The sequence below is a fragment of the Lagopus leucura genome, unplaced genomic scaffold (genome assembly GCF_019238085.1).
Source record: "Lagopus leucura isolate 7727_CA_CO unplaced genomic scaffold, USGS_WTPT01 Super-Scaffold_100012, whole genome shotgun sequence".
Classification (NCBI taxonomy): Eukaryota; Metazoa; Chordata; class Aves; order Galliformes; family Phasianidae; genus Lagopus; species Lagopus leucura.
Window position 1 is genome coordinate 7830614 of NW_024962267.1, and position 58865 is coordinate 7889478.

The following is a 58865-nucleotide window of genomic DNA, read 5'->3' on the forward strand; positions in this document are numbered from 1 at the left end:
TTTTTAGCTGGCATTGTATAATGGTGGGATTTAGAACTACCTTGTAATGCTTTAAAGTGGGCAATACTTCTGAATTACAGGTTTCATTTTTTGCTTACATGAGAATACTTCACTGATCTAACTTCACAGCTTCAGCAATGTACTACTGAAGATCTACCAATAAACCAACCGAATCATGGAAAAAAGCTGATGGGGAAAACTGATCATGAATTTTTTCTTGGATAGCACTTGTTGATGGCAGTATTTTGGTTTGTGATAAAAGGAAAAAAGTTGTCAAGCTCTCAACATCTTCCTCTTTTCCTGGCACAATTTTTGGGATGTTAAGGAGCAATTGCTTTCTCCCTTTAGCTAGAAATATTCAAGGATATAGAAACACAGTTGTTTGGGGTTTTTTAGTTTTTTCTTCTTGTTACAGCCATGCTGTCTTTGTATAAACACAAACTTCTGAGGCTAGGAGACTGTGACTGGTCTGAAAAATGTGTGCTCCTCACTTAAATAGAGGAGACATGGAAAGCTTGGAGAGGATGGGAGCGTAAGAAAATCTTGCTGTTTTCTATTTTCTGGAAGCGTGTGAGGCTAGAATATTACTGATATTGAGATGGTTCCAATGATCCTTGATGGTACAGATATGTTCTGAAATATTTCAGTTGTCTTAACAGTTCCTGAAACCTCGTGGTTTTGCTAGGGATGAATCGGAGCTCAGCTGAAATTGCTGAATGAAACATAGTTGATTTTTGTAGCCAGCAGAAAGCTGAATTATGTGTTTCCACTGTAACTCATACATAGGTTCTCAATAACAGATCTATTAAGATACTCTGTAATGTACAATACTTGTAAGTGACTACAGTTGATTGCTGTGAAAAAGCCATCTGCATTTAGAGCAGTCTCTTTCCTTTTCTAATTGATTTCCACAGTAGGATTGCTTGATCAGCAGTTAGCTGCTGGCAGTGCAAGGACCTTGTGAGAAGCAGAAGGGCTCTTGTCCTGCAGCAGAAGGCAAGGAGGGGGCTCTGGGCTGCTGGGCCATGCCAGTCCTTGGCACTGGGCAGGCTCCATTGCCCTTCAGGACAAACAAAATAAGAGTGCATGGAGCCAGTTTAGTGTTTTTTCAGAAACACCACCCTTTGTCAGACAGCACTGATGCCCTAAGCACCGTCCATGTATTGGAAACAAACATGAACTCCTCTACTCTGCTTTTATTAATTGCTAATGTGCTCTGAGAAAACTAGCTGAAGGGTGTTACCAGCACCAGCTTTGCCAAGGCAGTAAGGTGGAGCTGTGTGTGGGAATGGAACCTTGTTTAATCGGGTTTTTTAATTACAATTTTTGCTAAAGCATGTTGAGTCAAGTAGTTCCAGGTTTAATACACTTACTGTTTAGTCTTAGGTTAAAAAAAGGTACTGAATGCCTGTTCACTTACCACTCCTTACTATTGTGCATTGATCTACAAATATACTTAGTACCTGCATGCTGTATTTTTGTTCATTTTTACTTTTATAATTATCTTTAGATTTCAACTCTCTCCTGCAGTTCACCTTTATTTTAGTTTTTAACGATGGCAACTTGAATTTGTATGAGAGGGAAAAGCTCTGCTGCTGCTGCTGTCTCCCATCATGGGTGCAGCTTGATTTTGGTGTTTACTTGATTGACTCGTTAGATGCAGGGCAGATGTACATCCTCTGTGGTAAGATGGGAAGAGGTGATGCTGGAGAGAAATGCTGCAGTGGTCTACAGGGGATTCATACACTAGCACTAGTTAAAGGTCTTTTGGCTAGCGTGCTTTGTGTTGCAAAGCAGAATTATCACTGCTCTGATTTTAGAGCAGGATTGGATCCATCTTGGTGCAGCTGTGCATGGGGCAAATGGGGCAGATCACCCTGGGACAGGCAGCAGCCCCAGGCTGGGAGCAGTAAGAAGTGGCTATTGATAGGTGGTGGGAAGTTTTCAGCTTTGTGTTTGTGACTACATGTGAGCAAACAAATGTAAAACTTCATGATCCTTTGTCCTCTTCAGCAAGTAAATCACTCATCTTCCCCCTGGTAGCATACCTGTGCTTTTGATTTCTGGCTTTAGCATCTTTAACCAAGGTACCAGCAGCAGTAGCCCAGAAAGATGGTGAGCTGTTCTTTGGTTTTGATACACTTTCCTGTAAGGTCCTAAAAATGTCATGTGAAGTGTTTTCTTAGGGAGAGGGAATCGCAAACTTTTCCAAAGTATTTTTTTTCCTCTAAGAAACGAATGCCTCACAATTAGGAAAACCAAGAAACTCATGTTTGTAACCAGAGAATTGTAGCCCACAATGTGACTTCACTGAAAGCTTCTTTAGAAGCCTAGTATGGGATTTGTATTTGAAGTATGCTTAGACTATCATGAAGTTAATTGATGAAGGGTGAGTTTATATCCTCTTAAAAAGCACAGACATGGAAAGCAGTGCATTCTCCATAAGAGACTTAATGATTTCCTTTCAGAGGCTTTGCACACTATCTTAATTATACAGAAGCCTACGTAAAGGTACCATTGGATTAGATCCAATGAAAGTTAAAGCAAACAATATGACAGCAAAAAGGGCACATGCGTCATTTCACTTCAGCATTTATAATACAAACAATAACTGGCAAATAAAGAGCTTCTAAAGTGTGGTATGCTCAGTAGTGCCAGCATAATTATTCCTTCACATTTAATCATTAAAACAAAGAATGCCATAACTGAAAATACGGGGACAGTTTTTCTTCCCTCATCATTAGCCGGGATGAAAGCAAGGCCTCTTTCTGCAAAGAAGTTTCCTGTAGTGCCATGCTGCCTTAGTGAGATTAATCACCTCTAAATCTCACACACAATCTTTCTGTGTGACCCTGTCTTGTGCGTGTGAGTGCACACATCCACCAACAGAAAGGCCTTGGAAAGGCAGGTCAATAAAGCTGGTGGTGAGGTAAAGCTGCCTCCAGCTTTGTACAAGCTCTGAACTATGAAGAGGGGCATGTACAAGTGGGGTGAACATGAGTGAGCGTGCAGGATTAACAGCTGTGAGTGTGACAGTCAGTGTGACAGCTGATATGTGGAGCATGTCGGACATTACAGACCAGATCTGTTGTATGCTATAGCCACCAGAGCATGAGACAGAAAGGGAATAACAGAATTGTAGAATTAAGGTTGGATAAGACCAGTAAGATAATCTATTTCAACTATAACCCATCACCACCACGCCCGCTAAACCGCATCCCTCAGTGCTGTGTCTACATGTCATCCATGGAGGTGGTCAAGAAACAACTCCACTTCCCTGGACAGCTTGTTCCAATGTCTTACCTTTGGAAACACAGCATGTTTCTGTATCCAGTGCAACTGCCTTCAACAGTGGATGGGCCAAAACAGTTTTAATCATAAGATTTTTTTAATATAATCGAGGTTTTCCAGTACTAGAAAAGCCTGGATGGGTTAAGAGCAATGTTCAAAAGCTGCTTCTTGCTAGTGTCAGGGAGCCCTGAATGAAAATACTGTGACCCATTCATCACTGGAGTGAGGGCAGAAGCTTGATGGAAAGAGGCACATGCACCAAAATAAGCCATCACTGTCTAGAGCATCACTCTTTATCAACAATAGGCCTTACTAAAAATGTCATATTCTTATCCCTTAGGTGTTATATTCTGTAGTATCTGCTCTAACCAAATTAAATTGACTTATTTACACAAATGGTGGAGTCCTTATCTTTAGTAGGGCATTTTTTTTCTCACCCTTCTGTATCTACTGCCCACAGCTTTCTGTGTGATAACTGCAACCTTTCCTGCAGTAAGCAACTGAGTACTTAAAAAGAGGCATAGATGTCAATGTGTGTGCAGGTGTGCTCACTGGTTGAAGGCAAATGGGAGGTAAGAGCTGCAGAAGGTAGGAGCACTCTGGGATTAGCCAGCCTCAGGGAGTATGCAGACATCAGTTGATCCCACTGCGCAGCAGGGAAAGAAACTCAGACAATTTTAAAAAAATTAGGCTTTTTTGTGTATGTACTGCTTTTGGACATTCAGTTGGTATTTTATTTGATTAAATGGATGGGAAAATCTGTCTGAGTTCAGAGACTGGAAGCATTTGAATTTGCATTAACTAGTGCTCCCAAAGGCAATATGAATTTAGTATCTAAATGGTCTGAGCAGATAAAGCCTTCTGTTTTAGCACCAGAAAGCTTGAACTTTGAAGTAATGGAGTAATTTCTCTGGGCAGCACAGGTTCCATCTCTATCTATTTTTGGCATCGCTTTAACCACTGCCAGTCCTTTCTGTGCTTTTTAAGGAGCTACGTTTAAAGTTAATGAGACTTCTGCACAAAGGGTTTGCCAGCCAGGACCACAGACAGCCATGAGGCACATGATTAGTACAAAATGTGACACTTTCGTGACTTGGACTTCTGCCCAGTGGGAGCCACTTCTGTTGACCACATAAATGAATTCACGTAAGTCACCAAAGAACTGCAGGACAGGAGTGGCTGTTGGCCACTACTGGATCAGACTGGGCTCTGGCCAGTCAGCTGGGGAAATACCTTGCACTCTGAACACTGCAGGATTCACTTATAAATGTCTAAAAATACATGCAACAAGATGGAGTTGTTAGACTGGAATATCGTCTTTAGAATGATAGCATCTGACCATTAAATTTTTACAGAGAAGGCTTTAAATAGAATGGTTGACTCATCAAGGAATTATTGAATCGGGTGAAACCATCTTTCTTTAGATTTTACTGATTGGTGTGGAAGAGTTGATGAAGTAAAATATGCCTCTTTAAGCAGGTTCACGGAAGTCTTCTGTCCTTTACAGCTCTTTTACTGGCTTCGAGTTCAGAAGTAGTTACTTCACGCATAAAGGGAAAAAGCATGAATTTGTTCTCCTTATTACAATTTTGTTTTAATTGAATTACAAATATTTTAAATGTAGATAATCTTTCTTTTGTTTCCTGCTTTCATGTTGTTTAATTGATAATCTTTTGTTGGCCAAGTCTTAGCTCAAAGGAGCTTTGAAGGCTGGATTTCTTCCTTACCAACCAAACCACCCATTCCACACAATGGTTTTAAAACAAAGGCACAAAGAGCTCTACTGTTTACACTGATGTCTCAGCACTGAGTGGATGCACCTTACACTACGTAATATGAGAACACCAAGACTGCCTAGCCCAGCCTAGCTGTAGTTTTCTTTGTCAACTGTTACTGTTTTCAATTGAGTTTGGTGTGTTTTGTTCTACTGCTAGTAGCAATTGTAGAATAACTTGGTCAACGCCTTAAAGTCAATACCATTATCACTCTGGAATTTGTCATATATCCCAAGGAAAGGAAATGCATTAATTTTAGAGCTGAGTCAAGCCCTTGAATGATATTGGTACATTGGGTAAATATATCTGACAACACACTTGTATAACTAACTAGTCTTGAAAACTGAGCAGCTCAGCTCTGGGTGGCAATCAAAAGGCACATCCTCCATGCTTGCTTATGGAGAGATGTTGTGTAGGCTTTCAGATGAGGAATGATTACCAACTTCATATTTAGTGCTTTTTTAAAATTTCTTAAGAAAAACAAATTATAGAGATCATTTTCCTATTTCTCCTGTCTAAATTTCTGAATTTGATTAAAAACTTCAACTCTAATCTAGAGAGAATTTAACTTCAAGTTTCAGTATGTTTCATAGAGCACTTAGGAAGATGAAATGGTGAAGGGCGTACTGTGAAGTCACTCACTAGACAACAGAAGTCTACAGAAGACATTACAAAAGTCCGAAACAAACAAAATTAATAAAAAGAAATTTGTCTAGTGAGTTTTCTAAATGAATCTGCAGGGGAATATATGGTGTGCAGATCTGGATATTCTGTATTCCTTTGCTTTGTTTTCCTCTGGATCATTCTTTGGCCACGGGTACTGTAACAGCAATTCATACCTCAATGTATGTGTAAGTTCAAGAATTAATTTAAATAGTTCTGCCAGGGATTCCAATGAGAGTCAAAATACTAGTAGGCTTCTTTTGAATGTAGATGATAATATAAAGATCTTGTAAGTGCAGGTAAATCTCTGGTTTCTGTTTTTTTTTTTTTTTTTTTTTTTTTTTATCCTATTCCACTAGGAACACAAATGAAATGATTAGAAAGAAGAGTAATTATAAATAAAACTGTCCAGTAGCTCTCCAACTGTAAAAAGCATAGAATGCTGTGGCATAGGATACATGCATTAATCCACCACAATCTGGTGTCATAAGGATGATTCTCAAAAGGGAATGGAAGTCTCTAAAATTAAAGGCAATAAGGAATGAGAAAATTCAAACCTAATTCTAAAATTAAAATGAAGCACACTCTCAATATCCTAAATCTGTGCTATTTCTTTCATTAGCCTGCTTTCTTAATATCTTCAAAAATTGCAGCTACTCACTGACATAGGTCAGAGACATGAATGCATTTACATCTTGGACAATTAAACACCACTTTTACTTTCTTCTGTATGGCGTCTGTTTTCATACATTTACGTATAGTTGGCCTTAACTGTCTCCATCTGATTTGGTGGCACAGCTGTAATCCACTTCAGGACAGATATCCGGCTCTTCCTCCAGAAACTTCCTCTTGCTATGCTACAGTTCTTGTAAACGCCCTCACGGAAGTGGGTTTTTTCCTCCTTCCTCATGCTGCAAGAATTCATAGAAATACAAGTCACCTTATAAACCAATAGCTTTTAAGAGGGCCTAAAGTGCTGGACAATTCCAAAATGTTCATTTTTTTTAATTAATACTGATGCATTTGTTTCTTTTATAGAAACATCATGCGTATCATTCACATAAACAAAATGATTGGCAAAGCCATAGAGTCTGTCTGAACATTTTAACTTATTAGAGTAAAACTGCCAGGTTACTTTCCATCCTTTCTATTCCATATATTCGAGAAAGAACATCTGTCTAGTAACAGTGGTTGTTCCAAACCAGCATAAGATTTTCTTCTTTATGAAGAAAGATACTTGAATGATGTTCTAGATGTGACTGCCTTTAACTTGCAACATTTTGCTTTAAATATGCAATTTAGAAAATGAACACTTAATTTAAAAATGAAAAGCAATGTTCTATAAACTCTTTTATTAGTATCTTGTGGCATGTATATATCTCACTGGATGCAAGGAGGTGCTCTGTTCTGCATTAGTAATTATGGTGTCCCAGTTAGCTGATTTAGGTTTCTGCAATCCCTGATGGCATGGTAAAACCATTGCTTCCTTTTCTAAGTTTGTTGAGAAAAATCCTCAAAGGTCTAAAACAGAAGATACTCTTGGTGTGCTTTGTCAGCATGGAGATGCAAGGTTCTTGGAATGACTAAAATAATGGAAAGTGTTCTACGAGACGAGTGGGGGGGGGGAAGAAAAGGTCTACTGTCAGGGAAAAGGCCTGTGGATGCTCTGTGGGAGAGAGAAGGGCTGCTCTGCCTCCTGCCATTGCTGGAAGAGGAACTGGGTAGTGAAAGGCACGTGGAAAAGCTGGGAGGAATATAGATATCTGCACCTTCCCAAAACCACCATCTCCAAGGAACTCTACAAATATCAATCTTCAGCCATTTGCTTTCATTTGCAGTGGTGGGGTAGGCAATGGAAAAGTCAGGAAACCAAGCTGCCCATAATGGCTGCAGTGGGCCATCAGTCTGAAAATATCCCAAGAGACAGTACACAACCCTTTTTTATATTCAATAGGTGTTTCTGATGTATTGTCAGGCTGTTATTTTCATTTATAGTGTTACGGAGGCCTCAGACTTTATTTTTTTGGCTCAGGAAGAAGTTGATTAATTTAATGAAGTGCATTCACTAAAATGTGGCTGTGGAAACTTTAAAAAATGTACGTGACACTGAGCTGTGTCTGTCTTCAGGCATTCTCTTGCTCTTTAAGTACCCCCTGCCAAAGCAAATAACTGCACAATATCACAGTTCTGTTACTATGTAGAAAATATTTTCTGTTAGGATGCTTGCTAGGGTGATCTGTTTGTTAGCTCCTCCTCTCTTCTTTGTGGAAAAAAACCAGCACCAAGGAAATCCAATTGCAGTCAGGATGTATCACTGATCAGGAGCTGCTTGTCCCAAGATCAGACCTACATTAGGCAGCTGTATCAAGTTTATCTTGTCATGAGCTTGTTTTCACTGCAGTTTAAATGTGTGCTTTTCTTACAGTACCTCTGCTCTAAGGCATTTAATGGGACAAAAGGCACAGTACTGGGATGCATTAAGCTTGCTCTTCAGGGGCATGTTGGACTGTGTCCTTGAGAACATGTTCTAGGATGGAAGCTCATAGAAACAGGGAATTCACAGCCAAAACAGGATTAACCATTCCTAGTTAGCTGGAGAGTTTAGTTTGTGGGTTTTGTTGTTGTTTTATGTTGGGATATAAACAGGTTCCTAATAACACAGTTTAGAATCTTCCATATGTGTGTGTGCTCACGTGGTCACAGGGTCCTTTCTGTGGCAGGATTTCTGCAATGGGACTTTGGGTGCTGGTTGACCTGTGCATCCTGCAGGATGGCTGTCCTGATGGGGTGGGCTTAGCCCTCTTCTGAGCTGGAAAATAGGAGAAATTGCTTCCATATCTGGCCAGTGCAAATTGCCTTGACCTCTCTGGCTCCTGCTTACCCCTCCTCTGGCACTGGGTGGCAGTGGTGATGGGGAGCCTTCTGTTGGAGGTAGCAGATAGTGAAATAGGCTGTGACCTTGCTACCGAGGGCCCACCTGGATAGCCTGTAAAGATGCACTTAATATCTGGAGGCTGAGGTATATTATATGCAGGGATACAGATAAACTGTGTAACCTTCCTGGAGCAGTGAAGGGTCTCTCAATGCTCAGACCCTGAAGGGAAGCAGTCTGCTCTTACTCAAAGCTCAGGAAACCCTTCAGATACAGCACAGCAGGAAAGTGCTGCTCACAGAGAACATGGGTTCTGGGATGAGTCCCCAGGGGAAGCTGTGGAAACACATCATTTATGTCTTTTCAGTTTGCAAGAGAATGTGTTTAAAAAAACAAAACAAAAGAAAACAATTCTGTATCTGAAAGAATACTCCTTAGGGGGGAAAAATTGATTTGCATCCTTCTCAAAACCCTTTTTCTTCAAAAATAAGTTATTTCACTTAGTGGGATTCTTTGGGCTAAGTTGTGTCTGTGCGTTCCTATATATTTATGTATTGATTTATACATTCAGAGCTGACACCCAGAAGATAAAAGCCCTATTATTATTTTAAAATATCTTGTGATTTGTTACTGTGATGCCTGGTAGATTTATAACCATAGCAGTACTGACTTAAGGAATCTATAACAGTTATTCCTTCTTACCTAACTATTGGTAATATATATATATAAATGTTAATATAAGAATACTAATAGTTTCAAAAGTAATTTGGAAAAACCAAGTTGGTCTGATTTTAGCGACAAGAAGAGTTAATGGGATACTTTTTCCAGTTGCTTATTTCTTTGAAGTACAACTAACAATTACCATCTGAAGCTAGAGCTTTTATTACAAAACAATTTTTTTTTTTTTTTTTACAAGCACTGGAAAGAAGCAGCTGCCAAATTTCTACCCTTGGATAAAGACCTACTTAGGACAGTGGGTGTGCAATCATTATTCGTATGGAGTTACAAGGGAACTTTGTCAGATGCGATGAAGGTGAAAGCGTGAGCCCAAATTGCATGTGGTGGGTGCTGCAGGACTGCTCTTGCAAACAGCTCTTGGCTGCTGTTTATATTTCAAACATTCTCTCACTGTTGTCACAACAGGCAAGCAATTATAGGCAATAATGTCAGCGATTTGTGGATTAAGAACTCCTTAAAGATGCACTGGCACTGCAGACAGTAGCCGCTTTTAGCTTGCAACTGTTCAGCCGCTGCTGTGCCAACGAAACTGTTACTTCCCAGAAGCTATTGTATTCCCTGGGAAGGAGAAAAACAATTGTGGTGTGAGAATGTCACAGCACTCCACTGCCTGTGGGATTCTGCTGCAGCCCTCAGCCGGGCAACTTAACCATACAGATTCATTTTCAACAGACCGCACATAAACACAAATGACGAATACTGGCTATTGTGCTGGAGCAATGCTGTGCTCGATTCTTAGAACCAAACTCAGGAAACCGTTTTTAAGGCTCCAGGACTTGAAATACACCTGTTTGTGACCTCTGCTGAGCACAAAAGCTTCAGCGCAGTGTCTGCTGGGGAGGGCTCCGTGTGCTTCCTGCAGCTCCCCTCACCGGGGACAGAGGTGGCCTTGGGGCATGGCCCAGATACAAGTGAGCGCACGTCTGCCATGCAGGGAAAATGCTGATCGCTTTGAGGATCAGCAAGAAGGATTTAAGTGTTGTTTGCTCTTTTTCTAAGAGAATGAATACCTGCACTTAAAAGTGCAGTCACAAAATGCGTATGGCAATAAAACTTTAAAGGACAATTCAAATATAAATATGCTGTCTTTGTGCTGCTGTTTGTCTGTTTTAATTTCAATAGGACCTTATGGTCTATTCAGAAAATTTAAGTTTATTTGGGAAAATAGCCTGTAGGCAGAGGGGAAGTTGTTTTCTTTTTCTTTTGTAGAGGTAAACAAATGACAAGAATTCCTTGATAAATTTGGGCTATGCGGGCTATAAAGCTGGAAAAAAAAGAAAAAAAAAAAGAGGATAACGCTGGAGTCCCTTAACTGCAGCAAGATGCATCCAGTTGCTGAGCGCTATTAAGCTGATACTCCCCTAGACTGACTTGCTTCTGAACAGGCGGTATCCCACGCGCCTGCTTGCCGCAGCCAGCTACAGAGTGCTCTGCAGGCGCAGGGCCAGACTGGGTACAGGGGTGCCTGGTGCGGGGCTCTCAAATCGCTGAAAGCACATCTCTAGTTTTAATTTGGTACTGCCGGTGTCCCCGTATACCTCTATTTATAAACCGGAGCAGAAGTTTCTTGCTTTCAAACTCCCCTAAAAAAGTCAGAAAGCTGTATGCTCCCTCTCGGGCTGTCTCCTTGCGCTTTTCCGCTCCAGCTCTACGATTCTCCGTGCAAAAAGCCTCCCGGCACGCCTGTGCCCGCCCCGCTGCTCCCCAGCCGGAGGAGCGGAGGCGTCCCCCCGGGCCGTGCTACTCCCGACGGCCCCGGGCGGCCCCGGCAGGAGGCGATGCCGCCAGCCCCGCTGCCATCACGTGGCCGCCGCGTTTTCTCCCCCAGCGGTATGAGGAAGTCGGAGCCGCCGTCCGCAGCCCGGCCGGGCGCAGCCTCCGCCGCTGCCTGCCCGTGGCGCGCTATGTGAGTACGGCGGGACGGGGCGCTGGGAGTCGAGCGGGCGGCTTCGGGGCCGCCGACCCGCGGGGCCGCCCCGGGGGGAGCTGGGGAGCGGCTCGGGCGGTGGTTGAGCGCGGGCGCGGCTCCGCTTCCCCGCAGGGTGGCTGAGCGCCGCGGCCGCTTCCCGGCGTGAAGCCCCTCCGGCGCGATGGAGGAGCCCGCGGCGGCGGAGGAGTGGCAGGGGGCGACCCAGAAGAGGAAGGCCTGGGCCAAGAGCCGGGACTCCTGGCAGGCGTCGGAAGCGGAGGATCTCTCGGCGGCGGCGGCGCAGCTGGCCCGCGGCGAGGAGGAGGAGGAGGAAGACGACGACGAGGAGGAAGAGGAGGAGGAGGAGGAGGAGGACCGGGAGCGGGACCACCTCGCGGGCGGCAAGCTGCCGCTGGCCGCAGAAGCAGGTCAGGGCGGGGGGCGGTGGGGCAGGGGACGCCGCGGGGCCGCCCCCGACGGCCGGGCGGTGACTGACGGTCGGCTGTCTGCTGCTCTGCCCCCAGGCCACAGCGTGCCCAACGAGAAGATCGCGATATGGCTGAAGGACTGCAGGTGGGTCCCGGAGCGGGACGGTGCGGGCTGCGGGGAGTGGTGCTGAACGCGTGCACGGTGGAGGAGCGGGTTTTGGCACCGTTGCTCCGTCGCGTAGCGAGGCTGAAGGCGTTCTGGCTGGGGGGAATGCGGCTCGGACTTAGGTAGGCAGTGTTATTTCAGAAGCTGCTCTGTTCCTCGAAGAGGGGCTTCTTTAACTTGAGACAGGGCGTGCGTAGTCTGTGACTGGTGCTGCCACAAAATGAGCTATGGGTGTTTGGAGCATGCTGTCTGCGTTACTTGTTCTTCGGTCTTAATCGCGTAGAGCATAAATGCTTTTAAACCCTGTTGTAGCCACTTTTGTCTTGTCTCTTTATTCTGTCCTGCTACCCTGCAAGGGTTCTCATCCCTCTGATGCACGAAAGTAAACACTTAGCTTTCCAGTAGTTAATGAAGTTCAAGTTTTCTTCTTTTATTTATTTATTTTTTTTCCCCCCCATTGGAACTGCTTTAGACAAAGATTTACCTCTAAGATTAGCTGTGCCTTTATGATCTTTTGATCCAGTAAGCAGCTGAGCTGTGCTTACTCCTGTGATTGTGGTCTGGACTGCTTTATAGCCATAGTGTCCACAGTATAGTTTTCTTCATAATGTCTGTAGGCTGTACCTTGAGAGGGGTGTTGGCAGCGAAAGGCATGGAATCATACTGCATCCCCAAAACTTGATGGCCAGCCCTGGCAGGCTGCTCTTCTGGAATGCCAAAATGGGAGATTTTCTTGAATTTCCCTGCAAATAGACCTGATTGAATATATCCTTAAAAGCTTAGCAGAATAAAGATGTTATATATCTGTGGTTCTTTTTTGAGTGGGGAGGGGAATAATGGAGTAGTGAAGGGGGAAAAGGTCCCCGAGGGAGAAGTGCTTCCTAATGCCACTGCAGTGCTTCTCTCTGTATGTGTAGGATTTTATCTAGAACATTCCCTGGCACTGTCAGCCCTCTGTTCTGGTGCAGAATTTAAGAAATAGCACAGAACTGCAAATTGTCAGCACAAACACCTTAATCAATGGTTGCAAATGTTGAAGGATAATGCAAAGCTTGCTGTTTTATTCGTGTCCTTCAGCAACTGTTGTTTAAAGGGGATACTGGCACTTCTGGGGAATGTGTTTGCATCTGTGGCAGCAGATTCACAAAATGTGGGAATCTTGGTCTGTGATCTATTTCCATATTTTACATGTAAGGAAATAAAATGTGACTTTATCCTTTTGCTAACATAAAAGTGCAAGCTTTAGTTAATGCACATTTGTGAAACCCTTTGCAGCCCCTCCACAGAAGTCTCTTTAAGTGTAGCTCTACTGTTCTAGAGAGTATCAGAAAAATCTTGTGTTCTCCTCAGAAAGATAAAGCTTTTTTTTTTTTTTTTTTTTTTTTTTTTTTTTTTTTTTTTTTTTTAAATCTCTTAAACCAAACTGTTCAAGCAGGAGTTACTTCTGATTGCACACGGATACTGTCCATACCTGTGGGAGGTACCATTCCAGTTGCCTGAAGTTGTGCACAGTTGTGCTTTAAAGCTGGAGAATGATTTAGTTTCTATGTATATAGTGTACATGGGAGCGGCAGCTAGTTAAGTGCAGGGAAGTGATTATTCAGCTTGCATTCTTGCAAAGTGACTGTATGTATAGAAACCCCGAGCAGACTTGATCTTGATAACAATGTATATAGGAAAAGAGAGAAAGAGAGCAGCTTTAAAAGTGACAGATCAGTGCCATTGATACTCTTGTTGTTTAAAAAAGAATGCTTGAAAACAGTAGATGAGAAAACTTGCAGTTGTTGTCATCTCAGGTAGTTATTGTTTAATAACACTGCTTTTGCTTTGAAGCTTTGCTACAAAGTGTGGGTAGCATTCACAGGCTGGTCTTCTGTTGGGTGATCGCACAATCACTTTCTTAAGTGTTTGCCCTGGTATAGAAATATAACTATCGCTACACCAAAATGAAGTGTTTTCTCTGTTACATATTTTCTAGAAAAGTCACTCCCATTTTTGTCTGATTTTATATAAGCTTTTGTGAAATGTATATTGGAAAATGGGTACATCTTAGATCTCATTTTGTTTTGAATTGGCAGTAGCACAAAAAACCCCCTGCATAAATAGATCTGTTTAAAAGATGTATCTGTCTGTTTCCAAAAGCATCAACAGTGTTATAACCAAGATGAAAGGAATGGCTGGCTGTCCCATGATGTTCATGTTAGCAGTTTGGGGCTTTTTTTTTTTTTTTTTTTTTTTTTTTTGCCTGGCATATGAATCTATGTCACATCTGCTTTTGGAGAAGAGGGTAGGGCTCTTAATAGCCCATGCTACTTGATGTGGTGTAGAATTGTTTAAAAACAAACTAACAAACACGGCACAACAGCAACAAAACCAAGAAAGTGAGGATGTATCAAACTGTGACAAGAATTACAGAGGCTTCAGAAGTGTGAGATGATACCCAGAGCATCTGGTTTGCTCATGTTTTGGGAAAGGCATTTCTTTTCTTTCTCCTTCTCTCTTTCTCGGCAGTTTGATGAGGCATTTTTAGGCTTGTAAGAAAGCTTGCAAAGATTTTTAGTTTTGACTCCTGTAAGGTTAGAAGGGAAACAAAAGTGTTTGTATTACACAGATACAAATGGAGAAACTTTACTCAGCGGTATGGTGTGTGCTATTTTAATTCCATGTGTTTAAACTCCTCCAGTGGTTCAGGAGGGTGTCAGAGGTATTTAGGAACTATGTCCTGGAGATGCGCAGGAAATGAGTTCTTGAAATGCCTCAGAAATAAGATAGTTTTTTGGGTTTTTTTTTGGTCCACATTTAAAATAAACACTGCTCCTACCCAAGTCAGGCTGTTCAAAGCAGAGGGGTTTAAGCAGAGGGCATTTACACACCTCACAGAGCCCTGGTCGTGCTGCTGTGGGAGGCTGAGCAGGCAGGCCTGCGGGGAGCACGTGGCTTACGTGGCATCTCTCACCTGCACCCCAGGATCCATCCCGCTCCTGTGTGCACCAGAGCTGCAATAAGTCATTGTTCTAATGTGATAATAAACAGGTGACTCAGCCATGTGGGAATGCAGATGAAAAACTGCAAGACTCATTGCCCAAGCAGCCCCATGGCTCTAGCCTCCCTGGGGCCTATGGTACTCCCAGCCCTCCTCGTGTCCTCAGGATCAAGGTGATGGGGACGCTGCAGTGCTTCCTCTGGAACTTCTGTGTGTAGAGTGGCCTCTAAACTGACCCCTTTGCGGGGTGCCTGGGGCTGGTTTCTTGGCCCTGATGCTGGAAAACAGCCATGTACCAAGAGGCAGAACTGCTCCTGACATTGTCCTGCAGTATTTGGGTGTCAGTGCTTGTCTCTGTTTAAGCTTGAGTTACACCTAATTCTTAAATGCACTTTTCCTAAAAAAAAGAAATGCAAAGCAGCTGTGTATGTATGCAGGAGCACAAACAGAGAAGCAGACAGATAGCTGACAGAGCTGCTTTTCCTGTAACTGCCAATGCACTGCAGTACTAATGGAGCTTCATTTCTCAAAGAAAATGCCAGCTTTGGTGATTGCTTTCACTGCTCTCTGCCAGCCAGTGTGTGCAGCCCTGAGCTTGGCTGACAAAGTCACCACCAGTGAGTTTCTGTATAGGAAAGGTGAAGGTGCTGGAAGGGGAGGGGTAAGAAGCGGAAGGTGCCTGTCACAGCCTGCATGTGAGCAGCGGGCACAGGTGCTGTCACAGAGCACTCACAGGGCTGACTGGAGCTGAAAGGGTCCAGAGAACCTGCTCTAACTTCTTTGAAACCCTGACGTGGAAGGTACACAAAAATTGAGCTCGTGAGGTTTGTCCTGTCACCTGCAGCACACTGGTGTACCTGGGAGCTCCTGCTGCTGGAGCTGGCCTCTCACTGTGGGCTGGCTTCGCTTGCCATGCCAGTATTAGCTTGCTCTCTATCAGCAGGCAGAATGTGGAAACTCTAAACTATTTTCAGAAGGGGAAAAGCAATTGGAAAGTACAAGATGTGTGAGAAAGCAGGTGCAAATTTTCTTTGCTTAATTTGGCTGTGACACCAAAACAAATACAGTATCAGAGCATTGTTTGCTTTGAGTTCCATGGTCTGGTTTATGTGCTTGTCTAATTAAAAACCCAAATGAAATCTATGTAATATTGGCTGCTTTTCCCTTCTTTATGGGTGTTATATTTCTGGCTTTGTTTTGGGTTTTGAGCACTGTGGTGCTACTTAACGGCGACAGGTCCATCTGGTTAGACATGTCTCGGATACAAGGTGTAGAAATACCCAGAGAGTGTCAACAAATCTCATGTGAACATGGGAAGGGATTGGACCTGTCAGTTGTTTGATTTCTGCTGCTGATTCTGGACATGGTGAGATTTGGCAAATCCGCTGGAAGGAATACTTTCAAGGAATCGGGATAGCAGAGGTCATCCAAATGAGATCTGCAACGAGTCTATAAAATACTAGCACTTGGGACATGACAGTTAACGTAGTTGACAAGATTTTATCTTGTTTCTGACCAGTGAGTGCAGCTTTTCACCTCTCTCTTCAAAGCCTAAGGTAAATCAATGGTAAGAAGTTTTAAATGTTTAGAAAATGGGTAAGGCTTTTGACACATAAATGAGGTTGAGTTGCTCTGTTCAATACCCCATACTCATGGTTTTAGGGTGTTCTTGGAAGTCTGTGATTCTCCTCAAGAGAGGGCTGTGGCCCTGAAGTCTTGCCACTGAGTTGTGTCACAGCACTACAGTTATCAACAGATTTTGTTGCTTTTCTCTATTTGTTCAGAGGGCTGGGGAGTGCTTGGGAAGTTATTGCCAGTCCTCATATGTTTGTGTTCTCTGGGGGCGGAGGGAGGGACAACTGCTGCTATCACAAGCTTGTTGCACGCTGTAAGGAAGGACATGAAGCAGCAAGTTTTTAAGCTGGTATTAATCTCTTCTGTGGTTTCAGAACGCCTCTGGGAGCCTCCCTGGATGAGCAGAGCAACCCACTGTTGAAGGGTAAGGAAAGGCTTTACCTACTGGGATCTTTTTTTTTTTCTGAGAAGCATGCTCTTGTGTACGTTCACCTGAGACCTTGGCAATTTATCAGTGGTACGACAGTCTACTGAACACTACTGGGCTATTCTCATTGTGAAGCAGATGTGCCTAAGAAATTTCAAATCTTTCTGGAGACTTTAAGACTTAAAAAAAAAAAAAAAAAAAAAAAAAAGCTGAATGGGAGAGTTTGTTAATTTTCTCTCCAAGCTGGCAAGTGTTAGATAGTATCTGTGTCTAATAACTCAGGTTGCCACACCTGAAAATTTTACTATCTGAGTAGGTCTGAATACTAAAGTTCAAAGTACAGTGAGAATTTGCAGTTAGTGACACAGTGTGGAGGAGTTACTGACTTTGTCTGAAGTCTTTGCTTGAATTCTTAATCTGGGATAGTGAGAGAGAGAAGAGAATACCTAAGCTGGACTCAGACTTACAATCCCCCTGGTAAGATGTCTGGTGGCTAATCCATCTGTAGAAGGAGCGGATACGGTAGGTAGTACCTTTAGGTTTGCACTCTGGTTTGCTCGCAGTCTGACGTGGGAATGCTTCTGAACATAAAAATAAAGCAATGCGGGAGTTGTTCTCTTTCAAAAAAAACGAAACAAAACAAAAGCCAAAACTGAGTTCTTAAATGTGACTTCTCACTACTTAGTGCATTTTTAGTGTATGAGTAATGCAGGGATTGTAGATATGGTCTAGTTATATCCTGTTGTGTCAATTGAAGTGTCTTGCTAGTATCTTTAGTTAAGCTGTTGAAAAGAAAACACTGCATCATGGTAGTAGTTGAACGGCTAACTGTACATTTTCAGGCATGCTGGTGAGAAATGGAGGAAGTTTTGAAGATGACTTATCCCTGGGAGCCGAAGGTGGGTGTGGCAGGATTATGACTTTTTCTAGAGAAAAAAGAATTGTGTTCAGTCATCTGATTTTTATTTTGAAAGACAGTGTTTTCCTTCTCAAAGGCAGTTGATAAAACTGGCCAAAAAAACAGCATGGAGCACATAGGAAAATGCAAGAAGCTTTGCTTTTTTTTTCATTAGAATATTGCCATTGCTAAATGTGCTGGCCTAATCTGAAGGTCAGAGTCAACTCTGCGTTCTCTTCTGCCCTCACATTCTAATGCCCACAGCTGCTGCACAGCCCTGAGCACTCACTGGTGCTGTGCAGAAGTGCTTTCCCCTACTTGTCTGTCTTGTCCATGGGTTACTCTTGGCAGTTGTGCATGCACCGCTTCCACTGAAACCCTTGGGAGTGGCAAGTGTGGGGTTTTGAAAGGAGGAATGCAATTCTGTCAGCCAAGAGGCATACCCATTAAGAGCTGAGCACTTTTAAAAATGAAAATTACCAAAGCTGAGTAAGTCCTTTGAATCAGCAGTGTTATGTACTCTTCTGTCACTAGCTGCTTCCTTTCCTTTTCTTTCTCTTCCCCTTTTTAAAGGGAAGGAGATGTGGCTGTTTGTACTGGACGTGTTTGGTTTTGCTTCTTTTGCTACCGTACTCTGTGGGCAGAGGTGCCCACAAACAAGCAGCTTTTAACAGGAGCATCCATAAGTGAAATGGCGTGAAACAGTCTCTCAAACTGGTTCCTAGTGTGGTCTGCAGGATAGGAGCAATAAGGCTCTATCTTTTATCACTTACAAATAAATTTTAAAATAGCCTTCAGTTTTCAGTAGCTTTTTAAACTACGGTTTTCTAAGTGTCAGAATTTGCATAGTAGAAAGCCCTTTTGTCCACAGTTGTATTGTCAGTGATATTGAAGCAGTGTGACAGGGCCTGAAGAAAGAGGTATCTCTAATTTTTAAAGACTCGGTACTTCTGAGGAAAGCAGTTAATTTGATAATGACCTTAATCTGATAATCACAGAAAAGCTGCACATTATTCACATACTGCAATAGAGTAAGTAGGATTTTTTTTTTCCCCTTAGTCTTTTCCACTTATTAGCTTCACTGCAGTGTGAAGATTTCATAGGGAAAATGTATTTCTAGCAGTCATCCCAATTCTGAGGGTATGACTAAGAATGCAATTTAGAAAGCCTCCCTCTGGCCTTCTCCCTCCCCACCCTTTTCCCTCTATCATTCTTGAGGATTTCTGTTCTTGGGGATCCTCTAGCATGATTCTGGCAGACAGCCATTTCCATCTGTTCAGGTGACTAAGATCTCAGTGCCAGAATTGCTGGTTCATTTCCACGTGTAAGGACACGAGAGCTTCTGCAGGGCTTTGCTTCCCATCAGAGAACAACAGACAACAGAGCTACTTAGAGCAGTGCTGCGTGCCTCACTATACAGACGGCCTCTTTGGCTGGTATGAATGGCCTGCCCTTGTGCATCTCTGGCTGCCTGACCCCAGAGACATGCCAGAGCCCTGCAAGAATGGTACAGAGGGCACTGGACAGGATCCTGTAACCTCGGTGCCCTACTGGGCTGTTGGAGCCCAAAGTTTAGCAGCTGAAACTAGTCAACAATTAATGCGTGTAGATGGGCTTGCTTTCATACTGTATGAAAATATATTTAAAATTAAAAAAAAAAAAAAAATGCAGCTTCTGCTTTTCGTATACATTTGAGTTCCTTTCTGACGTCTCTGGACGTTATAAGGTCCCTGTGTTTTCCTTGTTCTTGACATTTCCCCTGAAAATGCAATGAGTGCAAATGCAAGGTTTTTCTAGCGGTGTTTGACATATCTTTGCTCTTTTTGTAGCTGATTCTAAGAGTTGCTATAACATACATGTGCTCCTTGCCTGTCTCATGTGGCGAGTTTGTTAATGTTGGGTTGCCTCTTTGAGAGAACCAAAGGTTCTGAGGGTCAACTCCCTGCTTTGATGGGGGTGTTGGTATTTTGGAAGAATAATGCTGCCTGGGATGCTTGCATGTGGAGCTGGCTTCTGCAGCTTCAGAAAGGGCTGAGTTGCTGGCAGGAGGCTGGTGACCATGTGCATGGCCTCCATAGTTGGCCTTCCTCGAGTCCACTTGAATCCTTGCACAGTGATGGGTCCCATCAGTTTCACAGACTTGGTGCAGCTTTTGTTTATGGACTGCATGGCTGAGAGAACTAGTGCCTGGCCTTCTGTACAGAGCTAACAGTGATGGTTTAGAGGCTCATGTACACAGTATCAGTTACCTGGCTATGGGCACCAGCTGCTCTTCTCTTTCCAGCTGAGCAATCCTTACACTGACCAAATCTTTACTTTCTTCTTCTCCTTCCATTGTGACAAACCCTTCAGCTGGTTATGTCTTTGATTACAAAGCAATAAATCTTCTGTTAATACAATTACTAAATTATTGCAAGCAAAATTTCAAGTTTTATTTGATTCATTACAGCAAGTAAACAGTCCACACAAGCTTGTATTTTGAACAATGCCTGAGTAAACTGGACTGTCTTTATGTTAGTTGTAAACTAGGAACACTTGACAATCCTATTTGTATGGAAAGAAAGTATTTGTAGAAGTGCTTGTTGGATACTTTTTCATGTTGGCTGTGGGAGGTGAAGTTGTCAAGAGGTTTGTGCTTAACATCGTCTTGTTTCCCTACAGCTAATCATCTGCGGAGTGATACCCAAATGGAAACGTGGTAGGCATCTGTTTTTTTTTCTTTCCTCTTTACTTTGAAGAAATATCTGTATTTGAGAGAGAGGGTGCAGTGAAAGTCACGTATGTTACTTTAGAGCTAGGCCTGTTCAGGACATGGCTATCTACAAAGGGAGGGAAAGAGAAGATCCTGATAGCATGTGAACAGTTAATATGAAATGCAGAAAATGTAGATTTAAATTCTTCCAGCAGAGGTGAGGTAGATTTTTGAGATGATGGGGAAAAGCAGAGAAGCAAGGAACTATAGGTAACTACAATATGATTTACCTTCTTTGGCTTGCTGGTCTCTGATCACTTCAGGAACTTTAAGGCAAGACTGGCTTTACCTTTTGGAGCAGATATCCTTTGGGAGTGGGGAAAAAACTCTCAGAGTAGAGGCTTCTGCTTCTTAAGGATAGCTTCTGAATGAAATGTGCTATATTTAAAATCTGCAAGTTGGCTGGAAGTCCATATTCCTGTATGGGTAGCATCCTTGTTGCTCCTCCTGAGTCACTCTTAGGTGAATCCTCTATCATCTTGGGTTTCTTAGTGGTTGTTCCTGCTGTGTAGGTACTAGGATTTGCAGGATGAAATTCACATCTGGAAGATTGCTTACTCCCCAAGTGTAAATATGGATTTGGTTGTGAGGTAGCAGTGAGTGTGGAGGAGCTAGCTAGCATTCTTTCCAGATGCAGGAAGTAAACTGGTCCTGCAGTCCTTCTTGAAAACACCTCTTTCTGTTTGCTCCATCTTGCAGCTTCTTCAGCTTCCCCAGCCACCTGCTGGGTGCAGTGGGTGTGAGGCAGAGATGCACTGTGGCCAGGTGGTCCTGCTGGAGCCAGTGGTGGGCAGGGTGGCCTGCCTGACGCCTGGCTTTCTCCCTTCTCCTGCTTGCAAGGGTGGGATCATGGAGGGAGGGTTGGCTGAGGGCATTAGGGATTTGTTTTCTCAGCTTGCATTCACCTTCATAGTGACCTAGTCACCTTAGTCACCTTAGTCTGTGTACGTTTTTACTGAGATGTCTCAGGGCTCGCTTTTCCTATTGTATTTCAATAAGTGACATGGCTAATATAAACCAGATAATGCTGAAGGAGGAACAGAAATTCAGCAGCACTGGATACGTAGCTCTACTCTGAGACAGAGAATCAAATCCCTGGACAGAACGTGTTTATCGCAGTACTCTCTGCTTTGTTGACAGCAATGGTATGCTGGCGAAGGAGAAGAGACTTCAGTTTCACCAGAAGGGGAGAAGTATGAACTCTACAGGCTCTGGAAAAAGCAGTGCAACTGTTTCAAGGTAAAATAGTGCTGTGCTTTGAAGGTCGTGGCACAGTTCAGTGGAATTTGGCTCTGTTTTGCTGGCAAAACTTACTACTTCTGTTCCTAAGTTAAATGGACTTGGCTTGATTTATATGCATTGTTGCATTTAGTAGCTGAGAAGGGAATTTTCATTTGATTGCTTGATAAAATGCTATTTGTTTTCTGTTGTGGTTTGCAGTAAACAAGGATGAGCCTGATCCTAAGCCTTAGAAATGTCTGAAATCTTAATAACATTTTAAGATCGGAGCTTTGCAGTGCAAGACCTTTATTTATAAATAATGGAATTGGATCTGAACTGTGTCTGGGCTTGTGTCTCTGGTGGTGTGAACCAAAACTTGAGATGCAGATATCTCCGGAATTATTTCCTTAAGTAGACTGAGCTGTAAGAGTCAAAAGTTCAATAGACAAAGCTGGCTAGCGGGCTGATCTGAAGTTGGACAGAAGGCACTGTGTGCTAAAAGGAGATGCACACACAATAAACATCTTGTCGTTTGTCTAGTGTTTCTGAGTTACTGGAGCTTTATGAAGAAGATCCTGAAGAAGTGCTCTATAACCTTGGATTTGGAAGAGATGAACCAGATATTGCTTCAAAAATTCCAGCAAGATTTTTTAACTCATCATCGTTTGCCAGAGGGATAGATATCAAAGTGTTTTTGAACGCTCAGATGCAACGCATGGAAGTGGAAAATCCAAATTTTGCTTTGACAAGTAAGCATGTTTTTGAAGTAAAGTTTTTAACATTTTTAATTATGTAAACAACCTCAGGCGAAGGTATCATATCTAGTGTTCTGGCAAAAACCCTGTACCATCTCAAGACCAAATTCCATTCAGAATCCATAGTCAGACTTGTGTGGTTTTTAAGTGTGGAAGAGATGACTGCTGATATTCACCTTGGATGAGAGAAGATGATCTATAGGGGAGAGAAGAAATAAAAAGCATCCTGTTTGATTGGTATTGCCTTCTGTTTTGTGTCTTTCTTGTTGCTTTCTTCTATGCTTGTATTCTGTTACAGCTTTAGAGCATGGAAATGAAACTAATAGCAATATATGTCTTTCATTTGTTCTTTAGAATCGAGTGGGAGTTGTGAAAGCTGTCAGCAGTGACCTACTTTTGTAGTTGCTGAAGTCTCTGCCAGTATTGCTGTTGACTTGGACAGGGTCTTTGTTAGGTCAGGAACAAGTATTTCTGAAACGAGGGCATAGCTGAAATGTCCTATTTTACTGGAACTGCTTTGTCCATCTACAGGCATACTTTTTCCTGATGGTACTTTGTAAATTAACTTACAGTTGCATGTCTGTGTTTTATTTTTACTTGTAAATGCTTTTCGTGCTGTTCTCCTTGTGCATTTACTAGAGATCTTTGCAGAGTTGTTTTTACCATTTCTTTGTAGTGTGCGGTATCCCTTTCAGGTTATAGAACTAGACAGTGTTCATTTCTGGATTTGATACAAGTAGAGGGAGATTCGATGGGGTGCGGAGGCACCAGTTATGATGAAAGCTCCCTTTTCAGATATGAGGAAAAGAGGTGTCACTGACAATTTGAACAGTTGTGTAGAAATGGATCAGCAGTTCTGAGCTGTAACAACGCCAAAGGTCCTCTTAAACTCTGTCTCACATTTTGTTCTTGTGCAGGTCGTTTTCGCCAGATTGAAGTGCTTACTACTGTGGCCAATGCTTTTTCCTCTTTGTATTCTCAAGTCTCTGGGACTCCTCTGCAAAAAATTGGTAGCATGAATTCAGTGTCTTCCAGCAAAGAAGCATCCAGCCCTCCTCCCTTAAATCGCAGCAATACAGCCAGTCGGTTAATGAAGACCTTGTCCAAGCTTAATCTTTGCAGTGCACAGCAGGCTGATAGTAGCGGCTGCTCAACGCCTTCACCTGTTGAAAAAGGAAGAGGTCCAGCTGAGACAGAGAGTGAGGAAAATGATGCTAAAAATGACTCTAAGTTGCCAAAATTCTCCAAAAAGAAAGACTCTCCCTCTTTTCTGGCTACGGTAAAGGAGGAGATAGCCAGTAGTCAGTCAAATGCTACAGACACTCACAGACTTGAGATCGTGCCTGCTGGAACTGATGATAAGCATGAGAATACTGTGTCTGTGGCAGATGTGCAAAACAGCAGGCTGGTAAGCCCCCAGGACAGACAATGTGAAGAGTCTGGTCTTTTGGACCCTTCCAGCCTCAGCAGCAGTCCCAACGCACCTAATAACACCACGTCTGAAAGTGGTGCCCCAGCACAAAGGCCACCTGTGGCATCAGTGGGTAGGGAGCCCTGCACACCTCTTGCCAACCCCTCTGTAATGAATCTAATGCTTCAGCAAAAGGACTCCTTTGAGATGGAAGAGGTAGGTGGAAATATATGACTTTGTTTTTGGGTACAGTTTACATAGCTTGCTGGCTGCCAGTAGAGGAATGTTTTCTCCTGTGTAGTTGAGTGTTTTCTCCAGGGATGCTTTACATTCTCTGAACTGTCGGACAGTTGTTGCTTTCTCTTTGTAGGTTGCTCTAGTTGCTCCTCTTATTGAAGTATTGTTGATAGTGATGATGTTGTTGTTCTTGAGTCAGCATAAATTTTCTCATCTTTTTTCCACTGTCTCAACGGGATTCTAATGCCTAGGTTCCTAGAAGTAGTTTGTTGACTAGGCTAGTGAATGTGCAGCCTACAAATTCAAGTTTAGTAGTTTATTTTTGCATAGACTCACTGACAGGATTGCAAGACCTCTCTTAAAATAGCAAATTGTTTTGTGGATGCTTTTTGACATGGCTGTGACAATCCAGGCGTTTTCATGTATGTGAAGTAGATGTGTAAATGAAGGATTGTGGCTGGAATGAGTAAAGAAAACTGGCAATCGGAAACTTCCAGAGTTGTACTGAGAAAAACAAACTGATCATTTAGAAGATATTGTATCTAGTGTTGTGTTGGCACTGCAGGCTTTTGAGTCTCTTCTAGATGAACTGATATTATAAATGAAGATACTCACTGAGGGGAAAGAAATAATCCAGTGTCTTGTAGTTCCTGCCATTTGTTTGCATCTGTGTGCCGTCGCCCACACAAGTGGCCTTCTACTGAACAAGAACAAAAGATTGATCCAATTGAGGGGAGGAAAAGAAGTCCTGTGTATCTTGATTTATTTTTCCTGGGGTAGTTTTCAGCTAGATAATTTCCTTGACACAGCTTGTTGTGTAGCTGCATAGATTCTTGTGTTGGCACAAGGGGAGGGGTCTGAGTGGCAGTGCATTTTGCTGTGTTCTTGATAACTGGTTTCACGTATACTAGAGGAGAAATCTGTATTTTGTCATTCTTAGGCAAAGCTGTAACTATTTTTAAAAGCAAAGAAAAGGATATATATTTTTTTCAGAGTAAATTGGGCTATAAAGGGCTGTGAAGTGAATAATGCTTACCAAATTCTGCATAAGCTAAATGCAATGCATTTGCGAAGTTTTGGGTGACACACTTTGCAATGATGCCAGTCCATAAACACAGCTGTTTTGGCATGATGACATATGATGTGGGTTGGAGTTGCGGTGAATTTTTGTTTATGCAACCTAGTATATACGTATCAACTGGTAGAGGGGTTCAGTTTTATTACAAAAACTCTAGAACAATACTTGGCAGCTTGATTTTATTTTTGCATGTCTCTTAAGCAGAGTCTAACGAACAATATGCTGTATTAGAAACTGAAAATAACTCGTTCCAAAGTTTTCTCAGCTTGATATGCATAAGAAAGATGACAGATATATCAAGGAAGCTCTTTGCGTGCTTATAAATGCCTTGGAGGTTTGCGTGCCATTAGGAAGTCTGTCGCTGGGAAGATAGCTAGTGTGGGAGTGAGTCAGGGCAGGATTTCCCTCAGACTCCCTCTCCTGAGATGACCAATTAGAGCACGAAGTTCGCTTACCAGCATCAATATTGGCTGAAGGGATGGGGCAGAACAAGTTCTCTGCGCACTTTTTGGGATGCTGTCTGCTAGCAAAGGACAGGAGGTGGAAGGTTTTTAGATAAGAAGAGGCTTGCTGGGTTGGAGGTGGCAAATTTAGCCATCGGAAACCAGAATGTTTAAGAAAATCAAGATATCTTTCCTGAACGGCTAGTCTGATCAGAAGGGCTTGTAAGATTACTTACTGTTCCTGCTTTTGGTATTGTTTTTTTTTCCTTTGGTTGGCTTTGTGTATATGTGTGGTTTTGTATGTTTTTTAGTTAAAAACATGCGTATTTTTCCTAAACTTAAATGATGAACTCTTCCTATGCTCCCCTGCTTTTGTCAAACTAATCATTTAGCTCTTTCATAATCCAGACTTTGTCTCCTAAAGGAATAGAAGTTTCTTGTTTTATTATATAAGAGTAATGCTGTTCACTTATTAACAGTGAAAAGTTCAGGCCAAGTGCTTCTCAAAATCCTTGTCATTGAGAGAAGGCACTCTTGTGGCTGCTATACACATGATTTTGATACAAACAGTTTCTCCTTTAGCCAAATACTAATTTGGGCTACCAACTGTTAGTGTGCTGATTTTGCATTTTTAATTTTATCAAAACTGAAAAGGAAAATGTCATTAATTTTGCAAATAGACAGGCAGCCTGTTAGGAGGGAGTGTTAGGGAGTTAGTTGGGCTGGGGGTTCTGAGCATGTAAGCTTTTATGTGAACCACGAGGATCTTTTCTGTTGCACCGACAACAGCAAGTGTATGATAGCTTTTGAGCTAAACAAAGGCCTTCCTGTTTAAATTTTAGGCGTATTCCTTTAATCATTTGAATGGCTGTCAAAGAAATGCATTCTTAATAATGCTGTTTCACAAAGCGATTAAGTAATGGGATTAATTTTCATGTAGTTGTATGTTTCCCAGTTGAAATCTGCATGACTTTGCATGTTATCTTTCTGTTTTTTACTGGAATGCATAAGATGTATTTCCACAAGCAGTAATGTGGGGAAGTCTGGAGTAGCACAGGAACATTATCCAGTTGGTCTCACAAAATATTCCTCTTCTCAATAGATCCAGAGTACAGAGGGGGATCTACCACACGTTCCAGCTTCTCATCAATTGGCAGTGACCAAGTCAAGGAAAGGTGAGTAGACTTCAACTTCTAGAAGACAGCAGTCTGCTGAGATTCCTTCCCTATTTGAAATGCTGATTCATGTATTTTAAACTTTTAAACTAAACTTTTTTAAACTAAAAATTCTCTTCTCTCTAGAATTAAAAAAAAAAAATAATCTGGGTTTCCTTTTCAGTTAAATCACAGAACATTACTGCAAAGTGGCAACCAAATTACAGGCAAGATGACAGTGCTGTAACCTCACTGCCTGTTTGCACTTTTGTGCCATTGATGATAGCTCAGAGAAGCAGAAATGTTAACTCAGATTTTGAGATTTTTTTTTCCTCTAGCAAATCCTGTAATTTAAGATATCCATTTAAACTAAAATTATATTGTTTTAAACCTAAATTTCATGATATGCTTAGCCTTTGCCGGTGAGCTACTGTTCTATCTGAAGGCTGTCTGCAGAGAAGACTAGTAAGCACATGGAAATTGTATTCCTTCATGTGACAAAATGTGCACTGGCTCTTGTGGTTCACATATGCTTTCATCTGCAATTGTTATTTATATTTTATGGTTTTGAAAGAGGGAAAAGACTGATGTTTAATTTTGACTGTTACTGGCTCTTACCCAAAGTTGGAAAGTGAAATCTGCTCTCTGAAATGTATGTATAATTAAAGAACTAGAGCTTGTTGTGTTTAGCAAGACACCTAGCTTTCATGCTAGTTCTTGGTGAAACAGCATAGCTATCAATGTAAGATGCTGCAGAGAGACACAGGCAATTTTCTTAAGGCACGGAAATTCTCATTTGCCTTTTTGCAGATGAACTGAGTCTTGTGAACTGTCAGCTGAATTGCATTAGTATGGTTGAGCATGCTCTGGGCTCTGTGCTCTGTGCTGAAGGTTGATGATTGGCTACTAGGGTTATGTTGTGCTACAAATTCAGCAGTGTTTTGTGCAACACAGAATTGCACACCCAGGTCATCTCCTGTTATCACAGAATCGCCAAGGATGGAGAAGACTTCTGAGACCATCCGGTCCAAATATCCACCTGTCATCACCAATACATCCCACTAAACTGTATTCCTAGATACAACATCTGAATATTTCTTGAACACCTCCAGGGACAGTGACTCCACCACCTCCCTAGGCAGCCCTTTCCAGCGTCTGACCACACTCTGTCATGAGTACAGGCTACAAGGAAGTGCCACCAGAAACTGCATTTCTAGCTGTTCCCAGCATTTTCCCCTTGGCTGTATTTTAAAGTTAGTGATTACAAGCTTTCAGACAATTGTTTGCCTGTGGTTAAAGCCCTCAGGTAATAGATTAGTGCAGGTAATGTGACAGAGATGCACTCTTTACAGGTCAGGTGTCTTATTTCCCTGGCCTTGGCAGCTACAGAAATAGTTTTTCAGAGAAAGGTGACTAATGGAACTTGGAGCTGCAGTCAAGGAGGATTAAAAGCACATATATATTTTCCTTCTTCTAAAATGTCAGTTTTATGTTTTTGGTTCCCACTAGGAGGTACCCTCCTCTTGCTCCACGCAAGAAAAAAAACCCACATAGAACCCATAAGAACCCATATAGAGTCATAGAATCACTCAGGTAGGAAAAGATGTTAAAGATCATCGAGTCCAACCATGACCTAATCATACTACCCTAACAAACAACCCTCCACTAAATCAATATATACCTGCTGAAAAGTACTGAGTAGCTCTGGCATTGGGTTTCTAGTGTGGCAGGAGCAGGGTGTGCTGGCTCCTATCTCCCAGCTAGTATATCCCATCTGTTTCTGAATGTGCTTGGCAATGATTAGCAATGAGAGTTTTTCCTCATGCCGGTATTGCCTAGGGTTCTCAGATAACTTGTCTCACAAGGATATTGATGCTGTTGGCAAGCCTGCATGTTCACTAAAATCAGTTTGGGACCAGTTTTTTATTTCACCTGGAAGATGTGAAAAGTGTATGGTGGTGCTATATACAGGTCTTAGTGAAATTGCCTAGAAGGAAAGTGTGTGGTGGGGAGCTTACCTGAAACATGAAAATAGTACTTATTTTTTCAGGTTGTTCATGTGAACGATGTAGGTTTCTGTTTTCTCAGAAAGCAGATGCTCATCAAATTTGAAGTCATCCAGTGTCAGTGGTCATTCTCTGAAAATGCTTGCTGCTGTGTCTGAACGTGAAGTTGTACTCTGGCTAGCAGTCATGAGAGATCAGGTCAACATGAAATTCAATTGCAGGTCTTAATTTACAATGTGATTTCCGCTGTTGATTCTCATACAGACTCACTACTTCAGTGCTGCTGGCTCTATTGTAAATAAGCATCCCTAACAAATGTTTGTTCCAGATAAATATTTCCTCTGTCAGAATAAGTTTGTACCTTTTCCTTTTCCCTTTAGAGGTACTTCTGTGTTGATTAGCAGTGTTAGTTTAATGCTGGTCAGTACAGAATGTTACAAACCTTGCAGTGCAATTTTACTTCTGCACTATGGGCTGTGGGTGCTCTCCCTGGTGTTTACAACACTTTGGAATTTAAAATGTGTAAAACTTTTACACATTTTAAGAGTATGTGTAGTAAGGTGTGAGCTATTTGAATTAAGAAAGGAGAAAAAGATTTTCATAGAATCGTAGTCTGAGTTAAAAGAAACCTTCTGGAGTGTGTTACCATATGCTTGAACAGCACTGAGGCTACTGTGGCTTAGACTCCCCATCAGAGCGTATTTCTAATGTCAGGATAGCTGTGGTTATAAGTGGTAGGCTTGTTGCTTCAGAGTGGCTTCTAAGTGATTGTTTTGCTGTAGTAGTGTCCTTATTAAATATGTTATGGAGAAGCAAAGAATTCTGAATCATATTGATGTACCATCTTGATGTGCTTTTTAGGTTGTGTCTTCTAAACGGTGCTGAGCTGAAGTTTATTTATTGTGCTCCAAATTGGCATTCTGTTCTTTGTTGTTGCACAATTCAAATGTGTATATCTTTTCTCTTTGCTCACAGATAGGTTTGGGTCTTTTTTTAGGAACACAGTAAGCTTCATGTGCTTTGCACTGTAAACACACAGCGCTGTTAAATGTCCAGCATTTAAGGAAGAAAAAAACACTCACCTTTTGCAGAGTTATCTGGAAGGAAGGCTTGTTAGCTGGAAAACAATTCTTCCTGACAAGACAAATATAGGCACACGTACAGAACAAAATATTCTCAGAGCTTTGTGTTTTGTGAGTGTTTGGTTGCTGCCATCAGTAGCTTTGTCAAATTTTGGATTGACAGATTTATTTCTTTTAAAGCATCTGACACACACAGTCAAAAACAGTAACTAATTCTGAAAATGTAGTCCTTAAAAATGAAGAAAGCAGATCACTGGCACTTCCTGTCAGCATATTATTGTATTTTGTGCCTTTTAGAGGTTGAAGTTCCAGAAGTAGACTGGAGATGGGGGAGTGAGAAGAAAACATTTGGAACAGATTTAGTATCTGCAGAAATCTGTGTGTGTATATCCAGAAGCTAAGAAATCTCTGGGGACTTTGAAGAGTTTCTGGTTTGGATGGTGCTGGGCTGCAGAGTGTGATCAGTATGGGGGGAAATAAGAGCAGCAGGTCTTAAGTCCTGGAATGGAATACTTCAAAGTTATATTGGGAGTGTCAATTTATTAATAATCACACAAAAATCAGAATGTGTTAGAGCTTTATCAATACCGTAGCTATGAGAAATATAGATGTTAAAGACTTTCACAGGCACTTTCCATGCATTTGTCCTCTGTCAGCAGCAGTGATGCGGAATATATGAGTATTTGATTGGCCTGTTTGGATCTGTGGAATTGTCAGTCTAGTGGTAGCTGAATGTTATTTTACAACATACAGAATAGATGAATTATTTAATCTGTTTAATCTGTGCTTTCATGTTCTGTAAACCACAGACCTCTTTTTTCATCATCTGTTCCTGCTTAGAACTTTGTCAGCGTATTTGCTGTATTTTTGAATACCCACATTGTTCTGGCTTGTATTCAGTGCCTAAAAATATTTGATGTTTTATGCAACTTAAAACAATCATCCGAGGGGCATTTGTGTCTCGTGCTCAGTTTAACTGGGACATGAGTTTGATTGTTACTTTTATTTTTTTTCATCTTGAGTGGTTCATTTTCCCACACTTTTTTCCAGCCTTTGTGCTGAGTTTTCTGCATTCAGGGTGAGGAGAGGGGAGCCATGGCTGGTTAGCACTTCTTTGTCTTAAGATTCTCTGCTGCCAGGGGGCATTTTAGTCAAGATCTAAATGTAACTTTGTAATTTAAAAAATAAAGACTAAACATTAATCTTCTCCCCTCATCTACTTGAATCTGAAAGACATCCAAGTGACATGGATCAGGTTGGTACTTCTGGATCAGGACTTGTCAGGAAGGATGGATACCGCTATATGTTAGTGTATCGCAGTCTAAAAATTGATATTTCCAACCTTTATGGAGCCAAACATTATCATTTCACTTCTGAAGTAGAGATTCCTGTTTGTTAAAAGTTTTTACTTCATTTACATGGTAGTGATATCAAGGAGAATTCTGAGAATTTGCAAGAGGCAAAGATTTGGTAGAGGAAGACCACTCATGCTTATAAAAAAAGTCTTCTCTGATTTCTCTGATTTTATTTAAAATGTTGAAAAAAAAATATATATATCCTAGCACCTTTATAACAGGAAAGGATGGCTACATTAATATTACATTATATCTATAGGAGGCACCAAGGTGGTTTGATTCTATTGATGTGGTGCTAATTTATTGCCATGGATAATGATGTTGGGGCAGGTATGAGTGCCTCTGGTGTTGACTGACCGTTTACGTGGCAGTACGTGGCAGGTAAGGCTGTCAAGTCACTTGTGTAAAGTACCAGCCCTGTGGAAAATGATATAAAGCCCTGATTTTTACTTCAGTGCACTCTTCCCTAAGAGACTGAGAATTATTTAGGGAGATGTACATATATCTAATATTTCCTTTTTAGTGACATATGTTTATGTACACGTGTGCGTATGTATTTACAGATGTATGACTAAGAAAGAAATAGAAAGGCAGGTCAGTATTTTTATTGAGCAATAATAAATTTCATGTACATGAAACCAGATGCCAGTATATGCACTGGTGCATTGTATTGGGTGCTTGCTAAGAGCCAGGCCAGTTCAAGTGAAGTAATTCCTATTGTCTTTACTAGGAGCTGGGTGGGGATGTCTGCCTTGTGGTAAAAAATTGTTTATCATTGCAGGATATTGTGGCCACCATGATAACACAGTAGCTGCATAATTTGAAAGGCACTCCCTAAAAGCTGTATGAAAACATTGATGAAGTTGAAAGGGCAGTTTCCCTGACCAGCTGTTCGCCCAGTTTCTGTGCCTATGCAGACTTTTATTTCTGCATCGGTAAAATGTTCTACAAAATTAATAATTTTAATATAAAATTAGATCTGAATATCCAACAGTTTGAAACAGTTTTCACAATGCATTCCAATGCGTTGAGCTGTGAACTGGGTTTAATTATATGATGACAGTTAAGTGGTGGAAGGAATGTGGGGCAAAATCCTGTTTTCAGCTACAGAGAGTAGAACAGTGAGCTTCTATGAAGGGATGAAAAGGTGGTGGGGTGTAGAGGCTGAGGGCTGCTGTGCTCTCATCCCATAGCCAAGCTCTGATAGGTTTGCTGAGGTTTAGAGGTGAGATGGATTGCTATCACTCTGAGTAAGATGGCCATAGTGGTGTGAGCTAAACCCTACACTTGGAAGTATACACTGTTTCCAAAGAAGGACAGCAGTGCCATGTGGTGCAGTACTGCGGGGTGTACAGAGATCCCCTGGCCAGGGAGCTCTGTGGTACAGCGCCTGCACCAGAAGACATCACTTTTGGGTAGCTTCAAGGGTTTGGGTGTCTTTTTAGGCTCTTAGAACACTTCTCTACCGTGAGTAGAAAGGAGCAAGCAGGGAGGATCTTATCTCCAGTGTACAGAATGAGGGCTGGGAGTGTGTTTTGGCTGATTGCCTGTCAGTGTGTTCGAAATGTTTTGTGTTTGGCCACTAAACCAGGGAGGGGAGTCTCTAGCAGTTCTCAGGCCTATGCATTGCTCTCTGCTCATCTTATTCTGTTCCTTGGGATGCATCAGATGGTCTGGGCTGGCAGTGAACCCCTTTATCACTCTGATCAGGAGGGGTAGCAGATCTGTGCATGTCAATACAAAAGCAGCTGTTCCAACGAATGCATGAGAGTTAACCAGTGATTCAGTTTTGGTGGAAGAAAAACTGCAGCAGTAGCAACATCAGTGAGTGTGGTTTTTCCACAAAACAGGAGAGAAAAGTGTGAAAAAAGGTTCCTCTGCCAGTGCTATTTAAAGTTTCACAAGTAAAGCTTTGCGTGAGGGAAGGTTTTGCACTCCATATGATTGGAACCAGCAGGTCTTGTTCAAAATGAATTGTTCAAAATGGAATTTGAAAAGGAATAGGGCTATCTACTTAATGTTATTTTGATGTAAAAGAAAAGCACATGTTAAACATGACTGGCTTAAAGGGTGGTGAGATGCAAATGAACTATAGTTGAGTTTTGCTTTGTTTTAAGCAGATCAGCTTTTACGGACTGCTAGTCAGCACTCAGATAGCAGTGGCTTTGCTGAGGATTCTTCCACAGACTGTTCTCCATTTAATCAGCTTCAGGTAAGTCTTCCATACTGTGGCTGGCATTGCATTGATTATTGTGGCAGAGCAGAGTTGTGGGGAGGGAAGAAGGTATGCTGGTGTTTGGCATCTTCTGTGACTGTCAGTCAAGGTTCTAATAAACTTCTCATTTTCAGAATTGGATCTGCACAGTCCCTTATGCTGTGTTAAAATTTTAAAGCCTTTCTGGTAGGAGAGTCTGAGTATACTTCGGCCTGGATTAAGCTCTAAATTCAGTATTTCCTGTGTGCTATTTCTGGTATATCTTTTGTTACTGGCTGAGGTTTCAGAAGCGCAGTCCATTCCTCTTGTGCATGAAGTGAGATTAAGGTGATTAATATAACTTTTCTAGTGAAAATGTGAAATTCATTTCATTTTCTTGTGTCATTTTATTTTACTTTTCAGGGTTTTTTTTTCCATATCTTTCTATATTCTTGCTAGAAGTTGACAGAAAGAGAAAACATTTTCATACTAACTTTGCTGTGTAGGTATACTGATGTTTAGTCCATCTTCAGAGTCCTATGTTTTTTCCCATTCCAGTTCCTTTGTTCTCAGTCCTGGAATTTCAAGTGATACTGACCAGAACTTTCAAGTGTTAAGGGAGGCTTTTGTTCAGCTGGATGCTTATGTGACTACACACATTTGTTCAGCAGCTTCATCTGATACTTAGCAATTATATTCTCTACCTCTTCTAACACATTCACATAGCGATGTGTTCAAGTTGGGTTCTGGCCAACTTCTGGATGAAGGCCATTGGGTAGCTTTCTGGGACCTGAATCACTATGATGCAGAATATATGGAAGTGGGAATTCAGGTATCACCAGTAATTTCATTTTAGTGGCTTTCAGCTACTGGACTTGTTTTATGCTACCGCGTGTGAGACTTTGCTCAAAATACACCAAATGTTCTAAAAGCTATTTGGCACTTACTAGGAAGAGGTTCTCATCCACCAAAGCTTGCTTCTCAGCTTTGGTACTGGGACTGTGTGCTTTTCTGTTTACTACTTTGTCTGCTGAGTGCCAAAATGGAAGCAACAACAGGACTAGGCCACTTGTCTCCCTTAAGCATCAACTTACATTTACCAAGAGTGGCGGTGAATAATGGAAATTGTGTGCATGAGTTTCTAGGATGAGCATAAAAATCTGAGATAGCAATTCTACTCTTAGCTGAGTTTGAACTATGCTGAAGTAAGTTGACAGGCATGCTAGCAGTCTCAGACTAGAGTTGCTTGCTCAGGTTACAACCTGATTAAGTGCCTGTTAAAAGTGTGTTGCATCTAAATGCCTCTTCAATGGAAGACTAGCAGAGTTTGTTTGTGCTGGCTGCAAAGTGATGAGATTTTTCTGCTTTCTATTACACTGTTTTGAAAAGATGTATTGAGTCTGTGTGAGATCTATGCCATGGAGTTGCTAGGCTCTCTTCTGCCACCAGCACTCCTTTATTCAGGACAAGTACTGATCTGACTAGAAAATAGGGATGAATAATGAGACTAGGAAAAAAGAACTTGGCATCTAGTGAAGAGAACCTGTGAGAAGATGAAGGGGATACAGAAGGGTGTACATCTTGTTTTCTTAAAAGTATGGTAAGTTAGTGCCATCTACTGTTAAATAATTGACTCTAGCAGCCTTAACATTCCTCTGAAATTCAAGAAAAAGCTGAAAAACTGGAATTGCATTTCCTTTCATCCCAATTTTGACATTAAGTGTGGGTATTCAGTAGGGAAGTTTTGTGTTAACAAAGAAATCAGGAAAATTCTCTATCCAAATACTTGAATTTTGCTTGCCTGACTTTGTAGGTAAGCAGTGTGATGGAGCATTAGTTAAGCACACTTGTAGCACATCTAATTTCACCCAAATGCTATAGTCTTCCGTTCTTTTAATGCATTTGACTTGAACACCATCTGAACATATGTAGTATTTAATACAAATTTTAATACAAATTTTAATGCAGTGTTAAGTACGTGATGACTTTCATGACTGAAATTATGTTCTAGATTGTGGAGATGGAAGTGTTGCACAACGTGCATCGTAAGTATTTGCTCTAGAATGAGCTAATAGCAGAAAGAACGGCACAAGTTCGAAATATGAAAAGCATCTCTAAATTACCCAGTTCATGACAGCTATGGCAGATTTTCAAAACTGTACTTTTTACTACATATTCTTATGAAAATGTACTTGTAAATATACCAGCCAACCATGCTGACATAAGGAATGTGCTCTGCAATCCGTATACCTCTTCTTCTCCTTTCTCATGAGTGCTTTTCCTGTCATTTATTCCCTATTAAACTAGAAGTTCACTTATGCCTATGCTCTGAAAGTGCATCCTTTTGCAATATGGAATTTAAATCATAATTTAGAATGAGAAGGGCAAGGTGTGTTAATAAAGACAGAATAGGGTAAAAGTGCTGGATTCAGTCATCAATGGAGGCTAGCAGACTAGTATTAGATTCCCAGTCTTGAACAATTCCACAACTTGGAACAAGCTGAGCATATCGCAAACTGTTTTTCCTATTCTTGGAATCTCACTACAATCCAAAATTCTCCCCACTTCTTTGTGTGCATTCCCTAATACCATCCTTCGTTTCAGTGCTGAGTATGAACCTTTTTGGAAGGGAGATGCCACATACCTCCAGTCTGATAACCCTTTGCCATTGCTATCTAAAACATATACTTTCATTTTACTGCTGCTACATTTATTCTTTTGCAGTAATATTTACTGTCAAATCAAAAAAGAGTGTGAATGGCTTGGCTACTTTTTCTTTTCCCATCCTCCTTTTGAGTGCCATACTTCAGAATGCTTCTAATCAGTCTGAAACTATGGTTTCTTCATTCTTTCATTTTCACCTGCTGTACCAACTACATTTTTGATTATTTCACCATAATACCAAATTAATATGGACTTAGGCTGTTAGCCTGATTCCTGAGAAGACAGGAGCTGAGTCTCCAGTTCTTTCTCTCATTTGCTGCCTTGAATCTTTCCTAGGTTCAGGAGTCTTTGCAAGGCATGGGAAGCAGTGCTGACAGCTGTGACAGTGAGACAACTGTGACATCACATAGTGAAGAACAGAAGACACCAATAGCCAAAGAACGGCCATGTTTCAATAAGTTTGAGGAGGAAGAAGAGGAAGAGGAGGAGGAGGATGACGATGAAGAGGATGATGACTCTCAAGTAGAGAAAGGAAGGGTAGAGGCATATTCTGAAAACCTAAGGAAAGACGATAAAAGAAATTGTGATTATGAAGCTGAACAAAATAATGGAGAAGAAAGTAAGTCATCTCATGTATTTAAGATGGTTGGAGGAGAGGGCAGCTCTAAAGATGAAGGTATTTCCAGTGAGCAGAAAGAATTGGAGCTTCTGGAGGAAGGCAGTGATGAAAGCGATCTTGATAATGCCACCACTTTTGAGTTTCCTCAGTACCAAACACATCATATCCTTAAGTCACTGGAGTCTCTGGAAGGTGACAGCTCTTCCCCATCGTCCTTGGACAGGGTTCATGTTGCTTTGCAAAGAGCTCGGATGAGAGTCGTCAGTACATCTGACTCAAGGGCTGGGCGCTCCTTCTTGAAGTCAAAAGATCTCCTGAGGAAACAAAGACAGTGGTTGGCTGAATCAGGTTATCCTCTAAGGCGATCTCAATCTCTCCCGACTGCATTACTGAATCCAGTGAAAGTGGTGTCCTCTGTGAATGTCCAGTTAACTCCAGGAAAAGAGACTCTGTGTGGTCCTCCTTCTTTCACCTACAAGTACACACACATGGAGGAAGATGAAAAACTGACTTCTGAGGGTGACAAACAGGAAGATAAAGCAGCTACCAGTCAGCCTGTGTGCAAATCCACACTATTCATTGCAACTTCATCCTCTAAAAGAGAAGTGCCCCAGGCTGAGCTCAGGAGACTGTCCGAGGCATCCAGTCCCACCAGGGGACAGAGCTGCCCACTACACACCCCAGCACACATGTCCCAGTCAACGTGCTCCCTGCACTCCCTCCCGGCTGAGTGGCTGGACAGGCCACTCTGTGAGCACATGAGGACACTTAGCACCCACAGTGTCCCGAGTATCTCTGGTTCCTCCCTCAGTGCCTTGCTTTCACCTTTCAGCTGTCCCTTTTCTCCAAGGCACTCTGGATATTCTCATCGACCTCATGCCATCAATCCACCCTCCACTGTGGAAATGCAGCTTCGCAGAGTCCTACATGACATCAGAAACTCTCTGCAGAACCTCTCACAGGTAAGAGAAAGCAAATGAGCTTATTTTATTTTTATAAAAATAAAATGATAGCCCAAATATTCTTTTATGTAGCATATGAAATCGAAGAAAAAAAAAAACAAAACAATGCATTGTGCCTGTTAGGTTTGCTACTTCTTTCTGTTTAAAGTGGTCACCAAGTGTCCAGTGCACCGCTACTTTTTTGTATTGAATTTGTTCATGTTGCACTTGATCCAGATCATTAGTTAACTGATTTTTTTTATTTTTTTGTGGTTATTCTTACATATGAGGAAGGAGCAGTCTATGCCTCATAAGCAGTTATTTTAAAGCAATAGTCGTTAGCTTTAGATATGAAAATACTTATCGCCTTTAATGGTGCTTTAGCCTGTCACTTCTCTTTGATGTACTTTCTTGGATAACAGTTGGATAACTGATAGATTTCTTTTTCATTACAAGTCCTGTGACTTCACTAATGATATAATTATAATTGATATAATGATTAATGATGATCATTCATTCAACTTAATGTTTCTGTGCTGGTTTATGTCAGTATTGAGCATGTTCAACTCTGGAGCCAGCAGTGTAATCTTGAGGTTATCAGCCTTTTATTAAGAATTGATTTTGTCACAGTGTGTGAAATTTTAGTGACTGTATGCATCTTCTCAATAGTCAGAGAAGAAACATTTTAGAATGTAAGCGTATATGTGTACATAGTTTGGTCCAAAAATAATGCCTCCTATTTTCTTCATGGAAACTGCAACAGATTAAAAAGAACACAATAGCACTGTTTGGTAGAAAAAAAATTCTCAGCTGAAAAACACTTTTGCAATATGGCCACCACTGTTGGCTATGCATTTTCAGCAGCAGTGAACAAGAACCTGCATGCTGTGCTCGTAAAAATCTACATGGCCGTCCGGAATGCAGCTTGTCTTTCACATCACTGTTGCTACTGATGAAAAGCACCACCCACCTCCTCACTGTGCCAACATCTGCTATTTGGTCTCTATAAATGTTCAGCAAGTGTTGATGAATGACATTGGGTTATTTCTTTCCACATGGAGGAATTCAGTGACACATCTTTGGTTCATACACACTTGCATGTCAGACACCATTTTGTCAGATTCTACTGCCGTCTGTCTCATGGCAGCAAAATGTAATGGAATATTGGTGGGAAGGTTCAAGGTCTGCTTCCCTATCACCAACAACCGCCTCTTATATCGTGGGCCAACGCAATAAAATGGGAGCGTTACTTTCAGAGCAGCCCTTGTATATGTATTTTTGCTGGCTTCTGTGATGTCTTCTGCTCTTTTCCTTTTATTAGCAATCGTCTCTGCTCCACCGTCTCTATACTGCTATTGTCTGAGGTGGTAATCCAATTTAGGAGCCTGCAAGCTTCTGTGGAGTGGCTCTATGGACAGAGCACTTGCAGACCCTGCCTGTTAATATGTGAATACATGACAGTTATGCAGTTGTTTTGTTTTGGTTTGGTTTTTTTAAACTTCAGTGTCTTCTGTGCCATTTTTAATCAAGGACAATCATCTGCTTTTCTGCACCCTACTGCTGGTGGTGGGCAGTAGTGGGCTGATTTTAGACCTCCTGTTCTTCTGTTTGTGTTGTCCCTTGTCCAAAACCTGAGGCTAGTCATGCCTCAAGTTTTCTGAGCTGGCCCCGCTCAAAGTAGCCAACAGCATGCCTGGGAGGAAGCAGTTGCAGAACTTAACTTTCTTTATAAAATTCACTTGTGTGTATAAACTGCAGTCTTGCTGTGTGTAAGGGTAAAGTTGCAGGATGCTAGCTGAATCTGCTGAAAAAGAAAACTATATTACATCCAGATCTTTTGTTCGTGCTGGTTCAATAAAAATAAAGTTCCATTAGTATTAGAGGGCGTAATAACTCCTTGCCCTGCTTCGAGTGATTTGTCTACACCAGTCCCATTCTGGGGGATGTGTTCCTTTTTGGTACTGAGTTTTCTGTGGAAAAACTGTTGTTTTCAATACATAGTTTCCTTGTGCTGTTTTTCTCTACAGCCAAAATTGAATTTGTAACACAGTGTACTCAGCTTCTTGTAGAAAAATAGGAGATATTTCAACTACACAATCCTGTGTTTTTGGAAGAGGTAAGGAAGAGTAGATTTGTTCCCAAACAAAGAAAACTGGGAGAGGAAAAACAAAGCATGTCCTTGATGTGATCATGTTTGAACAAAGCTTCTTTGAGTGAATGGACATGCTTCAAATTTTCCATGGTGTGTCAATAGTTCTTTTGAATTCTTTCAGAATTATATTGGACAAGCCGTCTTTTTCATGTTTGAAAAGGTACACATTTTTGCTGTTTCCCCTGTTCTTTGCTGTGCCACATTTCTACGTGTAACAGCCTCTGTCTTTTATCTGATTGCTCCAGATGTTGATGCAACATGCAAATAGAAATTCTTCAACAGTCTTGTTCTCATGGGAGGTCATTAGCATGCAAGGGTCTTTGGATGTAGGCAATAAAAAACAAACACAAAATCAGCATATACAAAAAAGAAACAAAAAAACCAACTACTGAGTGCGGAGCAAAATCCCACAGCAAATGACTGTGATCATCATTGAAAATGGGACAACTTTCATTTACTCAGATCTGTTTTCCATTATGCTCTTTTTGACTTTTTTGTCAGCTAAGGCAGTTGGGACTACTGGATTTTCAGTAGTCTGTACCAGGCATTTTCTGCACCGACGTCTAAGGCAGAGAACTTACCTTTTGTTCCTACTTATTGTATCAGACAGGGTTAATTTTTTTTCCAGCTAAAACTTGTTTGCGTTACAGAACTTTGGTGCACACTCTAAGAGTTGGCACTGCCATTTTGCTGAGTTTCCTTTTCCTGCTGCAGTGCTGACATTGAGAGCAGAAATCAGAGGCCAGAAAGACTGTGTTTTAACATTGGCTGCTTTTGGACTATTTGAGCATTTGAGAAGATGAGTTCGTGAAGGAGACTGATGCTCCTGTTTCAAATGTTTTTTTCCCATAGCATCCAGTGATGAGAGGTCAGGATCTTTCAGCTGCCACTGGTTACACTACTCAGAGATCATCCATTCTACCTCTCTATGAAGTAAGTGACACTTTACACGCACTGGCAGTCAAAATAAAAAAGAAACATCATGTATGTATGTACTGTAGTTTGTGCTATCCTTGGGCAGTTCCCCATCTTCAGAGAGATGACTCTATCCTGCGAACAGTGTCAAAAACAAATCAATCTAAATACATGGAAATAGTTTCATGGATTTATATGGTACAGCTGAAAATGTCTTATTGAATTCATATCTCATGACACGTAATGTCTATGTGCTGAAGTTGCAGAGGTTCTGAGCAAATGTAGTTATCGACTCCATACTTTATTTTTTTTCCATATAAGGTTGTGGCTTTTTTTTTTTAATTTCTTTTCTCTATTGTTTTTTTCCTAAGAATACTTTCCAGGAGCTGCAAGTGGTAAGGCGAAACCTAAATTTATTCAGAACTCAAATGATGGATTTGGAATTGGCTATGCTACGTCAACAGACAACGGTTTATCAGCACATGACAGAAGAGGAAAGGTAAAATTATATTTAAAAAAAATAAATACTTGGGCACTCATTTATTTCAGAAGAGCAGATCATCTCTTTAAGAAGAGCAATAAAATCTATGAGTTTCAATTTGAGGAGGGTTGGAACTGAGTTTATGCAAGAAAACCCATGTTTACTCTCATCCTTACACCTCTTCATTCTAGAGTTTGTTTTCCCTGTGTTTCTTCTAATTCCATTTCTTATTAATTGGTATTTGTTTCCTCACTTCTGCAGAGTGATTCTACATCTGTGGATTTTAAGGATTTTAAGTGTCATAGGATATGTGAGCACAGGATATTTGAGAGGAAAAGTCTTAAGCACTTTCAACTTGGATTTTTCTCCTTCTTCTCTGTATAGATGTAAATAAATAAATAAAAATAACATCGTAGCATTCAGATACTTTTCCAATGTGCAGTGGCCACGCAGCAGGGTACAGATGGCATTCATTATTCTGGCTATGTTTGTTGACCGTGGGTTGCAGCAGCTGATGTGGAACAATATTTGAAATTGCTAATTTATTTACTTCAGTTGAATCAGCTCATCACTGACTATAAAGTAAATATAATTTAGATCTGTTGGCCTTCTTTGACCATTCTTTCTGGGTCAAACTGTATCTTCTGCTTGGAAATTCAGAACTATGTGAGAAGAAATGTGATTACTGCTCTGTTCTGTGATTTGGGTTCTTTGTGCCATTGTTCTTTTCATAATGGATTTTGTGCAGGTATGAAGCTGATCAGCTGCAGAGTTTGAGAAAGTCTGTCCGCATGGAGCTGCAGGAGTTAGAGATGCAGTTAGAGGAACGTCTGCTTGCATTGGAAGACCAGCTGAGAAGTCTACACATGTCTTCCCCTTACAGACCTCAGACACACATAGTAAGTGTTATTTTTTGCATTGCATGTTTTCTCAGTGTAACATGCATCAGTGTAAAGTTAACAACTCTTAAGTGATAAAATTCTTATTGTGGAATGGCATCTGGGAATCTAATGACAATTTGTGTATTATTGGGTTGTATTTTAATTTTCAGTGTCTTAGCGTGATAGTGAACAGAGGGATTTTCTTGCTCTTAGTGCGTGTCAATACATACTTTTGGGATTTCAGAGTCTGAGATTTCAGGCTTCTTTTGCCAGTGCTTTCTTGTTCCGGTAGGTAGTGCTGTTTTGGTAGGTAGTGCTCATGTCTGAAATCTTCCTGGGATGGTTCTGATTTCTTTGGAGTTCTCCTATGCTAACTTACTTGTGAAAAGAGAGCGGTGACAAGAAAAGCAGTGTTTCTCTCCCAAGAAACAGTGTGTGTTTCCCTCTAGCTCTGCCTAACCGTGGACCAAAAAAACAGGAAAATCCAGTTGTCATCTTCAGGTCTCTTCCTCCATTGCCTTTTGGAGCTCCTTCAGCTGAACACGTGGCTCCCAGCCAGATGGGGAGTAGTTCTGCTTGTATAGACACTCCACTAGCAGCTCAAGAGCAGTGGGGAGTTGCCGGGGGGGGAGGTTACTGGTGTCTGTTTATTGGTGGTGTGGCAATATACTTTCTCTTTTTTCACTCAGCAGAAGACTGTTCCTCTTTTTCTGCTGCAATTCTGTCATCAGCCAAACAAAAGAAGCACAAACAGAAAGCGTCATGTGTTTTTTATGGATCTCATTCCTCTTTCTTAGCCAGTCTCCTTCTGTAGAAGGAACACAGGCCACATCTTCCTCTTCAATATTTTGTCATGGGAAAAGAAAAAATTGAAACCCAAGAACAGGAAAATATGGCATTACTGCGAGTCCAAGCCAAACTTGCATTCTTTGAACCATATAATATCTTATTTGTAAACCCTTTTATAGAAGAGGGCCAGCTTTAAAAATGACTGAAATAAATTTTCACCAACCAGCTTTGCTTCCTGGTTCCAAGTTTCTGCTGTTACAGAAAGTAGTCTGAGACATGGCATGTTTATATATTAGATTACAGCAGCTCTGCAAAAAATCCCCAGTGTATTAACCTGGCTTAATTTTTTAGGGTATGTATGGCAGCAGAAGTGCTGATAACCTATCGTGCCCTTCTCCACTGAATGTCATTGAACCAGTAAGTAGTGTGCTGTATGCTTTATTAAGAAAACAAAGAAATTAATACTTTTCTGGTTGTGTTTCAAATGTTTTTTTAATATCTTTTTTTAAAAAAGTCACAAGAGATTAACTTGAGACATAGCCCTGGAAATAATCATTTGAGTATTTCTCTAAAGAACAGTTGCATTTTCCTTAAGAGTTAATCATAGCTGTAAGAAGCTGTGAAGTATTATTTGTTTTTAAGAGGAATATGAGGAAGTGAGATGTTTGTATTTAGTTGGCATAATGTCTTTGTTGTGAATTTTCTAGGGAAAATTTTATTTTTCTGTGAAGGTTATGCTAGGAGTCCAGAGTAAGCCCCTGAACCACTGAAAACAAGCAGCTCAGAGACTGCAGAGGGAGTGGAAAAAAAAAGAACAAACTTGAATTGTTTTAGTAAAGAAAAACAAAATCAAGCCTTTACGTGTGCCTCTGTCAGTGGCCCTGGCAGGATGTATCCATATTGCAAAAGTCAGTGGCTTGGGGATCTGCCACAGTTCTTATTTATGTTGGCTTTCAAAAATGCCCATTCCTTTTTATGATCCTCTTTGTTGCAGTCGTAAAGTCAAAGCATATATTTATTTTATAGCCATATTTGTTACATGGAGGGAATGAGTAAGTGATTGAATAAATAACAAGAAAGCGTAGCTATGTCTGTATGTGACTTTTTTATGTGCTTATTCAGGACTGTTTCTTTTCTCAATCCTTAGGTCTCTGAACTTATGCGAGAGCAATCATTTCTGAAGTCTGAACTGGGTTTAGGACTGGGAGATCTTGGACTGGAAAATCTACCAGTCGAGGGTACGGAGTCTGTATTCTCCCATGGAAACTCTGATTCCTCCTCAGTGTGCTCCACTGCAAGTAGAAAAGCTGGTGTTGGATCCTCTGAGCTAACAGGAAAGTCTAAGAGTCAAAGCAAGAAGTTATACAGAGCTTCTGTTGCCTTAACACCAACTCCCCCAGTGAGAGCAGGCACTGGACAGCAGGTGGAAAGCTCTGAGGAGTTGGCAGACTCCAAGCCAGAGATGGAGCACAAGCTAGAGAGAGTCACTCTGGTGCCTTCGTTTGATGAAATCCACAAAAGCGTGGAGCAGGAAGAGCTGCAGCAAGTCATACGGGAGGTGAGGAGAGAAGGGTTGAGATCTAAAATGTTTGAATGGCGTTTACTGAAAATTAAAGACAAACTGTGTAATTTGTTGCCACTGGACATTTCTATTCATTTGCCAGCCAAGGCTCCATACTCTTCCTGTCCTGTTTTTAAAGACTTGGAGCTTTTCATAAGGTGTCTGTGCCACAATTCTATCCTCAAGTAAAGCAGTAGAATTTTTTTCAATAACAGTGGTTTGTGTGTAAATGAAGAGCAAGTTGCTATTATAAATCCAGGCAAGAAAAAATTTACCATCTCTACTACTTGGTTTAGTATCAGTATTTCAGATTCCCAAGTAAAAATTTCTGATTTGTTTGCCTGCTAAAATGCCAGTTTGGATTAAATTTGATTGATGAAATACTGTTTCTTAAAACTCTGTAGTAAATGTTAAAACTACTTTCCCAGTCCCTCTATACCAAACCACTAATGACAGCAGGAGTGTAAGTGAAACAGGCTGAACTGAGATGAGAAATTATTTCAGATATTGACTGATGTTTTTCAGGTGCTGTTGGACCAGTTTTGTTGGCAGTCAATGAAAGAGGAGGGTGCTTGGGTGTTTCTCTTGTGGGCCAGGTTAATAAACAGTACTAAAATTGCATGCATTGTTTGCCAGTGGCACAACTAAAAGCCTTACGGCGAGTAGTGTAAATGGGGGGAACAAAAAGCGAGAGACTTTTTATCAAAAACAATGCCCATGAGAAGGGTCTTTCTCTGTTGTGAGTGCAGAAATAGGAATTGAGGACTTATGACTTCTAGTCCTGTTCCTTCACTGAAGAATGGTCACTTAGCCTTTAGCTAGGGGTCCCTAGAGTCTTAGCTTTTAGCATATCCCTTGAAGCTTTGGTATGGTGCTGTTATAAAACCCTGTGAAAGAAAACAGACGTCTGTACTCAGGAATATACAACAGGCCAGGTTGTAATGCAGAGATACCACCCAGGTCTGCTTGCGTTTAGACTGTGAATAACTGAAACCAGCTTTGTCTTTAAAACAGATGAGAGACAGGCTTATCCTGCAATAAAGCAGGAGCTTCAGTCCCAGAGGGATTATTTGCCACTCCTTCCACCCTCTTACAAAAAAAAGGCAGAGTATACTAGACCATGAGGAATCCTTTTCCTCATTGGGTGACCGCAAGACTCTACAGTGTCTTGTTTTTGCAAAGTGGATGACTTGCTGTAGGCTTTACTATGTGTAGGCACTTAACACTTGCACTGTGAGGTCTGTGAAGCAGAATTACATTACTAAGGAATGTTCAGAGTGAAGATGGTGGCTGGAAGTATAACTTGTTTAGCTTTGGATAACTCCATAATTAATCAGAGTTCAGACTGCAAAGAAGAATGCTCAGACAAGTATTAACAGTGAGAAAACTGCTGGTGTTTGGCAGTGAGGTGGAAACCTGCTTTCAATAAGTTACCTCATGATGTTGAGTAATACCTTTTGCCATTGGTGTCAGTGGGATGAATTAGGGACAGTGGCATTTTCCTGCAGAGGGACGGATACTGCAGTCAGCTCCTGGTCCCCTACCACTGGGCGTATGACGTCATCGTTACTGTGCTCAGCATTAGGAACTGAACACCTCCTGGCCTCATCCTTACAGTGGAGCTTGTGGTGCTGTAGTTTTACACTCCTGCTTTGACCCCTTCCAAACTCTTGCTGACATCTTCCCTGAAGTAATCGTTTTGGAAGAAGTCTTGGGAAAGGCCTTGTTTGTCATAATATTCCCCAAGTTCCCAAATTTTCTTTCTGGTCCACTTGCTTTCCTTTTACCCCTTTTTGAAGTGATTTCTTGTCTAATGTTCAGAGTAGACTTGGCATGAGGTGCTTGTCTTGCCTTGCACTTTGATGCTGATTCTGAACTGAACCTAGGATGTTTTATTCATATCATGTCCAGCCCTTCTATATAAAAACCTGCATTTCACAAGATGCAGTGAGGTGCTGCTGAAGGAGGAATGGATAGGAAAGAGAGCTATAATCCAAATGTATTATAAGAGCAGCAAAGACATTAAGGGGAGCTAGAGTCAAAGTGTGGTTATTTCAGCTGATGCTTACTCTGAGATTATCATGTGGAAGTTCCTTTTTAATGTAATTGGTAGCAAACAGAGGTGCAGACTCTTTGCATAGAGATTGTACTTCTGATTTCATGGTGCTGAGGACTTCGTAATGCTAAAAGCATCTGTGCTGAAACTGAGAGACTAGTATTCAGATATGAGTAGTCAGCAAATAACTGAGCTTGACACACTATGTAAATGTTTGAGCACACTGAGAGGTTGTTTTTCAGTTTAGCTTTGTTGGCAGCCTGTTTCAGTTCATCTCTGATTCTGAACCTAGATTTTTCATTGCTTCGTAACTCGTAGTTTTTGCAGAGCCAAAAACTATTAAATACCGATCAGTGAAATCTTTTGTACTTCATTAGAGCTAAAGCATAAATTGAAATGTCTTCCTTAAGTAGCTCTATTGTTAGCAAAGGAATTCCAGTTTTGTTGTCAAAAGAAAGAAGTCTGTCAGAAGGCATTCTTGGTACATGCACTCACAAATGTTAAACCATTTCTTATTCCTCCCATTCTCTGTAGCTGTGTGACCCCATGCTGGGGAAAGAGAAGGCAGGCAGTGTTGCAGAATATGCCTGGGTGGTTGTAATATATGTGAGCTTTGACCTGCAACTATTTGCTGGCATTAATAAAAACCTTGATGTTAACTTTTAGCATTAATGAACAAGGTCCCTCTGAAAAGCATTTCACACTGTGAAATGTTAAATGCCAAACAGCAGCCTGCTTGTTTTGTTGAAAATTCAGCCTGACTTCCACTAGGTCATCATCACATGAGGTGCTTACTAGGCATGCAGGTCACAGTGTGGCTAGGAGCAAAACCAGGCTCTCTCACCCCATCCTTTTGCAGTTTAGAAGATGTGATAGCTTTAAAAGCTTTCTGTTTAACAATAACGTAGTCATTTTTGCTGATGCTCTCAGTTATAAGAGACGCTTAATAAAGTGATCCTTTAAAAATTGTATAATTTTCCTATCAGTGTTTGGGAAGTTGTACTAGGTCTTTACAGACAATTATAGCTCCCTTTCTCATTTCCATTCAGTGCTACATCAGCCTTGATGTTGATCAAAAAATGTAAATGTCTATTTGGTTGTTCTTTGTTTCTGTTTGACTCCTCATCGTATTACTACAAGCATGCAAACTTGTCAGCGCTGCCATGAAGTAGTGGCACAAGGAGAAAACTGAGTAGAAAATAGTTCTAGAATACATAGATCAAGAATAAGAGGATTCTGAAAAGCCTTATTGCATTTTACATCAGTGACTGAAGATCTATCTCCAAAATTGCCACTGAGGTACATTTCGCTTCCAGAGAATTCATTATAAGCAGTAGCATAAGATCATAGTAGTGGCAATTATTTCACAGCAAGAAAGGTTTACTGGTTTACTCTGGTACTATAAATGTGGAACTCTGTTATTAATACAAAATTAAATATTAGTGTTGAATTAATGTAGTGTATGTACTGTAAATGAGCGGGTTTTCTCCTATTTCAAATGATCAACTTTTCATTCAGCTGCTAAAAATACGGCTGGTGTGCTCATTGACTGCCTTCTGTCCTTTGTACAGAGGAAGCCTTGGCAGAGCGCTGTGTCCTGTGCACCTTGCCCTAAATTGCTTGTAAGGAAGAAGACAAATATTGGCAATTGTCATGACAGGCACATGGGACTGAGTCAGTGCAGGAATCGATATAATGTCACGCAGGAATGACCTTGGGTCTCAAAAGGAGCAGTGAAAAGCAGAAGCAGAGTGTGGTGACCTTGTCTGAGGAGGGAGGTGAGAGGCGGAGGGCTCAAGTGATTCATCAAGGTTGAGTGAGAAGTCATTGGAAGAGCTAAGAGCAGAGCAGGAGCTGCTTCCCTTCCAGCCTCTGCTTCATCACGAGACTGTCTGTCATGCTAGACCATTTACTTGCTAATTTGGGAAGCTTTTATTCGCTTATTCTGGAAAGTGATGTTTATTTCTGTCTATCCGGTGAGAGGAGGGCATAGAATGCCAGCTTTTAGTGTCCTTGGAGACCCAGCCCTGTGATGCTGAAGCAGAACAGAGAGGTGAACAGAGTTTTGTGGCCGGCACTTGTTGGATAGCTGGGCTGTTGTGTTCTGTGGGCTCTTAAAACTTACTCCACCTGCTGCAGCTGGTAGTTCTGTACAGTGTTTCCTTCTACAAGTTTTCAGGTCTGGGAGGCACTTACTGAATTGACAGTGGTCCTAAAGCTTTACACATGCGTGTGCATGTGTTGGCATAGATATCATCAGGAATTGTGGCTGTCTGTAAAACAGGCCCTGTTGAACACTGGCTTTTTTGTCAGCTAAACACAAGCAGTTCAGCTTTAAACCTGTTTCAAAGCAATATTGCAGTGTCTGAGTTTCAGCTTGATGCAAAGTAGTAGTGAAATGAGGAACGTTGCCACTAATGGTTTAAAGATTGAATTGCTTGCCAATGAGGACCAGGGATAAATAACCCATTGCTAATTCTGCTTCCACCCTTCTGACGTTGTTGCTTAATCCTTTTGACGCACCAGGAAAAAGGGAGGCTTACAAGAATAATTGCAAGATGTTCACAGAGATGGTAAGAGCTACGCAAACATGGCAAGGCCTTTGTGAAGGCTAGATCTGAGTAAATATTATTCCTCTGGTATTGGTGAGGCATCAGAACATGAAGGGATTTTGTTACTAGTAAAACCAGGATTAGAAATTTGGACTTCTACTACTTTTTTTTTTTTTTTGCACTGAGTCTCACATTCATTACAGCTCCTGAAGCACTTGAAAGCTACATCTGAAGTGACACTGGTATTTTCTTTACAGATGGTACTTCTTTAGAGGTCAGTTATTCGTGCCAAGATTATTTGCCTTTCATGATAAGGAAAAGAATACAGCATTGCCTAGCTAGGCTGGTTAGTGCTTATGTGACTGACCCTGGCTGCCAAGCTCTCACCTGTCTACATTTTCCCACTGTCTTCCTCCTCACCTGTCCCCATAACCACATCTCTCTTTTTGGTACTTCCTAAAATCAAGACCATCCAAAACTGAGTGGATGACCAAGATATTTTTATTTTTGCTGCTGCAAGTGTGATTAAGATTAGCCTCCTCTTCATTTATGTGAGGACTACAGCCTAACTTCACTGACTCGGGCCTTTCTTGCTGTGTAATGTTTCTGTGAGGTAAATTGATTCTGCTTCCTTTTCAAGAGTTAATTCATGTTTAAAAAAAAAAAAAAAAAAAAGCCAGTATATTGCATGCTTTCAGTGTGCATATCCCATAATGCTATTTTCAGAACTTTGCATAGTTGAAATACATTTTTCTTAACATAAAAAAAAATAACTCTGAATGGAAAACACAAGTGTATTTACCATCTAGAAAAATAAAGCTACTTTGCTTTTATATGATTTTCAGCAAGCTTTGAAATTGCTAACAATTATTTTTCCAAGGGGAGCCCTCTTATATTTTTCATTTGCATTTTTTAAAAATTGACTTCTTGGTGTTACGTATTTTCATATGTTGATAACGTCAAGCATGTCTGCAGTATCAGTTTGTTTTATCTGTCAGTTACGGAGCTTACTGACCTGAAAAATTCCTCTATCCCTTTCAGATCAAGGAATCTATTGTTGGTGAAATAAGACGAGAAATAGTAAGTGGATTGTTGGCAGCTGTATCGCCGCAAAGCAGATCCACAACTGCAAAGCAAGATACCCAGCTGTGAGATGGGTACTACAGGTAATCTGTGAATTTGCTAGAACCATTCAGTAATTCATTGAATTCCTTTTTTCTTACCTTGTGAAATATCACTGTGAACTTAAGTCTTGCTTTTTTCTATTTTCCCTCTCAAATAGATGTGCTCAGTGCTGAAGTTTATTAAATAACAGAGATATTGATAATCCTGGACAGCTTTAGAAAATTTGGTTTGTAGTTTGATCTACTATCAGCATTCATGTAGTGGTCTAGTATTTTTGTTGTCGTTGTTTTTTGTGTCCTCCATGATGACTTTGAGCTCAAGGAGGAAAGGTTTAGATTAGATGCTGGGGGAAGTTCTATATAGAGAGAATGGTGAGGTGCTGGCGCAAGCTGCCCAGAGAGGCGGTGGATGCTCCATCCCTGGAGGTGTTCAAAACTAGGTTGGATGGAGCCCTGGGCAGTGTCTAGTGGTTGTGTCAGACCTAGTGCCTAGCTGGTCTAGTGTCAGATCCTGCCAGTTGGTGGCCCTGCCTCTGGCAGTGGGTTGGAAATTTGGTGATCCTTGAGGTCCCTTCCAAACCAAGCCATTACTTATGATTCACTTGTGAATACATCATGTGAGAAGATTTGTTATTTGCCTGCCACAGACATGATCAAAATGCATACTCAAGCATAGCAAGCAAAAATCTAATTTAGATATTAATCTAATTTAGATATTTATCTTGCTTTTCTTTTCTGTAAGGTTGGCTGTGGAATTCTGCTTTGGGCAGCATACACTGGTGAAGTGTCAAGTTGGTTTTGCTTCAGGAGATGTTAAAGCTGCTGAAATAGGCTACTGTGTTCAACGCTGGGTTCTGTGATGTGTGCCTGTGTGCCTTTCCTTGAGTTCACGTATAAAGACTTAGACACTTTAACTCATTTATTACTTTCCATAAAGCATCAATGAAACTGTGGCTCTCTGAGAGGTTGTGTATTTATTTGTATTTCCCTGTTGTAAATTTTTATGTTGCTAATTTCTTATAGCGATGTATCACGAAACTTGAAAATTTTCAGGCTTAACCAATTTATAAATAACATGCTCACATTCAGCTTATCTTAAAAAAAAATCACAGAAAACCACCAACAATAAAAAAAAAAAAAACAAACACTGACCTCTATGAGGTATTTATTGTGCAATAACTGATACACTTTGAGAGCTTGAAACAACCAATAATTGTTTCCACTGCTGTTACTTAGTGCCACTTCAAAAGAAGGAAAATTTCCTGTTGTAAAAATTGCTGTTAATTCTTGGAGCGGTTACTATTAGCAGAGTGGTTGAACGACATGAGGTTACTTAAAACTACTTAAAGTTCTGACACTGAAAGCCTTATCTTTATGTAAAAGACAACTGGGTTTTTTTTTTTTTTTTTTTTTTTTTTTTTTTTAAACTAATTTTATTTGCTTCCTTACTGTTTGCCCATCTTGTAGAAAGGTGCCTTATTTTAAGCATTGCTTTTTTGTCTTTGTGTTGACTGCTCTCAGTCAATCCAAGAAGTTCTCTTCTGCTTTGTATTAACAAAATGCAATAAAAAATACTGATATTCTGAAAGCAATTAGGATGTGCAACTTGTAATGGATGAGTGACCTTGCTTGTATTTTGGGGAAAATGGAAAAAGATTTGTTTCCTTCCCTGTCCCTCTAAGATTCTATTTTCAGTTAGCCTAGTGAACATGTGTTTGTTCCAGTGGAAAAGATTGGAAGTTGTTGGAGGTTTTATGTGGTCAGATGGACATTTAGTGGATATGTAATATCCCATTGTGCTGTGCTAGGAATGTCTTCATTCCTTTGCCACTTCCAGCAACTAACTCTTTATACTGTGTCAAGGTCTTTAATCAATAATAGTTTCAAATGTAACAATATTATATGATAAAGTTTGATTTTTAATTGTGTTAGGAAAACACCCAAGGGCTGATTTCTTTAAAAAACAAACAACAGCAACAAAAAAAAACCACAACAAAAACATGTATATTAAACCAATAAAATATTTATTTTGCCTATAATCTGTGTCAGTGTTTTTCTGTAATTTATTGTGCATGTGTTAGAACATTTTGGTACATCTCTTTCATGGATGAATCAATTTCAATGAAATTGGCCAAAGGAAGATACTGATGAGAGAGAAGAAACAGGAGCCCCAGTCAGAAATGAGTAATTCAAGACACAGCTTGCAGTGCCAAACATTGTACCTAAACTTTGGGTAAGTTTCCCTTTGGTGGAGCTTCTTCAATAGAGAACAAAACTCAAACTGATAAAAAGTGGATGATGATGTGAAATAACTGCTGGCTTTGGTCCATTACAACACTTTTTTTCTGAATTAACATGACAGTGTCAAAATAATGTCATTTGGTTTTCAGGAAAACAAGAAACAGATCATTTTTGCATGGTGCTTGTTTACTTTGATATTTCAGTGTGAGTGTAGATGTGATAGTAATTCTTTATATTCATGCTATAGAATAAAAGTGGTCGGAATTGTCAGAAGAGAAATTGTAACGATGAGATCAATACCTTATTTTCTTTCTTCAAAAAAAAAAAAAAAAAAAAAAAAAATACATTGCTACTTCCAAATAAGTTGTATATCTTTCAGTTCTAGGTACAGACTTGGGACTACTATATACAGAAACATCCCTTCTCTCTCTCTTTTTTTAAAGCAGTGTAAAACAGGAAAGCCTGGACAATGGTTAAGTGATTAAACTATAGCAATGAGAAGACATCATGGCAGAAAGCAAGAATGGTCTGAGCAGGTGAGTGGCCATTCAGCCCACTGTGCTACAGATACCGACTTGCACAGTATAGTTTTTTGTGAATATTTGGAAGTATTTATATAATTACATAGAATCTCTTTTTTTCTCTATCTTTAATTAATTATTTGCTACAACTCATTAGGGAGTTCAGGAGTCAACTTTTAAAGAAAGCAACTGCAGAAATTTCACTTTTCTGTGTTTGGCTTTAGTTTTAGATCTTCTTTTAAAATTATTAAGGCAAGAGAAGTTGTGTTGAAGGATGATGTTCCGTGTTAATGTCCTGTTCACAGATCAAATGAAGCTTAGGCTGCAATTAATTTTAGAAGTATTTTTTGAAGATGTACTTAATTAAGTATTGTTATTATTGGAGGTGTTGCAGGAAATTTTATACGTAGGCATGTTTTCACACTGACATAAGCAATGGAAAGAAATGTTAGCAGCACAGGCTCATGAGAAGTTTGGAGTCCAATCACAGTTTACAAAATAGGAGCAACCGTAGCAAATGAAACTCAAAGTCTGGCCTGTTCATGTCTTCACTCCCACAGTGACCAACATCAAAAGTTTGGGAAGAACTGAGCCTGAGGAGGTGTGAGGAGTGTTTCTGCCCTTCCTGCTATTAGCAGTCAGTGGCTCTGGATTTCCTGGCCAGCGGTGGTATCCCTGATGGATTTCTTTTCCACTAATTGCTTTTTCTGGTGCATGTGTAGTTTTGGTGTCTGCAGCATCCTGTGGTGATGAGCTCCACAGTTTAAGCTCAACTTGTATGGAGAAATGATTGTTATGTGAGCCAAGCCCTTAATAATTCCACTCGATGCCTTCTGGCTCTGCTGCTATTTCAGGCCCTGTGGGGCCGCACCCCATTGGAAAAGGCATCATTGACATTCATCTTTGATTCCTAGCTTGTCCCTATTCATGGAGTTGCTCTGTTCCTCCTGCTCATGATGCGTCACACGTGATGGTTCCCCAGCTCCTGGGATTTGTCCCAGCTGGACGTCCCTGGGTGATGCAGGTGCTGCCATGTGGGTGCTGCAGACATCACCTCCAAGGGTCACTGTGACTTCTCTACATCTAACATGTCCTCTGAGGTGGAGAAGGCGAGAAAGAACCAAAATATTAAGTATATCAAACTCAAAAATCAGAATTTTAAAAATATGTTGTGAATTTGTCATACTCAGTGAGATTTTATAGCTCAGCTGATAACTTTCTGTTGCCATTACAGCAGCCTGTGTTTGTACACTGAGTTTTCTAACCCGGGCTCTGAAGCTGTAAGAGCTCGTTTCCTGTTCAGCTTCCCTGTCATCTATATTTTAACTTTTGTTTAAAAATATTATGGTAGAAACTCAGTTTTATATCTCAGTTGTTTAGTTCAATGTTAGTAAATTTTTGCATCAGACTTAATATGGAAAGCAGCTAATGTAATTTTGTTGTAACATCTATGCAAGCTGTCCGCAGTAGTTCTGTTTATTGAAAAATGTTAAGTTTACTTTCTCCTTGATAAGGAAGTGAACTCTGACATGACTTCCTCCTGAAATTCCTCTGTAAACCCATTACCAGAATGTTAGTCTCTGCACTATTGAACTACAGTCTGTATTCGATATAGATCTTCAGACTTTCTAAACAGGTTATGTCCGTACCATTAATTCAGCCTGTTTCCTGTGCTTGGGATGTGCTGATTCAATGAACAGCAGTACTTACCAGTAAATATTTGTACATTACTTGATAGTTGGGAGAGTAGTGAGCCCTAGTGGAAGGCATCAGTTTTTACCTCCTCAAGGTAGCTTTAAACTGATAATGATTACAGTCGCACTGCTAAGGAGTGATTATCTCAAGTAGAGAGAAAATATGAACAAAATTAACTGTGTTTTTTACTTACATGAACTCATGTATGCCATTAGTGTTGACCAAAGCCTGGTGTTTGATGGATGAGTAACGGCAATGGGAAATCCGCATTAAGCTGTTTGTAGGCCAATAGCTCTTTTTGTTCTTCATCCTGACCTGCCTGCAGCATCACTTGCTGCTCACAAGGTAGATGTGATCTCATACATTTGCATTTTCTGCATATGAATATCAGTTTCCAGTTGATGAGTGGGAGCAACTCTGGCAGCAACACCTGCATTTAAATGTTTGAAAGGGAAATTTCAGAGCCCTTTTCAGTATGCTAGTGTTTATTATTGGAAGACTTGCGTCTGATTTTAGCGGGTTGACTTCAGAGGCAGCTCCAGGTCTTGCTCCGCTCCAGGCCGGTGCTGTGGTAGTCCTTGATCACAGCTGAGAAGCTGAGGCAGATTGCCAACACAGCCAAAATTGTATAGTGTGTGGGACAGAGCCCACCAAGTTTCCCTCCCAGCAGCCTGAGCCCTTGGCTGTGAAGGTCTCTCCTTACACAGTAGGGAAAATAGACAGGAGCTGTGAGTGCTTTGATAGCTTGTCATGAAGGCGGGGTATGTTAAAACGTAGTGATTCATAACAGGACCTAGTGAATGATACAGAAAGGAAAGATTATGGACAGTTATTTTTTATTTTCCATGATAGTTTTAGCTGAATCATGAAGGAATTAAAAACATTGTGGAGAGTGCACTAAAAACAGAAGATGAGCTAAAAGGATTTGGCAGCACTTAAATGCATTTCAGCTCTTCCCCAGACTGTGATGCAGTCTATAGAAAATGCAAGCACATTTTGCCTGGAGACCATGCTGTAATTAGGTGTAAGAGTGAGCTGACGCGGTAATCCTGAAATGGTATATCTGACTGCTCTCTAAAATATGCCTCTTCTACTATTCTGAAAATACTTTCATTGGTGTAGTGAGGCTGTCTGCGCAGCCAGCTCCCAAGCAGTGCAGTGAAAAGAGCGGCTGAGGCTGGCACCTCCATGTGTACCGTAGGCCTCTCCCTGCCAAACCTGGCACTCTTTTAAGGCCCCGTCCCTCTGTCCTGCCCTTGCTGTCTGGCTCTCCCCTGAGCCTGCCAAGGAGTATGTTTGTTGGTTTGTTTCTTCATACAGCTATTGAGCTTGTTTCTCACACGCTAGTGCTAGCAACAGCTTTGGGATATGATTTCTTTACACAGGAGCATCCTGCAGTCAAGAGCTGGAATACACCTCTGTCAGCCTTTCAGTCATTTAACATTACAACATTCTTTTCACAGTCTGAATGGTGGTTTATTTTTAATCTGATTTTATCATTAACATAAGAAATTGTCTTTGTGATGTAATAGTACAATTGCACTGTCATTGTAGCGTCATTTAATACACCGAGTTTCAGAGACATCTACAGTAGGTGTATTTAAGGCAAAGAATCACCTGGGTTTGAAGCTGTCGTTGAAATTAGTGGCATGTCTGCTCGTGAGGGACTCGGACAATTAGACCATCCTGAAAAACTTCCCCAACTCTTTTCCTTGGTGAAAGCTGCCTGTGTTTCTCTTCCTCCACCATCAGCTCTTAGCTGCAGAACTGCTGCATTTGCCTTCTGTCACTTATTGTTTATCTTGGCAGTCTATGGAACAAATTGTGATTGGTCTGTGTAGGAGCAGTGAAGGCTTAAGAAGGCTTAATCTTATGAAATACTGAGTGTTACTGTTTTGTGCTTTTTTTTTTTTTTTTTTTTGTTCTGGTAAACAGAACTGAACGTTTTGCCGTAACACTATAAATATTGCAAAATTAGCCGAGAGAGCCCAGGATAACCTGATCTCAGGTCCTTCCTCAAGTACCAGCTGGGAACAGGTATATGCGGAAATCCCCTCCAACCAAGACTGTTCTGTGGTTCTACAATTCTGTTAATGCACATAAACTATCACAAGAAGTCTAATGGCAAAAGTGTCAGCAAAAAAAAAAAAAAAAAAAGTGGCGCACTCCCTGAGCTGTTCAGTCTAGTCTCTAATCACCAAATAGTTTCCATCCTATCAGATGAATATGTTCTACCCAACAGATAACTCGTGGATGTTACCTGCTACAGAACTCTGTAAAGAAAGACTGTCTTCTCCACTTCAGTTCCAGCTGTACAGCTGTATTCATTCAGGCAGACCGCTCTGAGTAGGGGTATGTGGGCAAATGAAATGGTTGTAGCCTGGGGACAAAATCTGGGAAGACAGCATCAGTGGAAATTCATTACATTCTCTTTTATTTGGTCTTGCAAAAAGGACAATTCTTTAGGATTTCAACTTTAATTAAATACATTCAAGGATATATTGTGAGAAAAGTAATACGGCAGCATATAAAGGCTGTTATTTTTGGTAAGAGCTCTGTGATTGTGTTCTGCCCTCTGAACATCTGCTGTAAGCTCCTGGATCTCAGAAATGGCTTTTGCCAAGCACTATAGAGCATCAGGCAAGTTGTCAGTTAATCACTGGCAATTTTCCAGCTACTGCCCATCAATTGGAAGGCATTTTATTACAAAGGAGTTCTGATTTGGATGAGAAGGGGAAATTTACTGTGCATTATATTTGATTTTTGAGTGTGTCAGGTTGTCACCTTTTAGTGCATTCTCACCTCTTGGGTTAGACTTAATTCTTCATAAACTAGCTTACTTGTGTATTTGCCTCTGTTCAGAAATATCTCGCTATTCCAACAATGTCTTAATGGTTTTCATTTGCATAAATCAAAGCCTTGATTTCTCTGATTTATTCTGTTGCATACAGCTTGCACATTGTTCATGCACAGGATCCCAGCTCCTTCCCCCACCTCCCACACTGGCACGGATGGGGAAATACTCAGCAATTCTAGAATAAACCTGTGATGAACTGTGGAAATCCTTAACACTTTCAGTGGCCAAAACCAAAAGTGCATTTTCAAATTCTGTTTAGTTTTGGTGATGTTCAGCCTCAGCTCTGAATTCTGCTGCTTCTCTGTTTGCTTACTGCAGCCTGTCAGGGGCAGGCTCAGGTTGTTTTTCTTCTCTGTGTGACTCACCTGTTTGTTCTTCATTGCGGCTGGTTGGAGATCTATTGAGAGAGTTCACAGGTCTCCCAAAAACCTAACAAAAATTCACTTGCTCTCTGCAGGCAGTCATGTCCCAGGTGAAGCACATCCTGTGATGTGCCGTACCAATCGGACTTTCCTTCTGCACTGCATTTTCTATCTTTTTCCAACTGCTGGTAATGGATATCAGGAGATTGACCCGAAGCTCTTTGGCTGTGGGCTTAGAGCTATGCTTGCAACATAGACCTTTGACCTGTCTACAGCATTTTCTGTTTTCTGTTTTGGCACGAAGCACAATTTTGCTGCAGGAGATCAGCTGTCCTTACTGTCTTGTAGTGGTTGTGAGCTCTAAGAGCTCACTTTTGAGAGACTCTAAGAGAGAATTTTAATTAAGATGAAATAAAAAGTGAAAATCAAGTATGCTCAACAGAGTATTATTAATATGATTAATCATGTTATTTTCATTGTCTTAAAAGAAAGCACAGATTTTACTCCAAAGTGGGATTTAGACCTCTGAATTTTATCCTGAGTCGACTTTACCTTTCCTGGGGTTGACAGAGGGAAAATGTCATCTCCAGTAGATTCTGTGTTCCTCTTAACTAGAACAGAGTAAAATGTGTTTCGATACGTCAAGCAGGAGAGAGCACAGATTGCTGGCTTAAAAATGGAACTTTTCAGTATCTGAAGATACATGAGATGGATCCTACCAGAAGAGATCAGAGCCTAAATCTGAGCTAGCCTAAGATGCAAACTGCAGTTTGTACACCAGATATGCTTTGTGAGAGTGTGGATATCTATGTAGTGTCATCATCAAAAGTCTTCCTGGAAAAGGTTTAGAAAAGGATTTGGAAGAGCAAGGGCTATTTTGTGATATGTGAGAAGGGGAGAGTGGTTCTGGCACCATGTAACAGAGATGGAATTACTGCATCCACCCCTCCTGCTACCTCCACCCCCCAAAAACTGAAAACTTCCTGATTTGTGTTCATCAATAATTAAGAGCCCATCAGCAATACTCAGAGGGAGCTTTCA

The 58865-nt window shown here is 40.9% G+C and overlaps 1 protein-coding gene and 1 long non-coding RNA gene across 2 annotated transcripts; one reads left to right on the forward strand and one right to left on the reverse strand.

Annotated features, from left to right (window-relative positions):
* The first annotated feature begins 11419 nt into the window (after nt 1–11419).
* ITPRID2 (ITPR interacting domain containing 2) lies at nt 11420–51570 on the forward strand. The gene is made up of 18 exons (XM_042874584.1): nt 11420–11676; nt 11773–11821; nt 16775–16824; nt 17670–17726; nt 20387–20423; nt 21618–21716; nt 22239–22447; nt 23371–24080; nt 26725–26797; nt 33340–33431; nt 36414–37658; nt 40642–40722; nt 41076–41203; nt 41934–42084; nt 43207–43272; nt 44003–44413; nt 50066–50190; nt 50891–51570. Exons 1-17 carry the CDS (start codon nt 11430–11432, stop codon nt 50174–50176), a joined length of 3816 nt encoding a protein of 1271 aa, XP_042730518.1. The 5' UTR covers nt 11420–11429; the 3' UTR covers nt 50177–50190; nt 50891–51570.
* Nucleotides 51571–55061: 3491 nt separating this feature from the next.
* LOC122182001 lies at nt 55062–57988 on the reverse strand. Its single transcript, XR_006179663.1, has 3 exons — nt 57828–57988; nt 56866–56998; nt 55062–55398 (listed from the first exon to the last, which is right to left on the reverse strand). It is a non-coding gene; the product is annotated as an uncharacterized LOC122182001 (long non-coding RNA).
* Between the last annotated feature and the right edge of the window lie 877 nt (nt 57989–58865).

Coding starts and splice junctions, on each gene's coding strand:
- ITPRID2 (XM_042874584.1), top strand. CDS start 11,430: ATGGAGGAGCCCGCGGCGGCGGAGGAGTGGCAGGGGGCGACCCAGAAG. Junction 20,424..21,617: donor GATACCCAAATGGAAACGTG/GTAGGCATCTGT, acceptor CTTTGTTGACAG/CAATGGTATGCTGGCGAAGG. Junction 42,085..43,206: donor ACAGACCTCAGACACACATA/GTAAGTGTTATT, acceptor TTAATTTTTTAG/GGTATGTATGGCAGCAGAAG.